This window comes from Lolium perenne, chromosome 3, assembly GCF_019359855.2.
Source record: "Lolium perenne isolate Kyuss_39 chromosome 3, Kyuss_2.0, whole genome shotgun sequence".
In the NCBI taxonomy this organism is placed as follows: Eukaryota; Viridiplantae; Streptophyta; class Magnoliopsida; order Poales; family Poaceae; genus Lolium; species Lolium perenne.
Genome location: NC_067246.2, coordinates 132,630,659 through 132,702,328, shown reverse-complemented (window position 1 = coordinate 132,702,328; position 71,670 = coordinate 132,630,659). Strand labels below are relative to the sequence as shown.

General features: G+C 46.1%; 3 protein-coding genes and 1 long non-coding RNA gene across 12 annotated transcripts; 2 read left to right on the top strand and 2 right to left on the bottom strand.

The window, feature by feature from the left end:
- Window positions 1–8,104: 8,104 nt before the first annotated feature.
- LOC139837999 (uncharacterized) lies at window positions 8,105–9,833 on the bottom strand. Its single transcript, XM_071827348.1, has 4 exons — window positions 9,563–9,833; window positions 9,201–9,464; window positions 8,851–9,122; window positions 8,105–8,125 (listed from the first exon to the last, which is right to left on the bottom strand). The coding sequence occupies exons 1-4, from the start codon at window positions 9,630–9,632 to the stop codon at window positions 8,105–8,107; spliced, it is 627 nt and encodes a 208-aa protein (XP_071683449.1). The 5' UTR covers window positions 9,633–9,833.
- A 21,008-nt stretch (window positions 9,834–30,841) lies between these two features.
- On the bottom strand, window positions 30,842–36,018 carry LOC127342472 (uncharacterized). Of its 9 annotated transcripts, none has more exons than XR_007876665.2 (10): window positions 35,908–36,018; window positions 35,648–35,739; window positions 34,853–35,479; window positions 34,658–34,772; window positions 34,296–34,519; window positions 33,836–33,949; window positions 33,548–33,664; window positions 32,785–32,920; window positions 32,583–32,660; window positions 30,842–31,155 (listed from the first exon to the last, which is right to left on the bottom strand). It is a non-coding gene; the product is annotated as an uncharacterized lncRNA (long non-coding RNA). The 9 variants fall into 9 exon arrangements; XR_007876663.2 differs by having other exon boundaries at window positions 34,464–34,519; XR_007876670.2 differs by having other exon boundaries at window positions 34,467–34,519.
- A 778-nt stretch (window positions 36,019–36,796) lies between these two features.
- LOC127342471 (ATP-dependent Clp protease proteolytic subunit-related protein 4, chloroplastic) lies at window positions 36,797–40,143 on the top strand. Its single transcript, XM_051368430.2, has 7 exons — window positions 36,797–37,133; window positions 37,236–37,439; window positions 37,894–37,949; window positions 39,029–39,155; window positions 39,439–39,516; window positions 39,733–39,846; window positions 39,934–40,143. The coding sequence occupies exons 1-7, from the start codon at window positions 36,897–36,899 to the stop codon at window positions 40,000–40,002; spliced, it is 885 nt and encodes a 294-aa protein (XP_051224390.1). The 5' UTR covers window positions 36,797–36,896; the 3' UTR covers window positions 40,003–40,143.
- Window positions 40,144–50,833: 10,690 nt separating this feature from the next.
- On the top strand, window positions 50,834–51,193 carry LOC139837998 (uncharacterized). The gene has a single exon (XM_071827347.1). It carries the CDS (start codon window positions 50,834–50,836, stop codon window positions 51,191–51,193), a length of 360 nt encoding a protein of 119 aa, XP_071683448.1.
- Window positions 51,194–71,670: the final 20,477 nt, after the last annotated feature.

Below are 71,670 nucleotides of genomic sequence, written 5' to 3'. Positions count from 1 at the left end.
AAGCATGGATTTATTCCTTGCAGACCAATCAGAATCACAAAGCACCTATTGACCTCGCTAACCCATCCGAGGGACAGGCAACATGGGCCTATCCTAAAGATCAACATCAAAGCTACTGGAAAGTCCCTACGTGACTAGCCAGTGAGCATTTATCCATCACAGAAAGCCACCAAATAGGGGAGCCATCCCAGGGCAGCACATGAATACTGCCAGGATCACCTCAACCACTTAACCAATTCCAACAAAGAAACCATGCACATATATCATCACCCAGTAGGGTTCAAAAGGAGGGTTAGGGTACACAACCAGGTGTTGGCATCCATCTAACCCTACCAAACTCAATGAAATGATCATAAGCTGAAAGCAGCTTCACATCAATTATCCATGTGATTAAGCCAAACTAGACAGATAACTGAAATACACAAGCAACCAAGAATACATACACTTGCTCATGATCTAGAAGATCACTGCAAACCACAGCAGGTGCTGGGGTAAGCAAGAGCATGCATCAAGACATGCTTGAGTACTACACAGGTCAAGTAAAAGCATCGATGAAACACAAGCCATAGGACAGAAGTTGAATTATCCAAGATCGATGATTATATGATCATCGTGGCTTGCCTTAACATACAAAAGCTTGACAAGGGCAAGTCTGGCAGCAATCCATGAATCATTTAAATGAAATAGCCACGCTTAAGCAACGGTTATATCACAGACAATTACATAAATCATTTATAATTGTATCCGGAAGCACTCCATCCAGGGATGGAGTTGATAATGCAACAGTAATGATCAATTGAGCATAATCATGAATCTGAACTCAATGAACTAGCCCAGAGGCACTGGCACTTGCAAATCTGCAAGGATTAACCACCACAATCAAGCCAGGGACAGGATTAAGCACACACAAGATGCCCAAGTGACGGTAAAAGAATAGGAGCATGCCAACAGGCCATGAGCATCACTTTGGATGCTCATGAGCAATCACAGAGAGCCACAGCCAGAAATTACAATGAATGTAAATAGCTAGGTAGCACGAAGCATGGTAATAACAGACAAGATGCGAGATACGCATAGTCAGAGAGCAGCACAAGAACATAGGCATCCAGCAGCAGCAGAGCAACATAAGCACATACAACGAACCAAGCCGGTAGATTTACAAAGAACAGCGCAAGAGTCGAGCACGGCCAAGACCTCCACAAAGAGGGAAGCCATGGCCAGGGATACTGGAGGAGGAAGAAGAGAGGCACAGGAGAAAGAGGGAGGCGGCGCGTGTACCTGGAGCGAGCAGACGGCAGGCGTGGCCGTGGCGGCCACGGCGGCGCGCGCCGAAGACACGGCGGCACCTGGCCAGGCCATGCCAGGCCCGACGAGCGCCGCAGCGCTCCACATCTTGGCGGCGACGGCCGGCGGCGTCATCACGCCTGAGGTGCCGGTGAGCACCGCACCACCGTGCGGTCAAACGAGAAGGGGATCGGCATAGGGGCGGCTTAGAACCAGATCTATGCCGTGGATCTGGTGCGCCATCGCGTGGCGGTACAGATGCACCCCATGGCGAGGGCCATGGCGGCCGGTGATCGCCGGAATCGGCCGGCGACGATGCGGGCGACGCGGGTCGCCGAGCGTGATTGGGGAATTAGGGTTAGGACGAGCGGCGCGTGGTGAGGGAGTGAGCGACCGACCGCTCAGGTCGGTTGGACCCGAGCTGGTCTAGCCAAATCACTGGGCTCCACTGACAGGTGGGCCCAGGGGCAAATTGGTCTTTGCTAAATTCCATTAAAAATCAGAAACTTGGAAATTTCATAGAAATTAATTAATAACTCCAAAAAAATAATGAAAAATATGAAAACCACTCAGAATAAAATTCTCTATCATAATAAAATATGAAATGGAATTTTTGGAGATAAACTAAAATAAGTTCAAATTTGATGAATTAACTAATCATTTAAATCACACATGTTATTTTCAATAATGAAAATAAGTCCATAAATTCATTTGGACTCTAAAAAAACACCTTGACAACATTTCAAGGTTGTATTTTACTCTAATTCAAGTATTCTCAAATTATTCTTAGTATTAACCTCTTACATGAAATAATAACGACATCGGAAGGGGGGAACAAACCCTAAAAATAGAATCATGCATAATTGCTTCTTTAACCATTGCCCTTATCGGACAATGATGCTATTTTTCAGAACAAGAGGACAAGGGTCAGTCCATACCTTCCAACTGCAGAACTTTGCGGTGTTCGTGCAAGTTCATCACTTGCTCATGTCATTTGAGTATTTTTATCAAATTACTTGCAAAGTATTATGGTTATCACTATTGCACAGAAATCAAAACCACTACTTTCATAACTATGAATATGACTATGTGGTGGGCAATGGAACCATGGATTGTGTTGATATGGTGGAGGTTCCATTGCACGGGCTTATATCCATCTAGGATTAAACAACAAATGTCGCCAGTGATTCTTGTGCCGTAATACCCGTGTTAACCATAAGATCCAAGTGGGACGGAGTAGTCAAAAGTGTTTCCACCTCTCGTTCATCAACGGATGCACTTTACCGTAGACACTTGTATCTGTCGGCGGCAAGTGGTAGGCTGGGGAAGCCTTAAGTCCCCACGGCACAGTCCGTAGACACTTGTCGTGCGAAGTGCAAGCGGTAGGCTGGGGAAGCCTTAAGTCCCCACGGTATTGCGGTCTATGAGGGATTGTAAGGTGTCCGGAACGGTCTATCCATGTTGATAGGGGAAGGCATATGAATGCCCGGAACGGTCTCATCATGGATATAGGGGAGGACAATCTTACAAAAGGGTGGGTGTTCGAGGTAGCGGAGGAACATGATTGGCTAGACCTTATACCGGGCCTCACACCGAAGGAAGTGTGGACGGGAAAGCTGCCCGGTTGGCACCAAGGTTAAGATCTCTTATGGGTAAAGCAACACACCTCTGCAGAGTGTAAAGAATCGTGACTGTCACTCCCCTGTTCGGGATTGAGGAACTGCGAACGCGGCCGGAAAGGAGCTCCATGAAGTTCTAGTAAACCGGTGAAGGCTGACGGACATAGCTCTTTGAAATAAAAGCAATCTCTTGAAGAAACGTTTATCAAAACTTGCATTGGTGTTAGACTTTCTGGTCTAATATCGTAGCTAGTGCATTAAACACCTCTTATCTATAATGAACTTGTTGAGTACGCTCGTACTCATACCACTCTTAAACCCCATGCTTAGATTGTCTGAACCATCTGGAGGAGGAGGACTACGACAGCAATGATGGAGCCGAGATCATCGGCTACGAGGAACCAGACCTCTCAGGAGGTGTTGAAGGCGTAGACTACATCATAGTCTACGGATCCGGGGAGGCTTCCGGAGGAGAACAAGCCTAAGGATATCAGGAGGAGTAGTAGTAGCCGAGCAGCGCGAACTCTTACTATTTATCTGCTCGTTTAAATAAATGTTTAGTTTAATGAGACAATGTTATTGTAAGTTAAGTTGGGTTCGCCTCGAACCCAGGAGTTATCCTCTCAGAACCCAAGAGGAGCTCCGAGACGACTTGTGTATGATGATTGTAATAATATGTGAATGAGTTATGGACCCTGCTATGTTCTGCTGTACTACTCTGAGGGATGTAATATTTGCGGAATGGTACTTCGCGAATGTTATATCAACGACTGGCATACTACAACATGCAGTGGTATGCAGGGTCACCACAGTTGGTATCAGAGCAAAAGCTTTGACCTTAGGTTGGAACCTAGTAAATGGGACTAAACGTTAGGAGTCAAATAGGATTAGTAAAGAATTCTCTAAAAATATGGTGTATATTCAATTGAGAATACAACAATCATATCTTTTAGTGCGATAATTCTTTATTATCTCTATTATGATGCATTATTACTAATCTTATAATCTTTCTATTTCTACAGCCAACATGGCAAGTTCACGACCGGGAAGAAACGTGAAAGTTATGGATTCCACACTGAACGAGTACAAAGGAGGACTTGCTGATATCCTACGAGCCATGTTGCTGGAATTTGGGTGTGATCCCCAGATTCCAGTAAAGAAGTAGCCACATGGGTAGCAAATCCTGTGTTGGTGCCGAAGAAAAACACTAAGGTCCTTCGCATGTGCGTCGACTTTACGTGTGTCAATAAACATTGTCCAAAGGATCACTTTCCCCTCCCGAGGATCGATCAAATTATCGACTCCACGGCTGGATGTGAACGTCTTTCCTTCCTGGATGCATATTCTGGTTATAACCAGATCAGATTGAAAGAAGATGATGAAGTAAAGACCGCGTTTATTACACCTTACGGCGTGTTTTGCTACAGAACAATGCCCTTTGGTCTAAAAAATGCGGGAGCAACATATCAAAGGATGATGCAGAAGTGTTTGGCGACACAGATTGGGAAGAACATGCAAGTATACATTGATGATGTCGTCATAACATCAAAAAAGGGGGCAACGCTGATCGAGGATCTCAAGGAAACCTTCGACAACCTTGATAAGTTCTGCCTCAAACTGAACCCGACGAAGTGTTCCTTTGGCGTCCCAGCAGGAGAACTTTTGGGGTTTCTAGTATCAGCAAGAGGGATTGAAGCAAATCCCGACAAAATACAGGCTATCGTAACAATGAGGAAGCCAACAAAGTTGAAGGAGATACAACAGCTAACGGGGCGAGTCGCAGCTTTGAGTAGATTCGTCGCTAGGCTGGGAGAAAAGGCACTGCCGTTCTACGCTTTGATAAAACAAGGAGCTAAATTTCAGTGGAACGAAGAAGCCGACAGAGCTTTCGAGGATTTGAAGCGCACAATTTCGACACCGCCAATTCTGGTGGCACCAAAAGAAAGGGAACCCCTCCTGTTATATATCGCAGCCACACCCCAAGTGGTGAGCACGGTGCTAGTTGTCGAAAGGGAAGAAGAAGGAAAACTCCACGGCGTGCAGAGGCCAGTATACTTCGTCAGCGAAGTTCTATCACCATCTAAACAAAGGTATCCGCAGTACCAAAAGATAGCATATGGAGTATTCACGACAGCACGAAAATTGCGCCACTATTTTTCGGCACATCCGATCATAGTGGTCAATGAAGCTCCCTTGTCAAATATACTGAACAACCCAGAAGCTACGGGTCGTGTCTCCCTTTGGGGAATAGAACTTTCCCCTCGGGACATCACGTATGAAAAAAGAAAAGCAATAAAATCACAAATACTGCCGGACTTCATCGCAGAGTGGATGGAGTTACAAAATACAGGACCTCCAGATTTATCGAGAACTTGGACCATGAACTTCGACGGGTCCAAAAGACTGGAAGGAGCTGGCGTAGGAGTAGTACTCATATCACCTGAAGGCGACAAGTTGAAGTACATCCTCCGGATGACGTTCCCTAACGCATCTAACAATGAAGCAGAATACGAGGCTCTCATACATGGAATGAAGATGGCGAAAGCCTGCGGAGCAACTCGACTAAAAATCTTTGGCGACTCACTGGTGGCACAGCAAGTTATGAACCAATGTGATGCAGTCAATGATAGCATGATGGCATACAAGGAGGTATACAACGAACTCGAGAAGTTGTTCGATGGATGCGAAGTAAACCATATTAGCAGATTGAGCAACGACGAAGCCGATGTTCTTGCAAACATCGGGTCGCAATGCCTTGCAGTCCCGCCAGGTGTATTCTGGGAAGAAATAACAGAGAGATCCACTAAGTCGACAAAATCAAAAAAGAAGGAGAAGAAACCCTCGGGGGCTACCAAGGAAAAGCAAGAGGACGAAGAAGAAGATCAGGACCTGGTCATGGTGATACAGATACCGTGGATGCAGCCGTACATATCATACATCCTGAGGAAAGAAATACCCGACGATCCAGTTGAGGCAAGGCGAGTAATTCGACGCTCCAAAGCTTTCACGGTGGTCAAGGGAGAATTGTATAAGCGAAGTATTTCAGGCGTCTTGCAAAGGTGCGTCACACCAGAGGAAGGAAGAATAATTCTGAAGGATGTACACGAGGGAATATGTGGCCACCACGCAAATAGTCGAGCTATCGCAGCCAAAGTTTTTCGAGCAGGATTCTACTGGTTGACAGCAATCGAGGACGCCAAGGACATAGTAAGAACTTGCGACGCGTGTCAAAGGTTTGCCGCAAAACCTCACTCTCCAGCAGCAGAGCTAGCACCAATACCATTGTCATGGCCCTTTGCTCAATGGGGACTTGATATGGTGGGTAAGTTACACAAATCCTGGCCAGGAGGAAAGGAGTACATGCTAGTAGCTGTCGACAAGTTTACAAAATGGATAGAAGCGAAGCCGATAAATTCACCAGATGGAGCATCCGCAGTAAAATTCGTAAAAGGCCTCGTCTTCAGATTTGGAGTGCCCCATAGCATCGTCACAGACAACGGCAGTAACTTCACATCCCATGAATTCAAAGATTATTGCGAAGAGGTGGGTATCAAGCTGAACTTTGCGTCAGTTGCACATCCTCAAACCAATGGGCAAGTCGAGAAAGCCAATGGTATCATCTGCAATGGCATCAAGAAGCGCTTGTTAGGACCACTGGAAAAAGCTCGACATACCCGGCCGGAAGAACTACCAAGCGTGTTGTGGAGCATCCGAACAACACCAAACACAAAGAACGCAGAAACTCCATTTTTTCTCGGTTCATGGAGCGAAGCAGACTACCAATCGAGATAGAGCACAACTCTCCACGTGTCGCTGAATATGATGAAGAAACATCGAGAAGAGCGCTAGAGGACGACGTCGACGCACTTGATGAAGCTCGAGATGAAGTATTATCTCGGGTAACCAAATATCAACAGGACTTGAAGAATTACCACAGTCGACGTTTGCGGCCAAGATCTTTTCAGGTGGGCGACCTAGTTCTTCGGCTCACGCAAAAAAGTCATGAAAAACTCGAGTCACCATGGCTTGGCCCTTACATCGTCACGGAAGTAATCGGAGGAGGAGCATATAGGATAAAGGACAAGAAGACAGGGGTAGAGGAGCCAAACCCCTGGAACGTGGCGCAACTTAGGCGGTTCTACGCCTAGAGTCGAAATATAGTCCTTGTAAAACTTCAATGTACTGAAACGCCCGCGAGTTTTCAGACGCACTCTTTTCCTTTTTCGGGGCACCGAGTGGGGCCGGAGAAGGTTTTTAATGAGGCGGGCTCGCGGTGCTGCAATATAATAAAGATAGTGACAATATAACTTTTCTTCTTTATCGACATGACCAAAATCTTTGCTCCGACGAATTTCAATATAGTTCATCGACAAAAGAAAAACCTTGCCTTGGTATTCAAATACCTCGTGAGTCAATAAAAATACAAAATAGTACTCAGTAAAAAGCTCGGGGGCTCATATTCACCTTAAGTATATATATGCCTTGGTTTAAAACCTCGCAAATATACAAATATAATAAAGAGTCACCGAAACACTCGGGGGCTAGACAAACAGAGAAATACAATGATTGCTTTACAATATAGTCATGGATTACAAAGAAGAAATATCTACAAGAAGAAAACAACTAGTCTTGATTCAGTATGTCATCAAGAGTAACTCTGTTTTCCTCAGGAGCAGCACCAAGAAAATCGGCATAATGGCCATCGGCAAAAAAGTCGGCATCCATCCGAAGCAGGTCCTCAATCATTTCTTCGGCTATGGGCGTAACCTTCGTGTTAATCCTGTCAACACCAACTCTCCGACGTTTTACCTTTTGGTGAACCTTCTCGACAACCTGGGTAAGGTCAAGTTTCGAGTGGCAGATCTGGAGCATGATAAGAGCAAATCTGGCGCCAGCTACTAGTTGAGCTCTGACAAAATCATGGATACTGCGAGCATCCTTAAACCTTTCCATCAATTCAGGAAGAGTTTTTGGTTGGACGTTCCGAGGAAACATGGAGTTATAAACCATGGACAAGGTCTTGGTACAGAAGTCAAGGAAATCGCGAGTTTGAGAGGTGCGATCTTGAAATCTGACAATTTGGCGGGTCCTCTCCGGGGTAGCCCAAAACAAAGAACCATGATCCAGGGAAAGATTAACAAGGAGGTTTGTCCTAGCACTTACTCTCTCTTCCTCGGCAGCAGCATCAGTAAAGGCGCCTATCAGAACAAAGAAGTGGAAACCTTTAAGAGACAATAGCATGAAGATGAAAGATATCAGAGGATGAAACAGGCATACCCGACATATCTGCACTGGCTTCATTCATTAATTCGAGCATGAAATTTTCTCGAGTAGTCGCTTTTTCAGCCTCAGAAGCAGCAAACTCCTTGGCAGCCACGGCCTCGCGAGCTTGCTGGAGAGCAACTTTTTCGGCTTCAGATGACTTGCGAGATTGTTCCATCATCACAAGTGTTTGCTTCTTTGCATACTGAAGCTGCTGTCGAAGTTCGTCCAGTTCTTGCGACAAGGTATCGTCGACAGTGCGATATCGCAAAAGTTCTCCTCGCGTGAGAAGAAGAAGGCGACACATTGGAAGGAGCGGAAGTTGGAGTATAGTCAAATATCAACTGAAATATAAACAGGATAAAATCAAACGATAAGCAAAGATAGAATTTTTCATTAATCTCTTGGAATAATTACAAGGGCATTACAGTGGAGCTAAGGAAATACGTGTCGCTAAACGACTACTTTGGCGACAAAAGCAAAAGAAACAAAGAAAAACAGAGGCATGCAACTAGACCTCCGGCCTTGACGAGCTAGGAGTCGACGCTGGCTTAATCCCGAGATAGGCCAAGATCTTCTTCGTGTTGGGCTTGGCCGCCTTGATCAGCGACTTCCACCTTGATTGTTCTATTTGCTCGGTGTCGCCAACTTTCATCCGATCGATAGTCCGTCGACCGTCGGCAACCAAGGCGACAGTGTTTTCAACGGCAACCTTCATATTCTCTTGGCGCATCTTCAGTCCAAGGTCTTCCGGTGTATTGAACATCTTGGCAAGGTTGAGGAAAGTCGCAGGCTCCTCCTTCTTTGGGAAGAAGTAGGGGAACAATGCCGACAATACTGCATTAGCATTCGATACACCTTCACGAATCTCGGACCCATGAAGCTCCAGATAGGAAAGTGCGTCAAGGACCGGATCATCGACAGGATTCGTCAGGTCAAAATCCTGGTTTGTTTGGACTGTCAAGGAAACAAAGTGTTAGTGAAAAGACAAGAAACAAAGATTCTCCTAAAAATAGAAGGGAGCAGTAAAATTACCGAAAGTACGGCGACTCTGAGTCTTCAGGCGCTTGAGGATTCCTTCTTCACGAGAAGCTTGCGCAGCTTTGTGCTCATCTAAAGCAGCTGTAGCATCCTTAAGCTTTTTCTGCAGTTCCTCGACACCAGCAGCTTTCGCCTTGGCTTCATCAGCTTCGGTCTTGGCTTTGCTAGCAGCGAGGTCCGCTTTCTTGCGAGCCGCCTCACTTTGCTCAAGTTTTCGAGAAAGTGCGTCGGCGCGTTCGTTAGCCTCTGCAAGTTTCTCTGTCGAGATATGAAAAAAGAGAGGAGAAAGATCAAAAATCGCGACAAGCAACAAGAGTAAAAAATCAAGGAAAAACAGCAAGTACAAAAGTCGTTACCTTCGGCTCTATTAGCATATTCACGGTACCCAACAAATTGGGAACCGATGCGGAGAAGATCCTTGATCATAGGCTGTTCAACGTGAACACAGAAAGAAAAACATCGGCATGAAAAAGAGAAAAGGTGTGAAAAAACAAAATAAGGAAAATATAGATGTCGACAAGCTTACATCATCTAGGAGCAGAGTCGACGAACTGCCCAACTGAGGGGCAGGTTCAATAATCTTTTCAACCCTTGCCCTTTTTGGTGAAGGAGCAAGGGGGCTTGATGGCGGAGTAGTGGTGACGACGTTTTGTTGAGGAGGCGAGGTTTCTTCTCCTTCAACTAGCGTGTCTGAGGCAAGTACAAAGACGTGACGTGCTTGTCCGAGGAGCCACGTCAGTAGTTGGAACTTCTTCCTCGTCATCGCTAATAATCAAAAAATCGGCAGCATAAAAAGCAAGACAAGCTAAATATTTCGAGTACAAAAATAGAGAAATAAAGACGACTTACGAGCTGATGAGGGATTCAGCATAAAGATCGTAAGTTGCCTTCGGATGAGAAGGAACAACTTCTTCAGCCTTAGAGGTGCCGTAATCTTCAACATCAGTCCTTTTCCTTTTGTTCTTGGGAGAAACAGCAGGAGGAAGGGATTGCGTCGATTCAACGGCTTCGGACTCAACTTCTTTTTCATGAGAAGCCGCAGATTTGTGAGAACCCGCGACTTCACTTTCACGAATAGCAGAACCTTGAGTATCTTCGGCAACGATGGCTGTTCTTCGACTTCTCCACCCTCCGGAAGAGGAGGAAGGGAAGTCATGGTAGGATGGTTCTCAGAAAATAGTGACCAGAAGGAAAATTAAAAGAGATGACAATATAATGAGGTGCAGAGAAAGTGCAAAATAAGGTAAAAACTCGGCAAGACAAAATACCTCGGGGAGTGGATTGGCGGCGCTGTACGGTTCCACGCGACAAGAGGAAGGAATTGGGTCTTTACCCAGGCGAGAAAGTCTTCGAATCAACTTCTCCAAGTCCTTGGTGGAAAGATCACCGGAGATTCTGTTGGCGTCATTTTTACCAGAATATGTCCAAAGGGGATTTTTGCGAGCCTGGAGAGGCTGCACTCTAATCCTAAGGAAATAGGCAGTGATTTGAACACCAGAAAGCTCTTTGCCTCGAGTATTTTGAAGCTGGCGAATACGAGACATGAGCGCCTCTGTCGCCTTTTTCTCTTCCTCGGAAGCTTCGGCATCCCAGGAGCGGCGGCGCTGAATTTTAGCACTTCCGTCGAAAGGAACTATGTTGTGCTCAACGGAGTTGGCGCTTTCTTCGTGAATGTAGAGCCACTTTTTGCGCCATCCTTGGACAGAATCAGGAAATTTGACGTCGAAATAGTCGACATCAGTGCGAACACAGATAACAACGCCACCTATGTTATAAGTGACGTTGTGGGAGCCATTGCGGCGGAGGCAGAAGATGCGTTTCCACAGAGCCCAATTGGGAGGGATTCCGAGGAAGCATTCGCAAAGTGTGATGAAAATAGAAATGTGAAGGATGGAATTGGGAGTCAATTGGTGCAATTGAATCCCATAAACAAAAAGAAGACCGCGGAGGAAATCGTGGATTGGGGTCGAGAGGCCGCGGATGAGATGATCAACAAAACTAACCCGATACTCCATTGGAGGCTTGGGGTAGCTTTCTTCGCTAGGGAAGCGGATGGCGTCCTCCTTCTTCATGAGGCCAAGCCTCTTCAGCATGTTGGTGTCTTGGTTGGAGATTTTGGATCTCTCCCACTCAAGATCCTCGGCGGCCATCTTGGATTCCGGAGTGCTGTGGTGAGTCAGACGCGCGTGCGGTGGCATCAATGGCAATGAAAGAGCAATGTGTGTGAGTGCGGAAAATCAGAGAGAGATTGGGCGCAGGAGAAGTTTTGCGAAGAGGAACAGGTGAGCGGCGCAAGCGAGGGGATGAACGGAGGTTGAAGAAAGGTTTATATAAGAATCGGGTGAAGCAGTGTGCCGTTGGATGAAGAAATCGTATGGTGAGAATAGATCTTCTAGCTACAAGGGTAAAAAGGTATTTTTACTGAGATAGGCGTTACTGTACGTGCGCCAGAAAAAGCGGAGGACGTGTGTCCCCCACTTGCACGACGTGTTAACGTGGTGGAAGCACTGGACCCACAGGGCAGAAAGATCACGACTATTCGAGAGGGATGAAGTAAATTTGGTTAAGGGAAGCATGTCGATAAGAAAAGTTAAAGAAGATTGGCGACAGGAAGAATTATTCAATACTTCGGGAGCCTTTGATCAAAAACAAGTTTTTCCCCAAATGCTCGGGGGCTACTTCGACAAAAAGTAAAAATTCGACTATGACAATATAGAAATTGCGGAGCCTACAACCAAGTACAAGTTCTTGGCTGTAGCCTCGGGGGCTACTCCCATCGGGAGCGCTGTTCGCGCATCCGAGGGGTAAAAAAAAAAGAAGAAGAAGAAAAAGATCATATTGAGAAATAATGACAATATAGCGACAAGGTGGACTAAAATGTTGAGCCTACAACCAAGCACAAGTTCTTGGCTGTAGCCTCGGGGGCTACTCCCATCGGGAACGCTGTTCGCGTGCCCGATGAAATTAACAAAGGAAAAATAGAAAAGCAAGAGAGTATATTTCGAGTTGTAGTTAACTCTACATATACTCCCATCGGGAGAGCAGTATAAGTCATATTTGACTCGATAAAATGTGCCATTCCAACAGCTGGAAAAGCACTCGACAATATATTCTCAGAACGCCGAAGTTGCGATCAATTTCTGAATGCCGCAAATTTGCGAAGGTAAGACCCCAGATCCGTTCTGCTGGGCGTGGCATCGCCGAAGACTGCGCTCTGCTACTTTTATCCGTATCAACAGATACGAAGAAAAATCCTAACGGACGCGTTAGGTACCCGATAAATTTGACTGGGACTCGACAGAATGGTAAGACCTTAAGCGGCACCTGTCGAAGTTTACACCAGTATCCCGAGATCATGTCCAGGGACGTGATTTTGAAGTAGGTTTTTGCGGATTGCCACTAGAGCAGTTAACTAGTACCTGATCCGTCAGATGAACTAGCCCCAACTACCATTATCCCTGTACAATATAGAATCTTATGTGAAGAAATATAAAAAAGTTAAAGCTTTCGAATAAAAATAAACAGTGGAGATTTTCCCTGATTCTACGATTCAAGCAAAATCTCGGGGGCTACTGACATAGGCATCCCAAATGGGCCTGCCGAAGATAGTACCCGGGGTTTACTGAAGGCCCACTACCCGAAGAATAAGAAGATTCGGGAGCCCAAGATATATCAAGGAAAGTCAAGAGTTGTAATAGGAAGTGTTATTTGTAATCTGGCGGGATGAGTTAGAAACCGTCCCGGACTCTGTAACTTGTATAACACGAATCCCTCGGCTCCACCTCCTATATAAAGGGGGAGGCGAGGGACGAAAAGGGAATCGAATCATTGTCTGCAAACCCTAGTTTTCATATTCGTCGAGTACTTTCCGGCTGAAACCTTCGAGATCTACTTACCCTCTACTTCCAACTAAACCCTAGCCTACAATCCATAGGCATTGACAAGTTGATACCTTGTCACTCGGGTATAGAGATAACCGAGGCACGCGGGAGACGACGATGTAGCCCGAAGTTCACACTCTTGCGAGTGCTACTCTCCGTTGGAGCGGTGTGGAGGACAAGTCACTCCAAATGCACGAGGGCCACCGTATTCTCCTCGAGAATTCCCACCAAGAGAGATGTCCTCGATCCACTATGTAACCTTAGGGAGGTTACCGAACCCGCACAAAGCTTGGGGCTATCTCCACAACTTAATTGGAGGCTCCCAACAATATTGCCACAAAGGCCTTGCCCTTGAAGAATCTCCACAACTAAATTGGAGTCCCCAAGAACACCACTAAGATGCCACTAAGGCCTCGCCCTTGAAGAATCTCCACAACTTAATTGGAGTCCCCAAGAACACCACAAAGATGCCACAAAGGCCACTAAGCCGTCTAGGGTCCAAAGACCCAAGAGTAACAACCTTCTTGCTTTCACTTCCACGAATCACCGTGGAGAACTCAAACCGATGCACCAAATGCAATGGCAAGAACACCACAAAGATGCTCAAATCCTTCTCTCTCAAATTCCAACAAAGCTACAAAAGCTATTGGGGGAATAAGAGAGGAAGAACAAAGAGGAGAACACAAAATCCTCCAAAATCAAGATCTAGTGGGTTCCCCTCACAAAGAGAGGGATTTGATTGGTGAAGATGTAGATGTAGATCTCCTCTCTCTTTTCCCTCAAGAATATGCAAGAATCGTGAGAGGAATCAAGAACTAGGGCAAGCTTTGAAGGACAACAATGGAGGAGAGAGAGTGAACCAACCAGCCCAAGGAGAAAGAAGGGGGGTCTTATATACCCCCTCCCAACGAAATATGACCGTTTGGGACCTCCCAGGCCGGAAAATCCGCTCCCGGGCCGGATTATCCGCCCCCCGAAAATCGCCCCTGGACTCGGGCCGGATATTTGCCCGGAATTGGCATTCGGGCCGGATTATCCGCCCCCAGAAAACTGCAGAAACACCAAAACTAAAACGGGCATAACTTTAGCATCCAGACTCCGATTTTGATGATCTTGGGCTTGTTTGAAGTTAGGAACAAGATCCACAAGATCATGCAGGAAACCATCATAGTCCAACAAGGGAGGATAGAAACAAATGTTGAAAGGTTTGACCTATCTAAAAAAATATACCGATAAAACCTCCAATCTCGAAAATGCAACAAGTTGCCCATGCAAAAACCATTCTCAATGAACTAGAGCTTGTCATGAGAATAAACACAAGCTCTAAAACATCACATGGATAAGATCCAAATAAAACCAAGAAAGATGATGAACCAAACTCGAAAACTCAAGAAGTGATCTATGCGAAATCCGTTTTCGATGAACTAGAGCTTGTCATGAGAATAAGCACAAGCTCTAAAACATCACATGGATAAGGTCCAAATAACAACCAATAAAGATGATGCAAGGATGCAAAGGTTTGAGCTCTCACCGAACGATACGATCGAGTTACTCACTCGAGAGCCCTCTTGATAGAATGACAACTAAACTATAAACCGGTCTCCAACTACACTATGAGATCGGTGAGAAAGAAACCCTATCAAGAGCAAACCTTATACTTGCGCATTCCACTTGAGCTCGATGACGACGATCTTGACCTCAACAAGATGGAACACCTTTCTTGATTATGCTTGCTTGACGAAGTCTTGTGGATTGCTCCCCCATAATCCACCATGGGAGAGCTTCTTCTTCGGCGCATATTCACATATCCATGATCACCATAAGGATGGCAAGACTCAAGCAAAGGATCTCTTCGAGATGGCTCATCTTGAACTTGCACTTCATTTCGTTGATGTCTTGAAGTTAACCTTGAGAGCTCACTTCATCTTCATCTTCAAGACATACTTGAGACTTGATCTTCTTCATTTGGATGGCAATACTCAAGCAAAGGATCTCTTCGAGATGGCTCATCTTGAACTTGCACTTCATTTCTTCATTCTTCATCATGTTGATGTCTTGAAGTAACTTGAGGGCTCACTTCATCTTCATCTTCAAGACATACTTGACACTTGATATCCTTCATCAATTTCTTCTTATTGCAACCTAATACAAACATGTTGATGTCTTGAAGTAACTTGAGGGCTCACTTCATCTTCATCTTCAAGACATACTTGACACTTGATATCCTTCATCAAATTCTTCTTATTGCAACCTTGAAGCCAACATATGGTTCAAGAATTGCCTATGGACAACTCCTACAAATATGACTCAATGCAAACATTAGTTCATAGGGGTTGTCATTAATTACCAAAACCACACATGGGGGTTCCATGCACTTTCAGTTGGCAAGGCCAGAGAGAGCTAGAACATGCACAAAAGATCATGGCCAACATGTGTGACATATTCCATGACATAGGGGAGTCCTTGTGCTAGGGTGGGCATGACTAGGCAATGGCATGGCTAGAGGAGATGCTAGGGCACTATGTGTGACCAATGGGGGAACCAAGTTAGGCCAAACACTATTTTAAATAGTGGTTTGTGTTTTATTTGGTCTCTACCCACCAGGTGTTTGATGAAATGGCCGCAAGAGCTTCATTTTTTAATTTTGCCAAACTTTTTGGTGAAGTTGATTCAAATAATATATGGCACAGGTTGGTGGTGGTGGTGTGCAAAATGAAGCGGGTTTGTGAAAATCCAAATATGACATAATCTTAAAACTGATTTGATGTTGCCTCTTTGCTTGATGATATTAAGAAATTTAGGTAGAATTTGCAGGGTTGGTCTTTACCAAAGTTGTTCATCTTGATAAGGTCTTAAATGAGGTGCAAAGAGTTGGGAGAGTTTGGTTTAAGAATCTCTTAATCGAGGGGCTCAAAGTGGGTACCCTGATGTGAAAGTCAAAAATGACCATTATCACATGTGGCAAGTTTTTGAATTTTTCTTTGATTTGATTTGGGTTTCTTTGATTCAAGAGTGATTATTATTAGTTTAGTAACATTTCCAAACCATTGGCACAATTCAAAATGGCCTAGGTTAAAGATTTTCAAAAGTGGTCATAGCCTCATATGTGTTGCTATTTTTATTTTATTTTATTTTTCTTCATTTCTCTTTGACCCAATAAGTATTCATTTGGGTTCATGGAGTGTTAGATTAAGTCTAAGTAGGGGTTCAAACCATTTTGGTAAAGTAAAGATGGCATAAGCCAAGATTTGTAAATATGGCTATATGCCCACATGTGCTTTTTTCCTTCATTTTGTTTTTCTTTCTATTTGGTTTCTTTTTTACTCCAAGGAGCAAGGTTTAGGGTTTAGGAACCTTTTCAAAATACTTCAACAAACAATCATGGCAAAGATCACATCATGCACAATTGAGTACTATGCATATCAAGTGATTCAAATAAAGTTTTTGTTGGCTCCAAAATTTGGGAAAGGGAAATTCATTTTCTTCTTTGTTTTGAAATTTGGGATGTCACAGGTGCTATGGAGCTGCAACTTCTTCGTCGTCGCCGATGCTGAGGCGGCGTCCATCACGAGAAGCTCTTCAACGGGGGACTTATGCCGGCGACAACGCCCTGCCCCCGTATCATATGGTCGATTAGCGGCCCTTCTCCTGGATATCCTACTTCCCAGAGACCAAGAAGTCCGAGGGGAAGATCTTTAGCTCCTGCCACGACGTCGGGCCAAGTGGTTTGACCCCGGCGCCGGTGTCTGTTCGGTGGCGGAGCAACTCGACGGCGATTTGCTGCACTGGTGGTGTTGAGCACGAAGGACCGGATTGCTTTTTCCTCATTTCCTGCGGGCTTTTTTCTGTAAAAGCTCTCTCCTTATCCAGAAATCCCCTGATCTGTAGGGGTTTTTCTGCAAATTGTAATCGCCACTTAGTCAATACTAGCAGCTTCTAGGGTCTTTTGACCCTATCTTGTTCAAAAAAAAACGATTCACACTTTTGTGTAATCTACAATACAAAAGTACTTCACTTGCATGTTTATAGCATATATCATTGACTATATCCATGGTTTTTTTTCCAAAATTATTTGGAACTTTGAAATACTATTGTCCAACTTTTCGAAATACCAAGATCTAAACATCCTTGCTGAAAAAAAAACACTACACTACAAATAACTCATAACACGTACATCTCACCGACGATGAAATACATGTTTCGGTCTTCAACATTGCACTTGTTTCCATCTTTAGAGAGGCTTTCACGTAGCATCCTCGCACATTCTCCGCCCAAAAGTAACCCCTTGTGGTTATTGACGAGGGACATGACCCATGGCCTAAGGGTTCACAATAGGAACAATGTATCATCCTTTCACCTAACTGCCCAACAATAAAATATATAGTGTTTAACTTTTGAAGAAAGTTATACGCCTACTTGTGAGGAATAAATGAGAGTACATAAATACGTCGCTGTAAGTTGTTTTCTTGTTGTTGTGCCGAAAAACTTCACTAGACAATCATTCTTCAAGGAATCAAGCATCAACATCCAATCACTATCTCTGCCCTAGATTTATACCATGGTTATCATTTAATTCTTCCTTATTATTAACTAATCATTAGAATAAATCACCACTAGGTCATCTATGAGCAGTGGCGGAGCCAGCAGGGTGGAAGGGTGGGGCGGACCCCACCCTAAGATTTGGCCCAGCCCATATATCTTCTATAGAAAATGAGAATTTTTTTTAAAAAAGCCTAGCTCAGTTAGGCCTGCCCCACCCTAACAAAATGAGCTAGATTCGCCACCATCTTCTCTAGTTGTAGTCCACGCCGTCTTTTTTCGTTTACACATTGCCGCTCTTTCCACCCAATATATGGCGCGTTGACGATAATAGTTTCTTGCAAAACCAATATCTATATACCTAATAATAAAGGAGCTAAGATTTCTGCCAAAAAGTTTCGTCAACGCTTTTTTTTGGACGATTTTACCCTCCCACCAAACCGCATAATACAAACAAATGCCACCCCGCAATGAAAAACGGTTCGTACGTCTAAATCGATGTCCGACCATCTCTCTTGGTCGACCCTCGCAGAGCTAAGCACATGGCCCATGAATCGTTGGCCCAGCCTACTCACACCAACGCGGGAGACAAAAGGAAAAGGAACAGCTCCGGCAAAACTCTCAAACCTGTAGTACTCTATCTCTCAAACTCTCAAACGTGTAGTACTCGATCTCAGAGATCGTAGGATCTCTTCTTTCCTTTTTCCGGACTTTAAATACCGACGCAAGATTGTTTGCCCTCCATTAGATCTTGCGGGAAGATACAGATCGCCAATTGACAAATACGTCCTGTCTTGATGGCGGCGACCCGCGACGGACAAAAAGGAAGTCGACATTCATATGCAGGGTCGAAGATCGGATCGATACATCAAATCTCGTCTGCCTCTGGCCGTCGTCGTCGCCGCAGATCGATACATCAAACATCCATGCTCCGTCTCAGGCCGTCTTCGTCGATGGCGCCAGATCACGATGGTGCCGCCTCCATGCTTTCCTGGCCCTTCCGATCCAACGACACCTCCTGCGGGGCTGACCGTGAGGCTGGAGTACACATGGCTGGGCGGCCCTAAACGCTTGACGGCAAGGCGCCAGTGCATGGTATTCGTTCATAAGATCGAATCCATTGAAGAGCATCACAGCGGACGACACAGATCGGTGGTGAAAGTAATGAGAAGGAACTCACGGATATGGATGGGCTTATATGGAAACAACGGCGACACAGCCACGAACGGCGGGAACCCAACAAAAACATATACGGAGTACTTCGATGGGCATGGGTCCGTGGGCGTGATGCTGGCAGATCAAACCTAGCTTCTGGGATAGCCGGCCGCTGCTACCGTGCAGGTGTACAACATGTATGATGCGGAGAGTTCCTCAGTATTCGCAAGTGATTTTTCATAGATATTCAGCGGCAGGCCAAGAAGCGTGTTGGCTGCTAGCTAGGTCAAAGAGACAGATCGGGAAGGCGGGCGTTGATGTAGGCAGGACGTTTGAATTAATTAATTTTGTGGTAATCAATTGATGTCTGCTTAAAGGTCCTGAACAATGTATACGGCCGTAGTGCATGTTTTTTTTAGATAAAAGGCACTCAAGTGCCCAACTTTGAATTAACAAAGCCACGAACGGCGAGATTGATACAAAGTGCTGAACCCAGCTTACAGAACGACACCACACACCCACACGAACTACCAAAGAAGCTACAGACGAAAGCGCCACCAACAAGCTCAGCCAACGCGCCTGCGAGGACTCGGAGGAGAGGTGGAGTCTACAGTGTCGGGCCGGAGCTCACTCGAGAGCGAGCCATTTTCACGCGCGCCTCAACAGACCTCCTCCGTCGCAGAAAACACCGCCGGAAGCCGACCACCCCCGGGGGACCGAGCCAAGATGCTCACAAACCGAACTGCAGCGCCAAGGAAGCTCGACAAGGGGAGGGCACGGAGCAAGCCTTGCCGAAGATCGCCGAAGAGTCATCTCTGACACGACCGTCGGAGAGCCTTGTGATGTGGGCTCCAAGACGGTGTCTTCAAGAAGAGCACGACACCGGAGTGCCGCCACCGCCCGATCCGGGGATCTTGGGTTTTCACCCGGAGAACGAAAGGGGGCAGGGAGAAGCCACAACGACGCCTTCAAGAAGGAGACGACGTCCGTGGACGCCGCCGTCGTGGCCCTAGAAGAGCCAGGGCGAGAGTTTCCCCTCGGCATCACCTCTCCACCACCCAGACATGGCGAGGGCCACCACCGAGGTGACAGCCACCACGCCCCCACAAAACGCAACTCGCTAAGAACCATGACATCCCCATGTCCATGGCCCCAGCCAGCACCAGAACCTCGGGCTCGCCCGCCAACCCACAAGGTTCCCACCTTCCAGGGCCGCCGCCCCGGCTCCCGAATCTGCACACTGCCGCACTGAAGAAAGACGGTAACTTTGCCGTGAGGACACCGGGCGCCGACCGGCCACCGCACCCTTGCACCGCCGGGGGGGGGGGGAAGCCTCTTCCAGAATGGCAACCAGCAGCCCCCATGGCCCTGGCGCCCGCAGATCTGGGGCGAGGATGGGCTCGAGAGGTGCCCGGGGCCCCTGCCCCGGCCCGAACTCGATGCGGCCAGATCTGGCACCAACACCATCTCGCCAGGCTCCACCGAACCGGGCCGGACGGGCGCCGCCGCCGCCGGCCGAGCTGCTCGCCGCGTCGGACGCCACACGCGCCGCCACCTTCTTCCTCCGTCCGTCGAGGTAGAGCCCGCGCCGCCCGCTGCCGGAGCCGCTCGAGGAGCCGCCGCCGCCACGAGCGCGCCGAGATCGCGTCGTCACCACGCCGAGGCCGAAGCTCCACGCCGCCGCGCCCGTCGCCCAGCGCGCCGCCCTCACCAGCCGCCCGGTCCCGCGCCCCGGCCGCCGCGCGAGGATGTAGAGAGCCCTGCCGCCGCCGGCGCCGCGCGGGCTTTGCCCGGCGACGCCCTCTGGCGGCGGCGAGGGGAGGGGGAGGAGAGGAGGGGGGTCGAGGAGGGGCGCCGCCGGGGGAGCCCTCGCGTCGCTCGCGGGAGCGACCGAGAGGCTAGGGTTTCACGTAAAATAAAATCGCCGTAGTGCGTCTCATGCAGGAATATAGGAGTACGGGTTCCAGTTTGAAGGAATAGGTCGGCACCTTCACGTGGTATAGAGATGCATGAGCAAACAGATCGATCTGCTCTTATACTAGCAATGATCGGCGCGGCGGCAGGCCGCGCCAGTATGGTGACTCATAGATGGAAGCAGTTTCCTAGCGTTTCATGGCCCCGTCCTTGTTCCAAAAGTAAAGATTGTTCCAAAAGTAAAGATAGCATATAATGCTGTTTGGATATTCTCTGGTTGATGGCATGACATACACAAGTAAATGTGTCGGTGGAATTTACATGTCAAATAGATTAGCATAACGGTTAATACACATTTCACAGCGACACTTCATACATTCTTACAAATACAGGTATATTACCATTGTCAATGGTGTGTACTTATGACATCTAAGATGAGAGTAAACAGGAGAGAAGCATACGTTCCAAGGCTCTATTTTTCCAGGAAGGATATTATTAATCTATAGGTTTGCTTGCATCCTCCGCATATTGTTTAGTCATGCAATGTGTGCCTTTTAATGTGTGAGCACTGTACTGTTCTATTCTTTCAAACATGTAATGAGAAGCTCAATTAATTCCTTGTGCTTCGTGATGTCAAACAATACTTGTTGCAGAACATGGTTGAAATACGGCAATGAGGCCAGAAGTACCTACCACTTGCAAGGGATATCTTAAATAAAGTGAGCTAAACATCATAATGCCTACAAAATCAAACAAACTTGACGAATGACAACAATACCTTTGCACTTACTGTTTACCTAGCCGATGGCATCTTAGATATGTCAGAAGAATGGTTGGTGGCAAGATATTCGTGAAGAACATTTCACAAATGGGCAATTGAAGCAATAGTTACTTAATGATATGATTGTCTCATAAGTAGCCCATGGAAAACCTACAAGGTAAATTGGTTACTGGAAATTACAAAATGTTAAAAGAGTAAAAATCTTTTGCGCAAAGAACAAAATCATGGTTTAGATAGGAAACTATAGTATAGCAGAAGAATGGTATTTCATGAACATATAGTAATCTCATGTAGTCGTTCACAGCTGATCAATCTCTAAATAAGAGAATACCAGAACAAAAGGATAGGTAAACTGGTAGGTTAATCTTCAGGAAGAGAGGTAGAATGGAGACCGCATTATATTAAAAAAGAACGAAAACACCGAGGAAAACCAGAGATATTTGTGCCACCTAATCTACAGAAAAAAATACCAGCCCTACAATTAAAAATGGAAACAGTGGTCTACTTGTACCTACCAGTACCTAGGTATCACATTGCGCCTTTAGACCCTAAAGTTTATTGAGACATCATATTATTGCTAAGGACCTAGAAATATCGAGGTATCATATTGTTGCTGAGGTCCCTAGGCTGAACATCCCACTCCGAATAGTATAAAGGTAAGAAGACCTACTTTTGGTCTGGCCAAATAGCAATGTATGGTTTATCATCTATTGCAAAATTCACCTTTACACTTAGCTTGATTGGAACAATTAACACATTTCTTACCTTCTGTAATAACATTACTTTGAATAGCAAGTACATTTTTCGTTGGATTTTCTGCACTACATCTAGAAGTACTAAAACATTAAATATGAAAAATGAAGTGGCGCCATGATCTCTGCAAGAGTAGCGTACTTGTGCACCTGAAATTGAATTGTGGCAACATGACTGCCCAGTGTCAGAGGTTGCACTTAGACTCCTACACAGAGTTGCCCACGGAGAGTAATGCGAAGGTTCTATGGGGTAGCATATTCAGATACTCGTTAGGTATGGGAAAATAAGTTATAACTTGGTGCACCTAAGTTCCAACAGTAAAAATGCATACGAACCATGCAAGCATTTTCTCCTTCATAATCGTTTGTATGAACAAAAAATTACAACATAAATCTCCATGTTTATTTTTTTCGAAAAAGATCTCCATGTTTATGTAAACTAAGAAGGGAGATCAGCAAAAATAGGAGTACATAATAAAGAGGAACGCCTGTGGTTCTGAGATAGATATGTACCGATGTAGTCCTGGAAGTTACTACATTTGGCACTGTCATACTAAAGCGTTGTTCGGAGGCCATGTATTTATACCATGAACTATGGAACCTGGATACAACTAAGGAGCATACAAAAATGATAGGAAAAAAAATGATACTTGTCTTAAATAACAACACATTACCTTGGCTATGCTACAGTATTAGCATCACAGCTACATGGAGCCCTACTATTTGGTTTCCTGGGAACGACTTCTAATGCTGGAAAACGTAAAAGTTCTAGAATAGTGCAGTATCAGCAGCCTAGAAAAGAATTGTGAAATATGGTCTGTGGCTCCCTGGGCATTTACAATGGAGGGGCTGAATCGAGATATATGCTTCAGCCCGCACAACAGAAATCCTTCAAATAGATAATCAAAAGAAACTGCAAGTTGTGACGCTTTCCTATACTTCACTATAAAAACAACCAGGGAAAAAATACCAAGCCAAAGCAGAAACAATATGCTATCTCAGAAATAATATGTGAAGTGTAGAGTCCTCTGATCACACTATTTCTGTCCCTCTCATTTTATAATTTTGGTTTTGAAGATTACTCTACATCTTGTAGCGACGACCCCATAAAGAATTTAGTGAACCATAGAGTTCTTCGTTCCCCTGGATACTTCACACGATACACAACTACATGCATTAACAATACTATCACAAAACTTCCAACTTTCCAAGTATGGAAGCAGGTTGCCAATCAATTATGTACGTGACATTGAGAATGTTGATGAGCTAAGTAATTTTAGATGCTGCTTTGACTCTATTAGGAAATTAATTACCATTGCCTCTAATTGGCGACTACTGCTGAATCATTCTTGGTCTATCAGATAATGTGTTTGAATCAATGGTTTCAAACCTTGCAAAAATGTATAGTGTGTCATTGGCTATTGGGTGGAGGGCTGAGTGAGGCAGTAAGTTTGCCTGGATACGGGGTTCTATATTTTCTTCGCCTGCGTGGTGAAGCATTGGAGTTTTTATGTGCTTTTTCGTGGGCATGAGCGGAGAGGACACCTAGCATGGATCAGAAATGAAGATCACCTACATCATGACAACTGTGCAAAAGCCTCATCCACATACATGTTTAATGTAAATTGGGTCATATCCTGGATAATGAAATGGGTCGTTCCCAATCATCAATCATGACAAAAAATGAAAGGCACCTGAGGGAAGGTTGTCATATGACTTATCTGTTGAAATAAAATTATCAACAGAAGCGGACCTGCGGTCATTTACATTCTGATTGTCTCTGAGGTCAATAAAAAAATAGCTAGCTTAAACTGGAATGATGTGAACTATGGATAACGAAGTACATGGTAAATTTGAAATCATAACGTGTTCTTTCAATAATGATATAAAGCCAAGTGGCTAGTACGAAGGTGACAAAAAACTCTTATACATATCAGGTGTGAAACTGAATAAAAATACATAAGAAAACACAACACATATCAAAGAACTAAAAGACCTATTGGTTGCAAGGATCAGAAATCAAGATCACCAGCATCATGAAGCCGAGGCAAAAGCCTCATCCACCTACAGGCTGAATGTACATTGGTTCATATCTTGGATAATAAAGTGGGAAATACCCACTCATAGATACCGAGAAAAGATCGAAGTTACTTGAGCGAAGGATGTCATATGACTTATCTGTAAATAGAAGAGATGGGGTCATTCATATTCTTATTCTCTTTGATGTATTGCCACACTTATATGGCCCCATATTACTGAAAGGGATACAAAATTAAGATAAGTATTTTCAATTTCTCATTCTTTTTGTAGTTAACTCTAGCCCACATCAAAATAGAAAACGTAAAAACAAATGGGAGGACTGTAAGTAGGCAAGGTGATGATTCTCACAGAATCAAAATTTGGTACTCCCTCTGGTTCAAAATAATTGCCCAAGAATGGATGTATCTACACACTAAAACATGTCTAGATAATCCACTTTTGGTCAATTATTTAGAACCGGAGGGAGTAGTCAAAGGCACCTAAATTTGTTTTCCATTTTGTTTATAAATTAAGGTCTTTGTTCTTTCTAATTGAAATGATTTATGTGTCTCTCAATTCTCTGCATCCTTCATTCAAAATGAAGCCAATTGTCATATAGATAGATGCAGGTGGATCTATAGGGCTATAAAATTAAGTACAAAGGCAGAGCACCAAAATTCGGATGGTATGTTAGTGTCATGTTTACAACTGGTACAAACAATTACTGGTGCTAAAAGGAAATCTAAAGTACTAATTCAACAGTATAGTTAAATAATTAATAAAGGCCTTGGTCTAAGAGTATTTGGACAATAGACAATAATTTCGCCACCAATTCAAGAGGTTGTTTACCAAGCTTGCAGCATTATGACCTTAGGACTATATGCCTGGACAATATTGCTTGGGAGACAGGAGCAGATGCAGCACAACTATTATTGGACAACCTTACAAATAAATAGGCTAAGTTAACATTTGGTTTTCTTTCTTTTACTTTTTTTTTGGAAACTTAAGCTGGACATTGCTAGATTCGAGGTTTGAAGACGATCTGGGAAAACTCTGAGCATTATCAAAGAAATTAAATCCAAGTGGCAATCCTTGTGAATGCTGTTAACACAAACTACAAGAAACAATTGATGTCTAAAATGACCAGAGTGGAATATAGACACCTACAAAAACAGAGTGGAATATATAGCAAGTGCAAAGTTGCACGCACCAGCAAGATAAGGTATCAGTGTTGGTGTTCCGCTGAGCTTTAAGCATTGCTGCTTCTGCAAGTTGGACATGGTACATGTCTACAGTATGCATAAACCTAAAGGTATTATTGTCAGTTACAGATGGTCCAATGGCTTTATCTAGTAACAATTACCAGTATGTGCTATCGCAAAGTGCAACGAATCCATTTCGTCTATACAAAATAATGAAGGTCTGTAAGTAATGATGGTCAGTATGAACATTGAAAGGGATCGGATAATATAGTTCAGTTCTGCAAGAAGGAGCGAGCAACTCTTATGACATGCAGAGGAAACATCAAAACTAACGAATCCAATGGAATCAGAAACCATGGTTTATTGGTGGTAAAGAGGTAATTGTCAGTTGAAGTCAGTCCACACTATTGCAGTTCCATAATCAGATTTCTTGTCAATTGATCTCAAATTGTTTAAATTCTCTCACAGACAACTCCGCTTGCCCTCTTAGGTAGTCGTCATGACAAATTCAGTGTATCATTTCATCATCAAATTATCACTCTAATATTTGTGTAGTGCTTACCTATCTAATTCTCATGGGTTTCACCATATTTACGTGCCATGGAGCAGTGCCTATTAATTCAGAGAAAATCAATGGTACCTATTATTTAAACGTACCAGAAGATCGCTTCAACAACAAAATGTCCATAGCAATAACTACAAACTGAAGGATCCAAAATTCTTGCTATTCTTACCGTGATTGTCTCAGTTGTTTTTCCTCTGCTGAATCTTGGCCTCATGGTAGATTTTGCATATACCATCTGAAAGTTGACCGCTCAACTCAAACACCAAGGATCTACTGGGAGATAAAAATTATATGTTGTATAAGCATCCATAGTACGAAATCACATCCAAGAATATGTATATTTTTTTTTTATAGCAACTTAGTTTCAAATCCGAATAAGAGGTTAAAATTTTACCTGAGCTGTAGTGGAGTTTGGGTGCAGCCATCACATGATTCAGACGAAGGGGAGAACGGTGTTAGCCACAGAGAAAATCACGGGTAAGAAAGCCTGCAAGGGGGATTCGTTTGGAGAGATAAGGATCTACTACTGGCACCCCGCCAGTGGGAGCCGGACCATGATGGTGGCCTCGCTTACAGATCTCTCATTCTGCACAGCACAGGTCGGAAATCGCGAACCAGCGCGCCACACGAGACGGGATCCGCAAATTCAATGCCATGGCTAAGAGAGAGAGAGAGAGAGAGAGAGAGAGAGAGAGAGAGAGAGAGAGAGAGAGGTGGGCAGCATCAACACCGGCGGGCAGCGGAGCTCCCACCATCAATTGTGGAGGCGAATTTCCCCCTTTTTTTGGAGCACAGATGGATTAGAGTCAATTTTGTAGGGGAGGGAGAGGCGGGAAGGAAGATAGGAGATGGGCGGCCGCGGTGGCGCACTGGCCGCTGGTGGCAGGGAGCAGCGTGGGAGGAAGAGCTCTGCTAGGTCATGGATGAAAAGGAGGCATTGCTCGCTCTCGTGCTGGACTTCATGGTCGACGGCGCGTACCACATAGAGAGAGGAAACGATGCATCGGGGTGGTAGACCGCCCGGCGTTAACTCCTCCCATATTCGTACCGCCTCGGGAGGGAGAGGAGGACGCGCCGAGGTCCTCCTCCGCGCTGCCATCCTCCATTGGAAGAAGAGGGCGCTGAGTCGCCGACCTCCTCCTCGGCGCCACCAGCGATCTCTAGAAAAAGAGGAGTTCTTGTCGCGCCGATGGATGCCTCGGTAAGCGCCACGGTGGCTTGGGAGGGACTGGAGAGCTCCATACCGGAAAGGGATGTGGCCGGCAATGAAAGAGAAGAGATGGGAGAGGTGGGAAAAATGGCTGGTTGGTCTCGAACCTGACGGGCCGATGCAGTAGGATGAAGCTCTGGATTTTTCCTCTGCGCGCACCGCTTTGACCACTGGACCAGCGCTACAGCTACAGCCACACATCGGAGGCACCAAAAGCCTCCACGAACGAAGCAATACCAAAGAAAAGGAAGACAGTTGGGATGAGCTTTTAGCTTCTCCTAAAATCCTACTAAGCACCAGAACTTGCACACAGGGAAAGCCAGAGGTAATCAAACTTTACAAATTGTATACGTGTCTCCACCATGTTAATTCCTAATCCCCTCAAAATTCTAACAAAAATCAAGTTTGTTCACGTTTAGTATAGTACTTATATACGTAGTTCACTTCTTGCTTTCTTTTCTATTTAAAGTTGTTTCATAATACACTTACCCAGATTTGTAATATGGTGTTTAAAAGATATATATTGTACAGTGTTATTTTGCTCGAGCGTCACAGGCCAAGATCGTCGTAGGACGAAGACAGAATTTGTAGGAGGATAAAAGACCTATCTATATATGTACAAATCTATTTGTTCGGTAGACATTTGTCAATAAAAATACAATGGTAAGAAAACAAATTAGAGCATCTCCAGTCGCGTCCCCCAAAGCGTCCCCCAAACCGCGCCGGATTGAGCGTTTGGGGGACGTGTTTTGTTCGTGCCGCGTTTGGGGGACGTCGCTCCCCAGCCGCGTCCCCCAAACGCCTCCCCCAAACATTTAAATTACTTTTTTTTGGCTTTTTATTTCAATTTCCACAAACTAATACATAATTTGGAACGTGGTTTACACGAAAACATAATTGGGAACGTGGTTTTCCACAAACTAATACATAGTTTGAACCGTCGTGGACACAAATATAAAATTTTGCAAAGAAACTAAACCTAACTAGGCCGTGCATCGAAGGTTTCCTGTGTTCGCTGCTAAGAAAGAACACTCGAGGCCACACCCAGTCACCTAAACTGGAAAATCCAGCGGGAGGATGGTGCCCTTGTTGGTTCTACCGATGAAGCGAACAGGCAGAAACCTCCGTGCACGTATTCGCTGCGAAGAAACAACACTCATTCAGTCGTCCTCCTCGTCGGTGCTGTCGTCGTGGGAGTCCCTGTCGACGTGGTAGTCCCGGAGGCAGCGCCTCTCGTCGAAGACCTTGACTTTCATGTCCCTGTTGCCGAAGTAGGAGAACACGAGGATGAAGCCGGCTTGGAGGCTGTGGTGGCGCGCGAACTTCTCCCAGCCGATGTTGAGGTACATCTTGCCGCGCGCGTCGTAGATCGCCTTGACGATCCACCGGCAGTAGCCGCACGAATGCTCCCGCAGATGCATCGTGCGCGGGCGTACGCCGCCGACGTACTCGGCGAAGGAGTCCGGCAGCCTCTGGATGCCGCGCGGGTCGCCCTTGAGGACGTGGACGAACTCGAACAGGACGTCCGGCTCCACGTCCATCTCCGACGATGATGAAGCCGGCGGCGTGGAAGGCGACGGCGAGCGTTCAGCTATGCCGCGGCCACGACCACGACCACGACCACGGCCGCGGCCGCGAGGTCGGCCTCCGCCTCTACCAGACATAGCGTCGAGTCTTGTTGAGAGATGGTGGCGGCTAGGGTTTGGGAGAGAGGCGCTAGGGTTTGTGTGTGAGAGGGACGATGAGAGGCGCCCCTTTTTATAGGCCGGAGGGAGGCGGAGGAGCGGTGGCGCTCATTAACGCCGGCACGCAGAGCTAGGCGCGACAGGACGCGTCGCTGCGTCTCTGCGGGAACTGCACCGTCGCTGCGTCGCTGCGGGAACTGCACCGTCGCTGCGTCGCTGCGGGAACTGCACCGTCGCTGCGTCGCTGCGGGAACCGCACCGCCAATAACTTTCGTCGCGAGGTAGGCGACGGTTAGGTTAAAAATTTATTGTGCCGCTGACGCGTCGGCCCCGCGCCTCCTCGCCTCTCATTTCGTTGTGTCCGGCGTCCCCGGAGCGTCCCCTGTGGGACGGGGACGGACTCGGGGCGCCGGACACCGAATGGGGGCGCGCCGGACAAAAAAGGGCTTTGGGGGACGCGGCTGGAACGCTTTTTCTGTCCGGCGCGCCCCAAATCCCTTTGGGGGACGGTTTGGGGACGCGACTGGAGATGCTCTTAGATAGAAAAAATAAGTAAAATCAGCAAACCGATTTTTCAGAAGTTGCATCTCATGTTCTGATTAATTTGTTTAAAATTATCAATAAAGGCATCAAATTTGCTGGTGTTGGAGCGATCCGACGGATGTTGTGCGTCTGCATCCACGAGGGAGGGAGGCAGGCAAAGATAGTGAAACAGTGATGACGAGACATGGATCTAAGATGCACGTGTACCAATGACCTCAGAGGCAATGTCATCGCTCATGGCACAATAGCTTGGTTGAACTTTGCTGGTTTTTGTGACACGTCGAGGCGGTATCAACGAGAACTTATGTTGCCAGCTTGTTGCGACATTTTTTTTTACCCCCGGTGCAACGCACGGGCACTTTTCCTAGTGTTTAATAAAGTGGAGACGGTCATCGTCTGGGAAGACAAAGAAGATAGCTAGACTGGTTGAAAATACACTAGATTTAGATGTGCGCCTTGGCGCACGATCCCGTAAAGTCCGTGCCAATATTTATTTTGTATAACAACGATAAAATCTAATCGCCAATTTTTTTTTTTTTTTTGCGAAATAATCTAATCGCCAATATGATAATACATATCTTACGTTTTATAAAACGATAACATTAGGACGAAATTAGGATAAAGCACACGAAACTACAACGGAACAATAAACACTCATATATAACCGGAATGTGTCGTTTCATCGAACAAAAGTATGAAGCCTAGATAGCTCTAAAATATGTTCTCGGACCTAGCATGGTGTACATATTTGTACCTTGTCAACAAAGTGAAGATAATGCTCAGTTTATGAACCAAACGTCCATCAAATAGGATAAATTTAGGTTCACTCCAGCCGCTGCCAAAAAGCACTTGAATCCTTCATCCAGGTTTGAGACCAGCAAGCTCATCCCGCAGCTGTTGGCACGCATCGCCTAGTTATTTTTCCTCTGCAGTCTACATACTATCCTGGAATGAGAGTTTAGGCCGTTTTCTTGTTTAGGCATTCATTGACTCTTCTAGGTCGCCTGGTACTGGCCTTTTTCGGTCGTGATTTTGTATCTGCTCTACTTCACTGTACTGGCGTGAGGCTCTTCTCCTCATTTGGTGTGGGGATGGTATGGTAGAGCTGGCAGAAATGGAGCCGGGTGTCGTTGTGGTACGGGCGCCAGGGTAGGGAAGCTTTAGCGGATGGTGCGGCGGACCAAAAATTTACCAGAGCAGTTGTCCGGCATCAGGGCGGAAGTAGATGCAGTGGGAATTGGGATGTGGCAGCGGAGGTGGATCATTACAGAACATGGAGCGATATGCTTGCAAGAAGCAACCTGTGAGTTCGATTTCTCGGATGAGTCCAATTATTGGGCAGAGCGGAAGTGGCCAGCAGCAGATGCCGACGCTAGATGGAGAGAAATATGGAGCAAATTCAATAGATCTCTAGATAGCTGGTATGTTTTTTTCTACTGATTTGTTAGAATGTGCCTTGATTGTGAAGGTCAATCCAGTTCGTTCAGTACTTTGAGAAATGCATTATACATCTGTCTAATAAAACATCTAAGCACAAGGAAACCATAGATTGGTGTGAGCTATTAGATGCAAAGCTATGCTAACAGAGAATCAAGATGATCTAGTTAGTTGGCGGTAGTCTGATCCTCCATCTTGTTGATGGCAATACCCTGAGTCCTCACCAGCGGCAGGCGTTCCTTCTCCTCCACTTACTCCAGCAGAACCTGCAGGTTAGTCATTACACAGATTGATTATAACTGAAAATAGCCAGATAGATGGAAGATAAATTCAAAAAATAGGGAGATTGTTTCTTAGAAGCTAATATGGAAGTATAAGAGGAAACATAGCTTAGACACGATGAAAGGCCAGACATCACTACTTAGCATACATGCGACCAATTATACTATGGTTTATAGAAACATAATACATGTCAAACATAAAGGAGAAAGGGCATGGATAGGAAATCATCTTAAATGTTGTTCAGCACTTGACAATACAGGATATTTCTAGTATGTGTAAAGGGGCTACCATTCTCATCTAGTGTAATAATCTTTAATCCACTCCTCGAAGTGACCCTTGAGATGGCCACATAAAACTGTCCATGAGAAAAGAAGTGTTCTGGCAAGTAAACACCAATTGTGTCAAGCGTCTGGCCTTGGCTTTTGTTTATAGTCATAGCACATCACATACGGATTGGGTACTGCCAACGTTGTAGTGTAAAAGTCCACATCGTCGACATAGCACTCATCACTATCCTAGGAGTTCACACTATGAACTTTTACTCTAAGCAACATGAAGTTAGTAAAATGGGCAGCAATCTGTCAAACAAACAACGGAATAAACCAGGTCAATAGTAAAAGCAACAATGGTTGGTAGCAAAATCAATATATGATATCATTACGAAAATTTAAGTTGAGGGTACATGCTTTGGAATTGAGTAAGCTATGGGCATATAATACTTGTCAGGAATCACATATATGTCTGTGGTAACAACATTCCTCATACTGAAAACAGGCCATGCAATGTTGACAAACTTGATAAAGATCCATCGTAATATTGTTGGCCACCCAAATAGTTGATAGCATGAAAACAATCGACCAGATGTAAAATAGGTGATTCATTATATCACTGGAACAAACCACATAGACAAAGCAATGCTAGCTTGCCACACGTTAAAATGTGTTATCTCAATTAAATGAAATCAATCCTTTTCTCAATCAAATGAAATCAATCCCTAAACAAAGAAACCTATATGGTACATGTGGCTTTTCTACTTTCTGAAATTATGGAGTAAAGGAAGATAATAAACAAAACGACAACATGCTGTTATCCAGTCCCAAATGACGACAATTCTAAGTTCCCGAAGAAACCAACAGTTTAGTTTAAGAACCAACAGTTTAGTTTAAGAAACCAACAGTTCATATGTTTTATGTAGTACACATGCACAACTTTTGGACTTGAAGTAATAGTTTGTCTCCTGGTTGCCCGGCTAAATGCTTTAAACTAAAGTGCGAAGGGAGAACTAAGCTTCTATTGTTCCATGGTTGTATCAAAATACATGACTACCCTTTGCCCCTATTTTTGCTTACAGAAGCAAAACACCATTATGTGAAATAAAGACCATTATATAGGTTAGTGAAGTCGCAAATACCTGTTTATATTTGTTCTCCTTGATCACAAAGTAGGTCCAGCGTTTCCTGAGACGAAGACACCATCACCGCCTAATCCCCTATTGTAATTAGTGTTTCGGGGTAAAATAATATTCATGAGTTACTGCTGCAAAGGAAACTAAGATGTCTAATAATTTATACTTAATGGAAAACTTAACACTCAATCGATCATGTAGGGCTCACCTTCTATTGTGTGGCAGACAAATTTTCCTGACACTTTATTTGTCATCCACAATTAGGTGACTCACCCATAACTCAACAGCACAGAACACCGACATTCCCAGCTATTCTCTCTCGCTGATGACGGAAGCTGCAAATCCTGAGTCGGAAACAACAGTATCAACTACTCTCGTGCTGAAATAACCTACTGTTGATAAATATTATTAATACGTGCATCCATGAAGTGTTCTGCAAAAGAAAAGGCCAAGTCCTGAAGGTGTGCAATCTGCATGATTCACAGGTATGTATATGTATAATTTGTGACTGATTACTAAGTTTCCTTTCGGGAAACACATCGCATTAATATTTTACTACAGTAAAATTACGAATATCACTATTCTTAAGATGGAAAAAACAAATAAAATATGTTTCTGTCGGACAAAATATTTGGCTCTAGCTAATTTATGGATAGATAAGGTAGTGAATACTGCCAGTTTCAACCAATATGTTACTGCATAGGTGAATAGAGAGCCAAATATGGTGAAATATATCTATCACTTACATGGTACTTTTTTTCCTTAAGATGAGCAAGAACTTTATTTGAAACCGGCATACTTTATTATAGAATGTGGAAAGACAGAAAGGAGCTAATAAAATGATGAAATGATTACTGACATGTTAAGAAGTCATGGTGAAGAAAAATCAAAGTACACAACAATCTGTAACTGTGAAGAATAATGCAATGAGAAAGCAATCAGAAATAAACATCGAATACAATAATTAATACCTTCATAATTTCATCAAAACATATGCACGGCAGGTTACAACCAGCTGAACATAGGAACTACGATATATGCCTGTAGTTTTTCTCCGGTGAATATTTACCTGAGGACATGACCACAACCTGCAAAACATATGCACGGCAGGCTACAACCAGCTGAAGAAGAGGCATGTGTCTGGTACTCATAAAAGACAACAATAAACTGCAAAACTAATTTTAGGAACTGAAGATCTTTGTACAAGTCTTTTATCTCGCGAGGCACTGCCGTAGACCGTGAGTGGGAGAGAAATGAACCTTGTCGCGGTGGCGACATCAAGAATGGTGATGCGGCAGCTAGGATTGAATCAGCGATAATGCGGCACTGGGAGACGTCGTGTGCCAGCGAATGGACGCCACAAAAATCATTCCCTACAAAGAGGTGCTCAGTTTTAGATGGTAGGCAGAAATGCTATATAGCAAAGAGTATTGTTTGCTCGTTATAAATAATAAATCAATGCTCACAGAAACTAATACCAATCAAATGTTGTTTCTTTCTCTTATAACACATAAAAGGTATTTGAATGGTTGATCTATTTTTATACACAATAAACTAAGTCTAGCCAACACACCACATGAAAAATGAATAGTAATGTTATAGCGATCCACAGAAATCATGGCAGAAGAATCATCAAGCAAAATTTCCAGAATGTATTTCCTATGTGTAAAAACCAATCATTATGCCAAATTGAGAAAATCAAATGGGATTGTACTCTACCTGGTACAGAACATCAGTACAAAGAAACTAAAGTTAGTACCCTAAAAATAATTCAGTGACAACTCACATAAATATCATTTTCATCTGTCAACTTATTAATTGGGAAACCTTTGAAATATCAATAGAATAAAACGATATGAAAAAGGAGCTAGAGATATCATGCAGTACAACAATTATCTGCAATTCAGATCATTGGCCGTTGTTGCCACTGGTTTAGAAATCCCCTGCCACCCAGACACAAGCATTCAAGGTCACATCTCAACATATACAGAGAAATAAGCAACAAAATAATAATTTCTCATGCTGAAAGTTATATTCCAGCAATAAGAGAATAATAACTCATAATTGGGCAGAATACATACCCTGACAGAACTAACATTAGTAGCGCCAACTGCTAGGATTGCAATTTACCCTTTCATTCTCAACACAAGTTTCTTATGGTCCGCACAACACGTACACTTGTTCAGAAAAGGTTACCTAAAAACACAATATAGTTGTAATAATGGAGTTCCGACAGTGTTTCACAGGTTACACTACAAAACAGAATAACTGCAAACCTGAGAAATGTTGACGTTTTAAAATAATCCAATCAACAGGAGAGTGAACTCGATGATAATCAACAGGGTGTAAATAAAGGACGGAGTAAAATATCCCTCTCTCCGGGCTGACAAGCAGGGGTTGACGTTAAATACCCGCGAAACGTTCAAAATATAAATACACTGAATAACATATGCTTAGAGGAATTGAACAAATACAACAATAGACCAACTTGAACATATAGAGAGCATACGAAGTGGAGTAACTTTTCTATAACAAATGTTGAACAGTGAAAGAAAAAAATTCTGTTCGTGATAATCTTAAAGGGAACAACAATGGTACTAACTTTGCAATTAACAGTATGTTGATTCGTTAACAACTGGAATTATGTTCAAAAACATAGATAGGCGATTAGAAAGGCACAAACACAAGTATGTTGCATTCTGATTCTCGCGCGACAAGCCAGCTGCAGGTTGTGGGAGTGCCACCTCGTCCGCCTGCTCACCCTCCATATACCACCTCCTCCGCCTTCTCATCCTCCATATGCCACCTCCTCTCTCCTTCATTAGCCGCCAGGCTCATGCCTCTTTGCGACGATCCATCTTTTGTTCCATCCATTGTCTCCGCCCTTTAGATGCAAGCACAACCTGTACACCATACATATATGAGCAGGCGGGTGAGAAAATTAAAATTTATTCATGCCAAGTACACAGAAATAGAGAAAAATAGTCTACACAGCAAACACAATCATGCAAGAAACTAAAATCAAGCATGAACCACCCAGGACCAGTCGCCAGCTATCTTCCTCAACTCACCAAGGTTCCAAACAGCAGCTGCACCTATTGTACAACAAAGAGTCGGCCAGCTATCTTCCCCAACTCACCAAGGTTCCAAACAGCAGCTGCACCTATTGTAGAACAAAGAGAAGCATCTGATATGAGCAATTGTGGTGATTAAATAAAAATGATGTGAGCTCTCACCATCTAGAAAGAGGAAAAATGGACCGGAACGGCGGCGCTAGGGCACCAAGCAGAGCAATAGAGGAGGCCAAGAGCGTGCTCTGGCGGCGGCTCACCTCGGCTAGCCGGACCGCGACGAGCTCGAGGAGGGACGGGGAGGTGGCAGCACGTGAATCGACGCGAGCGGCTAGGGTTTCCACGGCGGGTCACCGGCCCGCACTTGACCTCGCGCCGAGCCCCGCCCTGGCACCTCCTCCTCTTCCTCCTCTTCTCTTCGGCGGCTCGTGCTCCCCTGCGCTCGAAGACAGCGACACTTCTCCCACAAACTCGCGCCCCTTTCTCGCTTCTCTCGCCGGTGAAAAAGGGAGCGATGGAGGAGGGAAAAAGGGAGCAATGGAGGAGGGGATCCTTGCCGGCTGCCCTGTGCGTAACGGAGAGGAGGAGGACGGCGAGGCGGAGCGCGGCGATGGGAGATAGGAGGACGAGCGAGACGATGGAGGCGATGGGAGAGAGGATCGGCGAGAGGAGGAGCGTGGGTTGGGGCGGCGATTCCAGGCGCGTGGGGATAGGGTTGTGCTGATCTCACCTTGGCCTCCTCTCTCCTCAGCTGAGCCAGCTAAATCACGACACGTGGTCCAATGGCTGAATTAAGAAATGAGACAACCGCCCAACGGGTGCGCGCGAGATGGCTATCGTGGATGCGCTGCGAGTCCCCCTATGGGGGGCATCTATTATAGGTTAGATGCATAGGAGATCTGCTAGTCTAGAACTATGTCACGCTAGAGAGAGCGCATGCACATTTGCATGTTGTAAAGTTTTTTCACTTCGATCTAAACAGGCACGAACTAGATTTTGGTTAGCAGAGAGCAAAGTCCGCCTGTGTTGTTTTGACTAGCACAGATGCACAATCACTCACGATTCACGAACAACGTTGAGAGACATCGGACGGCCAGAAAACCCGGTACAGTATAGCAGACTAGCAGTCGACCGACGCGACCGGAGCCAAAGCAAAGCCCCGACAGCCGGGGCTTATCCGCTCTTCGGACCGTGCCTACTCCGCTCCCCCTCAGCTCAGCTCAGCTCGCTCCCCCCAAACTGCCGCGCCATGGAGGCGGCCGCCGCCCTGTCCCCTCCCCGCGTCGCCGTCCTCGACGCCCGCGCCCTCTTCTCCCCTCCCACCGCCATCCCCTCCTCGCCCGTCTCCCGCCTCCGCCTCCGCCTCCGCCTCGCCGCCCGCCCGCGGGCCTCCGCCCCCTCCGTCGTCGCCACCCCTAAGCAGCGGTTCCTGACGCCCCACCCGGACCCCGCCGGCGGCCGCGGCGCAAGAGACGTCGTCACCATGGTACAGTTCCTCCACTTGGATCGATGCACTCTGGCTTACTCTGCAGAATAGTTCATTCAGCCGTCGTGTAAATTCAACCAATGTCCTTGTCTTGCTTGGCAGGTTATCCCATTCCTCAGGGGAACCGCATTTGAGCAGCCGCCGCCGGACTTGGCGTCGTTCCTCTACAAGAACAGGATCGTCTACCTCGGGATGTGCCTCGTGCCGTCCGTCACCGAGCTCATGCTCGCCGAGTTCCTCTACCTTCAGTACGAGGACGCGGAGAAGCCCATCTACATGTACATAAACTCCACCGGCACCACCAAGGTCGGTGCTTCTGCTCCACCTGTGGCCATGTATGGTTGTTGCTACATAAACAGTATGGATGCATGAGCGTATCTCCAAAACCTCACTGTAGTCTTGGCTCTGAAATGACCCTCAGTTTAGGGTAGCTTGTGGAGTATGTACGCCTTCAATACCCAATTAGCATAGTACATTCTGTTCAACTTCTTTTACTAGCAGTTGGATGATTCAGAGAGCAGGCTGTTATGCATATTTTGTTGAAAGTTATCAGATATAGAGGTCAGAATTCCAAGTTATAATGAGCTAGAAAATGAGAATTTTCTTGTACCTTTGACCTACAGTTTGTCAACTTTTTCTTTGTTCTATTGTAGCACATTTGTTTATATCAATTAATTCTCTAATGTTCTGTCAGAATTTTTTTGTTCTACTTTTATTTTCGATCTATAGATTGTCCTGATATATTTATCTCCTTACTTAGAATGGCGAGAAATTGGGCTATGAGACGGAAGCTTTTGCAGTATATGATGCTATGAGGTCAATTCCTGCCTAAGTGCCTCCCCACACCCCTCTTTTCCGCATGATATTTTCTCTTTTCCTAATTCCTCTAGATTACTTTCCCTTTAGTTGCTTTATGCTTTTCTAATAATCAATTGTGACTTCTATACTAGTAGCGAGTTCTTTCTTCATATGAAATGTGCATGTGCTGTTGTTGACAAGCTGAAGACCTAAGTACTAACAGACCTCATTCATTGAATCTTGGTAGGTAAAATTTGAAATCACCGCTCTTTATATTACATAGAATTATTGATAATCTTTTCGCAAAAGAAAAGAATTATTGATAATCACAAAGACAACGAGTCTACTGGCGAAAAGTTTGGTGTACTATCCGTTTGCTGCTATTGTATAAGAAGCCTAGAGCACTTCGCTTTTTTGCCTTTCTAACCTTTACTTAGATGGACTATTTCTATAATGTATCATGGGTGAATGATATAAGATGCGAAGACATGCAGATTTTTCGCACGCAAACCTTCATCAAACAATTAATAACATATTTCCCTCAACTTGTGCCCTTTTCTTCAGCCAGTGGAGGAGCCATAACTGCATCTGTGTCGGCTGATCTCACCTATGTCCTTTACTATTCATGATGAAAATTCTGTTGGAGTGTTAAAACATGGTGTTAGAGACCGCTGTAATTGTTTCCCACATGCGTTATCCTTCTCTTCATCACTTCCATGTTCTGCTGGCACACTTCTCCCAGTCTGCCTGATTCCGTGAGTGCAGGGTAATTATTCGGACAGACCGTGCATACATGGTCAGCCAGCGTTATGATCTATGTATGCAGAAGCCATCCTAACACTCCTCTACGTCACAAGTACATAACTATTTGGGTACACAACAGCCTCCAATACGCATTTTGACCACTATCTTGTATGGCAAATGTTTCTAAAAGGCTATTTTTTAGAAGGTTTTTTAAGGGCAATTGTTAAATTAATTCCTTGCTTTCGCATCCCAAAGTCCATTCACAGTTCTTAATCATGTCTAAAGATATGCATGTGTCCTAGCAATTCCAGCAATACTTCTGAAATGCTATCTTATATCTTTACCAAATGCAGGTATGTCAAAGTCCCAATTTTCACACTTTGTATTGGCAATGCATGGGGAGAAGCTGCTTTACTATTGGCTGCTGGTGCTAAAGGTAACCGTGCTGCACTTCCATCATCGACGATAATGATGAAGCAGGTTATTTCCTTTCCTTTTGTTGATTGAGATAACATATTCATTTATATCTTACATGGTCGTACTGTGCACCAGTATTTAGATGATGATAGCAGAATTGTCGTATTATATTCTTCCTCTATGATATATATGCATACATGAACACAGGGTATGGATATCACTTCGTCACCAAATAAACACACCAATACTTCTTTTGTGCACACACTTAGCTGTGTACAAGATCCTTTACTCTTGTTTATAAATATATGAGGCTAGATGTCTTACTCTTCTGACCTGCAATGTGCAGCCAATCGGTCGATTTCAAGGTCAGGCGACAGATGTTGACATAGCAAGAAAGGAAATAAGAAACGTGAAGATAGAAATGGTACTTTCTGCTCCTTACAGGAAGAAGAAAGATCTTATAACCTCAGATTGAATTAAACTAATTCAGCATTATTTAAGATGTTCATCTTTAGCGGTCAGTAGTATTGTTCTAGTTACTATGGGCTCATGTCAACTTGTGCAATCCTCAACTCCTATTTTCTTCCATTCGTTGGTATTGTGGTTTACCAATTGTCTTACTCTTCTTTGTGCCATCCAGGTTAAGCTGCTGTCGAGACACATTGGTAAACCAATGGAAGAGATCGCTCAGGACATTAGGCGACCTAAATACTTCAGCCCCAGTGAGGCAGTGGATTACGGTATCATTGATAAGGTAAGAGCTCTCCTGAATTCCACTATGAGAAGAAATGAACCTGTTTGAACATCAACTCATCGTGGTAACGCCATTGTAATTCAACAGGTGTTGTACAACGTGAAAAGCCAAACAGACGCCGGTGTTGTGTCGGAAGTCAAAAAGGAATTAATTTGACATTTGGGTGCAGTACAAATAGGCATATTTTTGTAAGATTTTGGATAGGCAAATGCAATGCAGAAGATGTTAGGCTGAGGTGTTGTGGTACGGGATTGCGTTGTTTGATTTCGTGGCTCATAATGCTCGTGTTTCTGTGGCTGGGTTAGTGTAGTTCGATCGGGTTCGTTGAGCTGTCGTAGACATGTGTTTTTGATAGGGTTAAAACTTATTCACGCACGGAATCTTAATTTAACAAAGGGCAAATGTGAAATTAGGTTTGGATGCTATGCCAATGAAAATTCTACGTGGAAAAGATAAGTCGGTGAGCTCTTCTAAGACGCGCTCAAACATACCTTTAAAGTGAAATAAGTATTGAAGTCTGTCCATCCACTGTTCAAGGATATTGTTGGCCATGTGAGGATTTTGTTTATGACTTCTTTTTCTAGTGCTCTAAAGATCTTCTATGTCTACGAATTTGAAATAAAACCACGACGCTTATTTTGTGTTGGAGGGAGTAGTAAAAATCGCACACATTTTCTTTTCTACCACAAACGAATTGTGATTATATGCTCCATACTCCCTCCTTCCCATCAGCGACTTTGTACGAAATCTACGATAACTAATACATGCCAACGTGGAACCTGCACAACACAAACCAAGTACTTTGCCCCAACGAAACAGTGAGGTTGTCAATCTCACCGGCTTGCTGTAACAAAGGATTAACCGTATTGTGTGGAAGATGATTGTTTGCAGAAAACAGTAGAACGTATTAAGATTGTATTTCAGTATAGAGAATTGGACCGGGGTCCACAGTTCACTAGAGGTGTCTCTCCCATAAGATAAACAGCATGTTGGGTGAACAAATTACAGTTGGGCAATTGACAAATAGAGAGGGCATAACAATGCACATACATGTTATGATGAGTACTGTGAGATTTAATTGGGCATTACGACAAAGTACATAGACCGCTATCCAGCATGCATCTATGCCTAAAAAGTCCACCTTCAGGTTATCATCCGAACCCCCTCCAGTATTAAGTTGCTAACAACAAACAATTGCATTAAGTATTGCGCGTAATGTAATCAGTAACTACATCCTCGAACATAGCACCAATGTTTTATCCCTAGTGGCAACAGCACATCCATAATCTTAGAGGTTTCTCACACTCCCTGCATTCACGGAGACATGAACCCACTATCGAGCATAAATACTCCCTCTTGGAGTTACAAGCATCTACTTGGCCAGAGCATCTACTAGTAACGGAGAGCATGCAAGATCATAAACAACACATAGACATGAATTGATAATCAACATAACATAGTATTCTCTATTCATCGGATCCCAACAAACGCAACATATAGAATTACAGATAGATGATCTTGATCATGTTCGGCAGCTCACAAGACCCGATAATTAAGCACAATGGGGAGAAGACAACCATCTAGCTACTGCTATGGACCCATAGTCCAGGGGTGAACTACTCACTCATCACTCCAGAGGTGACCATGGCGGTGAAGAGTCCTCCGGGAGATGAATCCCCTCTCCGGCAGGGTGCCGGAGGCGATCTCCTGAATCCCCCGAGATGGGATTGGCGGCGGCGGCGTCTCTGGAAGGTTTTCCGTATCGTGGCTCTCGGTACTGGGGGTTTCGCGATGGAGGCTATTTGTAGGCGGAAGGGCAGGTAAAGAGGCGGCACGAGGGGCCCACACCATAGGTCGGCGCGGCCAAGGCCTGGGCCGCGCCGCCCTATGGTTTGGCCACCTCGTGGCCCCACTTCGTCTCCTCTTCGGTCTTCTGGAAGCTTCGTGGCAAAATAGGACCCTGGGCGTTGATTTCGTCCAATTCCGAGAATATTTCTTTACTAGGATTTCTGAAACCAAAAACAAATATAAAAAAAGAATCGCTCTTCGGCATCTTGTTAATAGGTTAGTTCCAGAAAATGCACGAATATGACATAAAGTGTGCATAAAACATGTAGATATCATCAATAATGTGGCATGGAACACAAGAAATTATCGATACGTCGGAGACGTATCAAGTGGTAATAACAATCTGAAATAAATATGGCAGCAAGTAAACATGCACTAGAACAGTAAATAAACGGTGATTCGGTATTTGGAAACAGGGCGTAGGGATCATACTTTCACTAGTGGACACTCTCAACATTGCAATCATAATTGAATATAAATATAAGCACTTCATCATACTACTCTCTTATTGGATAGAGAACTCAAATGCATTGGGCAAGTGTGCAAAAAGCACACCTCAAAGGCGTATTCCCAAGTACTAATAAACACCCCACACCGTCACCGTGAGCATTCATAGGAGGTACTAACACACCACAATTCATAAGGGAGTTACACACGGCGCACACACTGTCACCATTACACCGAGGTCACAGTAATCCCAAAGTTCACATAATTAAGCACTTGAATAGCATATGACATCTAAATTACAAAGCTCATCATATGGATCTCAGTCATGTAAGACAGCTCATGAGATCATTGTATTGAAGTACATAGGAGAGAGAGATGAATCACATAGCTACCGGTAGAGCCCTCAGCCTCGGGGGAGAACTACTCCCTCCTCATCATGGGAGACGGCAACAGCGATGAAGATGGCGGTGGTGTCGATGGAGATGACTCCGGGGGCAATTCCCCGTCCCGGCAGGGTGCCGGAACAGAGACTTCTGTCCCCCGAAACGGAGTTTCGCGATGGCGGCGGCGTCCCTGGAGTCTTTCTGGAGTTTCGTCAATCGGTATCGACTTTTTAGGTCACGAGGGGTTAAATAGGCGAAGAGGCAGAGTCGGAAGGGCACCAGGGCGCCCTCCCCACCTGGTGGCGCGGCCAGGCTTGGGCCCGTGCCCAGGTGTGGTGTGGTGTCCCCCTGGCCCGCCTCCGACTCTCCTTCGGTGTTCTGGAACCTTCCCGGAAAAATAAGATATTTGGTCTTTGTTTCGTCGAATTCCGAGAATATTGCCCGAACAGCCTTTCTGGAACCAAAAACAACATAAAACAGGAACTGGCACTGTGGCATCTTGTTAATAGGTTAGTTCCGGAAAATGCATAATAATGACATAAAGTGTGTATAAAACATGTGAGTATCATCATAAAAGTAGCATGGAACATAAGAAATTATAGATACGTTTGAGACGTATCAAGCATCCCCAAGCTTAGTTCCTACTCGCCCTCGAGTAGGTAAACGATAACAAGGATAATTTCTGAAGTGACATGCTATCATAATCTTGATCAATACTATTGTAAAGCATATGAGATGAATGAAGTGATTCGAAGCAAGGGTAAAGACAATGATTAAACAACTGAATCATATAGCAAAGACTTTTTATGAATAGTACTTTCAAGACAAGCATCAATAAGACTTGCATAAGAGTTAACTCATAAAGCAATAAATTCATGGTAGAAAGTTTTGAAGCAACACAAAGGAAGATATAAGTTTCAGCAGTTCCTTTCAACTTCAACATGTATATCTCATGGATAATTGTCAACACAAAGTAATATGATGAATGCAAATAAGCAAGTATATAAGAATCAATGCACACAGTTGACACAAGTGTTTGCTTCTAAGATAGAAATAAGTAGGTAAATTGACTCAACATAAAAGTAGAATAAAGGCCCTTCGCAGAGGGAAGCATGGATTACTATTTTTGTGCTAGAGCTTTTCATTTTGAAAACATAGAAACAATTTTGTCAACGGTAGTAATAATTCATATGTGTTATGCATAAAACATCCTATAAGTTGCAAGCCTCATGCATCGAATACCAATAGTGCTCGCACCTTGTCCTAATTAGCTCGGATTTCCATGGATTATCATTGCATTACATATGTTTCAACCACGTGTCACAAAGGGGTACCTCTATTCCGCCTGTACAAAGGTCTAAGGAGAAAGTTCACATTGGATTTCTCGCTTTTGATTATTCTCAACTTAGACATCCATACCGGGACAACATAGACAACAGATAATGGACTCCTCTTTAATGCATAAGCATTCAACAACAGATAATATTCTCATAAGAGATTGAGGATTGATGTCCAAACTGAAACTTCCACGATGGTTCATGGCTTTAGTTAGCGGCCCAATGTTCTTCTCTAACAATATGCATACTCAAACCATTTGATCATGATAAATCACCCTTACTTCAGACAAGACGAACATGCATAGCAACTCACATGATATTCAACGAAGGTGAAATAGTTGATGGCATTCCCAGGAACATGGTTACCGCTCAACAAGCAACTTATAAGAAATAAGATACATAAGCTACATATTCAATACCACAATAGTTTTTAAGCTATTTTTCCCATGAGCTATATATTGCAAAGACAAAGGAATGAAATTTTGAAGGTAGCACTCAAGCAATTTACTTTGGAATGGCAGAGAAATACCATGTGGTAGGTAGGTATGGTGGACACAAATGGCATAGTTTTTAGCTCAAGGATTTGGATGCACGAGAAGTATTCCCTCTCAATACAAGCCTTTAGGCTAGCAAGGTTGTTTGAAGCAAACAAAAGTATGAACCGGTACAGCAAAACTTACATAAGAACATATTGCAAGCATTATAAGACTCTACACTGTCTTCCTTGTTGTTCAAACACCTCACCAGAAAATATGTAGACTTTAGAGAGACCAATCATGCAAACCAAATTGTAACAAGCTCTATGTTAGTTCTTCATTAATAGGTGCAAAGTACATGATGCAAGAGCTTAAACATGATCTATTTGAGCACAACAATTGCCAAGTATCAAATTATTCCAGACATTATACCAATTACCACATGAAGTATTTTCTGTTTCCAACCAAATAGCAATGAACGAAGCAGTTTCAACCTTCGCCATGAACATTAAAAGTAAAGCTAAGAACACCAGTGTTCATATGCAACAGCGGAGCGTGTCTCTCTCCCACACAAAGAATGCTAGGATCCGATTTTATTCAAACACAAAAAAAAAACATACAGATGCTCCAAGTAAAGCACATAAGATGTGACGGAATAAAAATATAGTTTCACTAGAGGTGACCTGATAAGTTGTCGATGAAGAAGGAGATGCCTTGGGCATCCCCAAGCTTAGATGCTTGAGTCTTCTTGAAATATGCAGGGATGAACCACAGGGGCATCCCCAAGCTTAGACTTTTCACTCTTCTTGATCATATTGTATCATCCTCCTCTCTTGACCCTTGAAAACTTCCTCCACACCAAACTCAAAACAAACTCATTAGAGGGTTAGTGCATAATCAAAAATTCACATATTCAGAGGTGACATAATCATTCTTAGCACTTCTGGACATTGCCCAAAGCTACTGAAAGTTAATGGAACAAAGAAATCCATCCAACATAGCAAAAGAGGCAATGCGAAATAAAAGGCAGAATCTGTCAAAACAGAACAGTCCGTAAAGACGAATTTTTTAGAGGCACTTAACTTGACCAAATGAAAATGCTCAAATTGAATGAAAGTTGCGTACATATCTGAGGATCACTCACGTAAATTGGCAGATTTTTCTGAGTTACCTACAGAGAGGCCTACTCAAATTCGTGACAGCAAGAAATCTGTTTCTGCGCAGTAATCCAAATCTAGTATCAACCTTACTATCAAAGACTTTACTTGGCACAAAAATGCAATAAAATAAAGATAAGAAGAGGTTGCTACAGTAGTAACAACTTCCAAGACACAACAAAACAGTAGCAAAATAAAAACATGGGTTATCTCCCAAGAAGTGCTTTCTTTATAGCCATTAAGATGGGCTCAGTAATTTTAATGATGCTCTCGCAAGAAATAAGAGTTGAAGCAAAAGGAGCATCAAGAAGCAAATTCAAAACAAATTTAAGCCTAACTCACTTCCTATGAAAAGGAATCTTGTAAATAAACAAGTCATGTAAGCATAATGCAACAAGCATAGAAAGGCAACACAAACGCAACTTCAAGATTCTCAACATAAAGAGGGGAAACTTAATATTATTAAGATGCATATAACCATGTTTCCCTCTCTCATAATAACTTTCAGTAGCATCATGAACAAACTCAATAATATAACTATCACATAAAGCATTCTTATCATGAGTCTCATGCATAAAATAATTACTGCTCCCAACATAAGCATAGTCATTCTTATTAATTGTAGTGGGAGCAAATTCAACAAAGTAGCTATCATTATTATTCTCATCACCATAATCATCAAATATAGGAGGCATAGTATAATCATAATAAACTTTATCCTCCATAGTAGGTGGCACCAAAATACCACTATCATTATAATCATCATAAATGGGAGGCAAAGTATCATCAAAGAAAATTTTCTCATCCATGCTTGGGGGACTAAAAATATCATGCTCATCAAAACCAGCTTCCCCAAGCTTAGAATTTAAAAATAGCATTAGAAACAATGGTGTTCAAAGCATTCATACTAATAACATTGCCATTAGCATGCATATAAAGTTCCATAGGTTTTTTAATTCTCTCTTCAAACACATCATGTCCTAATTCAATATATAGTTCATAAAGATCTCTAATTTTTTTGTTGTTTTCCATTAAGCCCAACTAGTGAAAATAAAAACAAGAAACAAAAAGATATAATTGCAGGATCTAAAGGAAATAGCTTTGAGCACTCACACATCGGCAACAGTGCTAGGAAATAGCTTAGTAGTCGGAGGATGTGAATACCTTTTACCTTACCTCCCCGGCAACGGCGCTAGAAATAGCTTGATGTCTACACACGTTTCTATTCCTGTAGACAGTGTTGGGCCTCCAAGAGCAGAGGTTTGTAGAACAGCTGCAAGTTTCCCTTAAGTGAATCACCCAAGGTTTATCGAACTCAGGGAGGTAGAGGTCAAAGATATCCCTCTCAAGCAACCCTGCAATTACGATACAAGAAGTCTCTTGTGTCCCCAACACACCTAATACACTTGTCAGATGTATAGGTGCACTAGTTCGGCGGAGAGATAGTAAAATGCAAGTGATATGGATGAATATGAGTGGTAATAACAATCTAAAATAAATATGGCAGCAAGTAAACATGCAGTAGAACAGTAAATAAACGGTGATTCGGTATTTGGAAACAGGGCCTAGGGATCATACTTCCACTAGTGAACACTCTCAACATTGCAATCATAATTGAATATAAATATAAGCACTTCATCATACTACTCTCTTATTGGATAAAGAACTCAAATTCATTGGGCAAGTGTGCAAAAGCACACCTCAAAGGCGTATTCCCAAGTACTAATAAACACCCCACACCATCACCGTGAGCATTCATAGGAGGTACTAACACACCACAATTCATAAGGGAGTTACACACGGCGCACACACTGTCACCATTACACCGAGGTCACAATAACCCCAAAGTTCACATAATTAAGCACTTGAATAGTATATGACATCTAGATTACAAAGCTCATCATATGGATCTCAATCATGTAAGGCAGCTCATGAGATCATTGTATTGAAGTACATAGGAGAGAGAGATGAACCACATAGCTACCGGTAGAGCCCTCAGCCTCGGGGGAGAACTACTCCCTCCTCATCATGGGAGACAGCAACGGCGATGAAGATGGCGGTGGTGTCGATGGAGATGACTCCGGGGCAATTCCCCGTCCCGGCAGGGTGCCGGAACAGAGACTTCTGTCCCCCGAAACGGAGTTTCGCGATGGCGGCGGCGTCCCTGGAGTCTTTCTGGAGTTTCGTCAATCGGTATCGACTTTTTAGGTCACGAGGGGTTAAATAGGCGAAGAGGCGGAGTCGGAAGGGCACCAGGGCGCCCTCCCCACCTGGTGGCGCGGCCAGGCTTGGGCCCGCGCCCAGGTGTGGTGTGGTGGCCCCCTGGCCTGCCTCCGACTCTCCTTCGGTGTTCTGGAACCTTTCGGGAAAAATAAGATATTTGGTCTTTGTTTCGTAGAATTCCGAGAATATTGCCCGAACAGCCTTTCTGGAACCAAAAACAACAGAAAACAGGAACTGACACTGTGGCATCTTGTTAATTGGTTAGTTCCGAAAAATGCATAATAATGACATAGAGTGTGTATAAAACATGTGAGTATCATCATAAAAGTAGCATGGAACATAAGAAATTATAGATACGTTTGAGACGTATCACGCCTCCCCTCCGCCACAGCTCCTTCTGCGCGCGCCGCCTCTTCATGCGTAGGGCGGTGGCCAGACGCCGTTGCTCCAGCAGCGCGTCGTCGCCTGCCCTCCCCTGCTGTGCCACCTGAAGGGAGAGCTTGACGGCGCGGTGAATTTGTGCCTTTTCGCGGGCACGGGCGGCGTCCTGGAGCTTCTTCTCCGACTCGAAGGACTCGATGAGCGCGCGTTGCTGATCGGCCGTCTCGTCCGGGTGCGGCCCGTCGTCGTCGGACCACTCGAACTCGTCATCGTCGTCGTCCTCCTTCTGCGTCTCCTCCTCCTCCGCCTCGGCCTCCGTCTGCTCCTCCTCCGCCTCGGCCTTCGTCTCCTCCTCCTCCATTCGCGCCTCCAGGCGCGCTGCCAACGCGTCTACCTCGGCCGCCAGCGCATCCTCCCGCCTCCCACAGGCCGCCTCCGTCGCCGCCAGCGCCGCCTCCCGCTGCTGACGCTCCTCCGCTGCCAGCTGCTGTGAGCGCTCCATCGACTCCCGCCGCCAGTGCTCGATCGCCTCCCGCCGGTCACGGTACTGCGCCTCCCGCTCCTCGCGCTGGCGCCGACACTCATCAGCCCACCGCTGGCCAATCTCCTCCGTCCGGCGCCGCCGCGCCTCTTCTGCCGTGAAGGCGTCGAACGCCGCAATGGTGTCCGTCAGCTCCTCCTCCTCCCACATTGTTGCCGCCGCATTCTCATTAGCTGTGGGGTCTCTATCATAGAACGTCGCTTCTGCCACCGCCTCCGCCGCCTCACGCTGCTGGCGGGCCCGCTGCTCGAGTGCATCCCACCGCTGCCGCTGCCCTTCACGCCAGATCTCCGCCCCGCGCCACCGCCGCTCTTCCAGGACGGCGGCGGAGATGTCGAACTGCGAACCCGGTGGTGGATGTGGTGGTGGAGGAGACGGCGGTGGAGGGAACTAGCCATCGCCGGGGCGGTTCATCATTGGCAGTGGTGGTGGAGGAGACGGCAGTGGAGCGACGAGGGGTGTGCTTGTGGCGGAGAAAGGGGTGCATGTGGCTGTGGTGGCTGCCATTGAGCCGGGAGGGCCTTTTTATAGACGCCGGCGTCGGGAAGAAAGCGCAGAAAGAGGCGAGAAGCGGCGGGAAGAAAGCGCGGGAACGCGCGGTGGCGTGCGAACGCCGGCGAGGCGTGGAGGCTGCACAGCACCGACGAGACGTCTCGCCTGCCCCTCCGTCGTCATTAAGGCAAAGCTGCCATGCTTCGGCCGTGTGTCACTGCGCGCGACTAACTTCCGCGCGAGGTAGGCGACGGTTAGGTCCAAACTTTAATGTGTCGCTGATGCGTCGGCCCCGCCACTCCCCGCCTCGCTTTTCGTTGTGTCCGGCGTGCCCGGAGCGTCCCCTATGGGATGGGGACGGGCTCGGAGCGCCGGACAAAAAACGGGTTTGGGGGACGCGGTTGGGAAGGTTTTTTTGTCCAGCGCGCCTAAATCGCTTTGGGGAACGGTTTGGGGGACGCGACTGGAGATGCTCTTAGATAGAATATATATGTATTGTAACCGAATCCGGACATGACTCTCGGGACCTAGCCTCCTATATAAAGGACAGGAGAGGGCTGCTGGATCCCTCTCTCAACTTCTCACGCATACACCAAAACCCTAGCCACCTTGCCTCTGGGCGAGAACACCACCACGTAGTCCTTCAGCTGCCCCATTGGAACCAATTTCACTCATAATCAAGATCAGACAGGCAGGACATAAGGGTATTACCTCTGCAAGGGCCCCGAACCTGGGTAAATCTCGCCTAGTGCTAACATGCAGGCTTCCAACAGACAATCGGACACCCAAACCCGATGAATTTGACGTCAACACGGAGGCAAAGAATTTACAAGTGCATCCTTATAACCCAAAGAAAACAATAAACACGTCGACCCTCGCCCTGACATAGGAAAGCGTGCTTATCGAGTTCCTCCGTGAGAGTTGGGAAATATTTGCATGGGAACCATCCGACATGCTATGTATTCCTAGGCAGTGGTGGACCTAACAATAAACTAGAGGGTGGGAACGCTAAAAAAACCACACTAGCCCATATGTGATACAAATTTGTCTAACCCGGAAATGATTCTGACGTGCAATATTTTCTCGATTAGAGGCAACGATGTATCTTAGTCATGGATTTTCTTCACATAAGTGCGACCACAAACTGCTAATAGCCAGCTGCCAGACTAAGATACATCGTTGCCTCTAATCGATTAGAGGCAACGATGTATCTTAGTCCGGTTCTCGTCACCCCTCATGATAGGGAGCCGATGCTACTCTACATAGCCGCAACCTATCAGGTAGTCGGTACTATGCTCGTCGTCGAATGCGAAGAAACATGAAAAGTTCACGGTGCCAAGTGCCATGTCTACTACCTCAGCGAAGTGCTAACACTAGCCAAGCAGCGGTACCCGCATCATCAGAAGCTGGTGTACGCCGTGTGGATGATGGCATGCAAGCTACGACATTACTTCGCGGAACACCCGATTATCATCGTCACTGAAGCACCTCTGAATAATATACTCACCAACCCAGATGCCACGGGTCGAGTATCACAATGGGCAATCGAGTTGGCTCCACACGACATTACATACGTCAACCGGACTGCTATCAACTCACAAGTGCTCCCTGACTTCTTCGTCGACTGGATCCAATCGCAAACACCGACCGCTCCAGATATGTCGGGTTCTTGGACCATGTAATTGTTGGCTCGAAGCGGAATATGGACGCCGTCGCTGGTGTCATCCTCATATCACCACAGGGCGACAACATGAAATATGTGTCACGGATGAACTTCCCGCTGGCGACAAACAACAAAGCCAAATACGAGGCCCTGCTGCACAGTATGCGCATGGCAAAAGCTTGTGGTGCCACACGCCTAGAGATCTATGGAGACTCGAACCTCATCGTGCAGCAGTCGATGAATCTGTGCGATGCGGTCAACGACAACATGGTCTCCTATCGCGAGATGTACCGCCTGATGGAAGGAAAGTTTGAAGGTTGTGAGCTAAAGCACATCGGCAGAGCCAACAATGAAGAAGCCGATACTCTGCAATTCCTGACGGAATTTTCTACGAAGTAATCAATCAGCGATCTGTCAAGGTCAAACCTCCTGCACCCCCCAAACAGTCGATTACCAACTCGGGGGCTGCGCCAGAAGCAGCCGACGAAAACGTCATCACCAGCCCAAGCCAGCAGGTCCTTCTCGTTGAGCAAGTTTGGACTCAACCTTTCCTTGCATACTTGTTGCGGCGAGAACTACCCGACGATCCAGCTGAGGCGTGACGCATCGTCTATCGAGCCAAAGCATATACACTGATAGGAGGTGAGCTCTACAAGCGAAGCATATCGGGTATATTTCAACAGTGCATCACACTCGAAGATGGAAAAAGTTTGCCGCGGGAGATACGTGAAGGCATCTATCGTCATCACGGGAGCAGCCGAGCACTTGTCGCCTGATGGCGCGTGATGCACACGTCCGTTGGGAACCCCAAGAGAAAGGTGTGATGCGCACAGCAGCAAGTTTTTCCCTCAGTAAGAAACCAAGGTTATCGAACCAGTAGGAGATGAAGGCCACGTGAAGGTTGTTGGTGAAGGAGTGTAGTGCGTCGCAACACCAGGGATTCCGGCGCCAACGTGGAACCTGCACAACACAATCAAAATACTTTGCCCCAACTTAACAGTGAGGTTGTCAATCTCACCGGCTTGCTGTAAACAAAGGATTAAATGTATGGTATGGAGAATGATGTTTGTTTGCAAAGAACAACAGAGAACAATGATTGCAGTAGATTGTATTTCAGATGTAAAAGAATGGACCGGGGTCCACAGTTCACTAGTGGTGTCTCTCCAATAAGATAAATAGCATGTTGGGTGAACAAATTACAGTTGGGCAATTGACAAATAGAGAGGGCATAACAATGCACATACATATCATGATGACTAATATGAGATTTACTTAGGGCATTACGACAAAGAACATAGACCGCTATCCAGCATGCATCTATGCCTAAAAAGTCCACCTTCGGGTTAGCATCCGCACCCCTTCCAGTATTAAGTTGCAAACAACAGACAATTGCATTAAGTACTGTGCGTAATGTAAACAATACAAATATCCTTAGACAAAGCATTGATGTTTTATCCCTAGTGGCAACAACACATCCATAACCTTAGAACTTTCTGTCACTGTCCCAGATTCAATGGAGGCATGAACCCACTATCGAGCATAAATACCCCCTCTTGGAGTTACAAGTATCAACTTGGCCAGAGCCTCTACTAGCAACGGAGAGCATGCAAGATCATAAACAACACATATATGATAGATCAATAATCAACTTGACATAGTATTCCATATTCATCGGATCCCAACAAACACAACATGTAGCATTACAAATAGATGATCTTGATCATGGTAGGCAGCTCACAAGATCTAAACATGATAGCACAAGAGGAGAAGACAACCATCTAGCTACTGCTATGGACCCATAGTCCAAAGATGAACTACTCACGCATCAGTCCGGAGGCGGGCATGGTGATGTAGAGCCCTCCGGTGATGATTCCCCTCTCCGGCAGGGTGCCGGAGGCGATCTCCTGAATCCCCCAAGATGGGATTGGTGGCGGCGGCGTCACAGTAACTTTTCTCGTATCGTGGCTCTCGGTACTAGGGTTTTCGCGACGGAGAGAATATATAGGTGAAGGGGAAGAGTCGGGGGACGCTAGAGGGGCCCACCCCATAGGGCGGCGCGGCCAGGGGTGGGGCCGCGCCCCCCTAGGGTGTGGCCGCCTCGTCGCCCCTCTTCGTCTCCTCTTCGGACTTCTGGAAGGCTCCGTGGAAAATAAGACCGTGGGCTTTTGTTTCGTCCAATTCCGAGAATATTTCCTGTGTAGGATTTCTGAAACCAAAAACAGCAGAAAACAGGAACTGGCGCTTCGGCATCTTGTTAATAGGTTAGTGCTGGAAAAAGCATCAAAATGATATAAAGTGTATATAAAACATGTGAGTATTGTCATAAAACTAGCATGGAACATAAGAAATTATAGATACGTTTGAGACGTATCAAGCATCCCCAAGCTTAGTTCCTACTCGCCCTCGAGTAGGTAAACGATAACAAGGATAATTTCTGAAGTGACATGCTACTATCATAATCTTGATCAATACTATTGTAAAGCATATGAGATGAATGAAGTGATTCAAAGCAATGGTAAAGATAATGACTAAACAACTGAATCATATAGCAAAGACTTTTCATGAATAGTACTTTCAACACAAGCATCAATAAGTCTTGCATAAGAGTTAACTCATAAAGCAATAAATTATTAATAGAAGGTTTTGAAGCAACACAAAGGAAGATATAAGTTTCAGCAGTTGCTTTCAACTTCAACATGTATATCTCATGGATAATTGTCAACACAAAGTAATATGATGAGTGCAAATAAGCAAGTATGTAGGAATCAATGCACACAGTTGACACAAGTGTTTGCTTCTAAGATGGAAAGAAGTACGTAAACTGACTCAACATAAAGTAAAAGAAAGGCCCTTCGCAGAGGGAAGCAGGGATTACTCATGTGCTAGAGCTTTGATTTTGAAAACATAGAAACAATTTTGTCAACGGTAGTAATAATTCATATGTGTTTTGCATAAAACATCTTATAAGTTGCAAGCCTCATGCATCGAATACTAATAGTGCTCGCACCTTGTCCTAATTAGCTCGGATTTCCATGGATTATCATTGCATTACATATGTTTCAACCAAGTGTCACAAAGGGGTACCTCTATGCCACCTGTACAAAGGTCCAAGGAGATAAATCACATTTGATTTCTCGATTTTGATAGATCTCAACTTGAGGACATCCATACCGGGACAACATAGAAAATAGATAATGGACTCCTCTTTAATGCTTAAGCATTCATCAAACGATAATATTCTCATAAGAGATTGAGGATTAATGTCCAAGCTGAAACTTCCACCATGATACATGGCTTTGGTTGGCGGCCCAATGTTCTTCTCTAACAATATGCATACTCAAACCATTCAACTCATGGCAAATCACCCTTACTTCAGACAAGACGAACATGCATAGAAACTCACATGATATTCAACAAAAGTGTAACAGTTGATGGCGTCCCCAGAAACATGGTTACCGCTCAACAAGCAACTTATAAGAAATAAGATACATAAGCGACATATTCTTTACCACAATAGTTTTTAAGCTACTTTCCCATGAGCTATATATTGCAAAGACAAGGAATGAAATTTTAAAGGTAGCACGCAAGAAATTTACTTTGGAATGGCAGAGAAATACCACATAGTTGGTAGTTATGGTGGACACAAATGGCATAAGTTTTGGCTCAAAGTTTTGGATGCACGAGAAGCATTCCCTCTCAGTACAAGGCTTTGGATAGCTAGGTTGTTTGAAGCAAACACAAGTATGAACCGGTACAGCAATACTTACATAAGAACATATTGCAAGCATTATAAGACTCTACACTGTCTTCCTTGTTGCTCAAACACTTTTACCAGAAAATATCTAGACTTTAGAGAGACCAATCATGCAACCCAAATTTCAACAAGCTCTATAGTAATTCTCCACTAATAGGTTCAAACCACATGATGAAAGAGCTTAAACATGATCTATTTGAGAGCTCAAAACAATTGCCAAGTATCAAATTATTCAAGATAATATACCAATTACCACATGAAGCATTTTCTGTTTCCAACCAAATAACAATAAACGAAGCGGTTTTCAACCTTCGCCATGAACATTAAAAGTAAAGCTAAGAACACCAGTGTTCATATGAACAAGTGATACGTCTCCAACGTATCCATAATTTCTGATGTTCCATGCTTGTTTTATGACAATACTTACATGTTTTGCTCGCACTTTATAATGTTTTTATGCGTTTTCCGGAACTAACCTATTAACAAGATGCCACAGTGCCAGTTGTTGTTTTCTGCTGTTTTTGGTTCCAGAAAGGCTGTTCGGGCAATATTCTCGGAATTCGACGAAACGAAGACCAAACATCATAATTCACCGAGACGGACCAGGACACCGAAGGGGAGTCAGAGGGGAGGCCTGGGGCCCCCACACCATAGGGCCGCGCGGGCCAGCCCCTGGCCGCGCCGGCCTATGGGGAGGGCACCCTGTTGCCCTCCTGCGCCGCCTCTTCGCCCATATAAGCCCTTTCGACCTAAAAACGCGATACCAATTGACGAAACTCCAGAAAGACTCCAGGGGCGCCGCCGCCATCGCGAAACTCCAATTCAGGGGACAGAAGTCTCTGTTCCGGCACCCTGCCGGGACGGGGAAGTGCACCCGGAATCCATCTCCATCGACACCACCGCCTCCATCATGCTCCGTGAGTAGTTCCCCCATGGACTACGGGTTCTAGCAGTAGCTAGTTGGTACTCTCTATCCCATGTACTTCAATACAATGATCTCATGAGCTGCCTTACATGATTGAGATCCATCTGATGTAATCGGTGTTGTGTTTGTTGGGATCCGATGGATGATACATTATGATTAGTCTATCTATAAAGTTTGTGAAGTTATTGTTGCTGCAATCTTGTTATGCTTAATGCTTGTCACTAGGGCCCGAGTGGCATGATCTTAGATTTAAGCTCTATAATTATTGCTTAGATTGTATCTACAAGTTGTATGCACATGTCGTTGTCCGGAACCAAAGGCCCCGAAGTGACAGAAATCGGGACAACCGGAGGGGAAGGCGGTGATGTGAGGATCACATGTTTTCACGGAGTGTTAATGCTTTACTCCGGTGCTCTATTAAAAGGAGTACCTTAATATCCAGTAGATTCCCTTGAGGCCCGGCTGCCACCGGCTGGTAGGACAAAGGATGTTGTGCAAGTTTCTCATTGCGAGCACGTATGACTATATATGGAAAACATGCCTACATGATTAATGAATTGATGTTCTTTCTTAATGCTTTATCAATCCTATCAATTGCCCAACTGTAATTTGTTCACCCAACACTTGTCACCTGTTATTGGAGAGTTACCACTAGTGTAGATCGCTGGGAACCCCGGTCCATCTCTCATCATCATATACTCGTTCTATATGTCATTGGAAGTAGTATCAACTATTTTCCGGTGCCATTGCTCCTGTGTTAGTGCAACTGCGTTACTGTTATTATTGCTCTCATATTACTGCTGCTTTCACATCACCCCTGTTACTAGTGCTTTTCCAGGTGCAGCTGAATTGACAACTCAGTTGTTAAGGCTTATAAGTATTCTTTACCTCCCCTTGTGTCGAATCAATATATTTGGGTTTTACTTCCCTCGAAGACTGCCGCGATCCCCTATACTTGTGGGTTATCAAGATCAATTTTCTGGGCGTCTTGGGGAGGCATAGCTCTACTCATAAGTTCACCTAGGGAGTACACTCTACCTCTCTCTTGTTTTATTTTATTTTGTTTTGCTTAGTTTACTTCTATCTAGTTTATTTGTGCTTAGTTTATTTCTGTCTAGTATTATTTTGCGTAGTTTACTTTTGCTTAGTTTGTTTTTGCTTTGTTTTCTCATATACCCAAAAATCCATAAAAAATTGAAAAACCTAAAAATTAAAAACTGCTGTTATGGGAGAACCCACAACCTACTTGGAGCTTATAGAATATTATAATAATTATAGAGAATCAAGAACTGGTAAAGTGATGAGTGCTGTGATAGAAAAATTGAATACAATTGCTAAAATCTTGCTTAAACGCCATGATATAAACTGTTGCTCTCAACAGGATACTAAACATCTTAAATTTTAATGTGGCTTTAGTGAAGAAGTTTTAATTAAGAACTATAATTGGAATAGCTATATTCATCTTGGGTTCGAAGAAGTAGAATGTCGTCGTGGCGAACGAGCAGATGCCATGGGATGGCTTAAGTTGGGGCCGAATGGGCGCTAGAGGATTCGGGGTAGGGTTTGCGATTAGATGGGATGAACTTCTGGATGCTTTCCTCAAGAACACAACCAAAGGCCGGTATGCAAGAAGAGAGACAAGAGGAAGAACTCTGCTCTAGATCGCTAGCTTCGTTGATCTTAACATGGTTACAGGTTTTTTGGCTACAAGGTTCATCGTGCCCGCAAAGGGCAGCGCCCCCTCTCCTTATATGGGAGAGGGTGGCTTACAGGGCAAGAAACCCTAATGGCATCTTTGACTAGACAAACTACTTTACAAAGCTACTTTAATCATGGATGACGCCGGGGTCTTCTTTAATCAGGGACGCTGATGTCTTCCGGCTTCTTTCAGCGTCACCCCTCTCTTTGGCACCAGGGCTCCGATTAAAGTCACTTTGCTTAGCTCATCCTTGTCTTCTAGCTCTGAAGAGAATCTTTGACCGGTCTTGCCGACCTGCCCTCCTTCCGGTATCTTCTTCATCTGGTTCCGGTATACCCCTCTGGGGATACCGGCTTAGCTTTACTTAGCCAAACTCTTTTCTTCGTGCTCCGGTATAATCATTAAACCGGTATCTTGACGGCTCAAACCATCCGGTTTGGCATGCCTTCGGCATACCGGGGGTCATCCCCCCAACATTAGTCCCCGGAGCTGGTATAGTCTGACGGATTCTATCCTACAGACCATGCCAGGTTCTCATGTTCTTAGGATACCGGTTTAATCTTTCCGGCGTTGAGCTTAGATCCGGCATCTTTGCTTGGACTTATGTTTTCTCTTTCTACGAGGTATTCCCCGGCGTCTTTTTCTCCAGTATCTTTAGCATTTACTCTCTCCTCGGCGAAGTCGAGAATTTCTCGGGCCCCGCACCTGTCAGTGACATGCGCACTATTAACTGGCGCGCCAGTGTCAGGGGTCACTTCCCCTTCGACTTCTGCGCGCGCATTAAATGCTCCACAGTGGATCCCTATCGCCACTCCGGATCTGTGTGTGTCTCCATGTGTCTTTTCGTTTCCTTGCGTGTACCACCGTGCCACGTGGCGGCCCGTGGTGCGAACCGTCGCGGCCCGCGGAGGGAACCGCTGCGGCCCGACGGTTTTCGGCCCACCTTCTCTCTTCCTTTATAAGGGAGAACCGCCCCTTCTTCTTCCTCTTCTCGCATTCTCCGCTCTTCATGCACAGTGCTTCTCGCTCTCTGCGCCTCCGCCGTTCTCCGTCCGCCGTTCTTCGCTCGAGCCGCGCCGCCCGGCGAACTCGCGCCGCTTCTTCGCCGGACTTCACCGTGCGGAGATTCGTTGCAGTGCTCCTGTTGCGACCTCTGCATTCACGCTTCCTCGCGCTCTTCTCCGCTCCGCCGTCGACGGAGCTCCTCGGCGACCGCAGGCCCACTGCTTCACCAGCGAACTTCTTCCGCAGCGACTGCGCCGCCTCAGGTTCGGTCTAATCTGAGTTTGCTCCCCCTTTGCTTGTTTTCCAAATCTTGGGTCGATAGTGTTTTCATTTCCCCTTTTCTTTTGATTTTCCTCTTACTCGTAGATCTTCGCGCGGGGGCAAATTGTGGGATTTCTGTTTCTCTGCATCTAAACTCATGTCTAGCGAGGAGTCTTCCTCTGCCTCCTCCTCTGCTTCTTCTTCTGGTAGCCGGCGTAGCCAATCTTCCGATAGATCCGCCGATTCAGTTCCGATGGATACCGATTCCGGTAGCCAGCAAGAATCCGGTAGCTCTAGCCAAGCTTCCGGTGTAAATCCTTTCGGTGTCACTCGTGGAGCCTGGATGGGCTCCAATGTTACCCAGTACGAGATCGACTGGTTATACCGGTCCCGCAGGACTCCGGAGGGAGTAACCTGCCGGCTTCCTGGCGACGAGATTGAACCGGTGCTTGAGCCCGATGAACACGTCGTTTTTCTTGGTCACTTTGAGCGCGGCTTCGGCCTTCCTGTTTCCGAGTTTTTCCGGAAGTTCCTAGATTTCTACGAACTTCAACCTCACCATCTCCCTGGCAACGCCATTTTCTATCTTTCCTGCTTTTCCACCTTCATGGAGGCTTACATCGGCATTCGTCCCATTCGCGAGACGTTTGCCCGCTTCTTTGCTCTACGGATCAATTCCGTTCAGGGCAAGGAAATTCCCAAGCCCAAACCCCCCGTTCAATGCGGGTCTTGCATCATCGGCTCCCGCCAAGGGAGCCCTTTCTTCAAATTTACCGGTCTCGAGTCATGCCGGCTATGGCAAGGGACCTTCTTCTACGTGAAGAACAACGGCGCCGCAAATCTCATCGATTTGCCGCCATTCAACCCGGCGCCGCCCAGCAGAGCCAACTGGGGCTACAACCCGAAGACGGATCATATCGAAACCAACCGGGTGGTACGCTTCATGGCAAACTTGGTGAAGGAGACCAACATCTGCTCCGACGATATAATCCGCACTTTTATCTCACGTCGGGTGCTCCCTCTCAAGCGCCGGCAGCATAGGATGAGCGAGATGTATGGTCCTGGTGATCCCACCAAGATTACCGGCCTTCCTCTCAGCAAAAAGGACGTCGTCCGCAAGGCTAAGCAGATCTGCCAGACTGCCATGCCGGATGATTGGGAATGGGGCCTCCTGCCTCTCAGTACTACTAACCCTCCGACCCAAGAAGTAAGAGATTACGCAACTCAGGTCGGCTTACCGGTAACTTTTTGCTGTTGCTAACCTTCTTTTTACTTGTTTCAGGCCAAGGACCGCTTCCCCACCATCCACGCAGAGCGACGCGGCCCCTGCATGAAGCGCGCCCTAGATTCTGTTGACCCGGATCCTTACATCCATTGGCGGGACCTGAAGATGGGCAAGACCAAAGCTTCGCGCCTCGGCCCGTTCGTGCCGGAACCAACCGGTTCCTCGGACGACCTGACTGTGCTTGAGGTACTTTTCTTTTTCGATTTCTTATACTTTTTTCATTATTGCTCCTTAGCAGATCTTTTCTCAGCTATCTTGAACTCGCAGATCCACGAGCACGTGCCGCCCTTGCGAGCCGAGGCCGGCTCTGAATTTGTGGAGAAGCTGATGGCCCAGGGCCAGAAGAACAAGGTTCCGGCCTCCGATGCCGGTTCCAGCCAGGCCCCTCCCCCGAAGCGCTTCCGGACGGAGCCTTTGGGGCAGAAGGAAGTAGGTGTGAGGCGCTACAAGCGCAAGCAAATGCCGACCTCCTCTGGGTAAGCTTCCGTTTTCTTGCATGTTTCTTTTCACCAAGTTCTTTTGCCGGTTGCTTTTTCCAACTCTTTGCTTTTTCTCTTGTTTAGCCCTGCGCTGAAGCTTGGCCCAAGGCCCGCGGGCTCTAAGGGTACCACGAGGACCTCAACCCCTCCTCCTCACTCAAGCCCGGCACCATCTGGTGCCGGCAACACCTCTGCCTCCCCTCTGGGGGGCACTTCAAGTTCGGGGCGCGCGGCCCCTACACCGCCAGAACACCGCGCGGAGGAGGATTTTGTCTCCCCTCCAGAAAACCAAGACATCGGCGCCAGCAACATCGGCGTCGAGGAAGAAGCTGCCGGGCGGGCGGAACCTTTGGTTCCTCCCGTCCTTGAAAAGAAGAAGAATACTTCCGCGCCGGAAACTTCCGTGCCGGAAAGTTCCAACTTGGGTGATGCGCCTAGCGCTCCCCCCTCTCCAAGAACTGCTCCAACGCCACCTCCGGAAGCTCGTCGCACCGAGCCATCCGGTGCCACTCCAACTCCGCCGCCGCCAAAGACCTCAAAACTCATCAAGGGAAAGGCGACGGCCTCCAGCGCCCCCTCCAGCGGTCCGCAGCCCTTGGTGCTGCATGTTTGCCGCGCCGCCAGCACTGCCAGCGAGAAGGCCATCGGCCTGCTTGGCCGGATCACTGAATTCCAGCGCGAAGGCCGGGAGCTGGGGCACCTGCTGCCCTATGCTCAGAAATGGAACGCCGCGGACATGACCCCGGCGACCCGCGGTATGGGCAAGGACAGGCTGCCGGCGCCTGACCCTGTTGGGAACCGGTCCTCCGAGGAACACTTCATGCGGCTCCGTCGAGCTGTCAAGGAGCTGGATAGCGCGTGGTATGATGCCACGAACAACTTGATGGTAAGTCCCACCAATTCTCTTCAATTTTTACCGATTTCCCTGCTTCCGGATTTTTTCTATCTTTTCTTTAATTTCATGCCGGTTTCTCTCTTTTTTACTAAATCTTGTCTATCTTCCCAGTCCCCGAGTTTTGTGTTGAGAGCGTAGCTCTTAGCACGAAACTTAACTTAAAAACACGCGAAACCGGCATAGCCAGTCCCCGAGTTTCGGGTTAAGAACCTTGTTCTTAGCGCAAAACTTAGCTTAGAACGCGCGAAACCGGCACAGCCAGTCCCCGAGTTTCGGGTTAAGAACCTTGTTCTTAGCGCAAAACTTAGCTTAGAACGCGCGAAACCGGCATAGCCAGTCCCCGAGTTTCGGGTTAAGAACCTTGTTCTTAGCGCAAAACTTAACTAATCTATTTTTCTTGAACAGCTCACGGCTGACGCTCGGAAGGTCCTCTTTGAGGAGCTTCTATGGGAGCACCGGGATCTTGCTGAGGCACATGACAAGTGCCAAGGTAAACTTTTCGTATCTCCGGCATCTTCTTACCGGAAAACTTTCTTTTTCTTAACACTCATGATTTTCGTTTAACAGTGATCCCGGAAGCTTCTATTGAAGCCCTCAAGGCGCAGCTTTCCACCGCCCAACGTACGACTTCCTGTTTTCCGGTTGGCTTGCTCCTTCTTCGTTTTACCGGTACAACTTTTACTAACATTTTCTTTCCGGGTTCCAGAGGAAAAGGACCAGCTTATCCAGCAGCACCAGGAGGAGCTGAGCGCCCAGAGGACCAGCTACCTGGAGCTCAAGGGTCAGCTCATCCAGCTTGGCCTTGACCATGCCAAGGCGCTGAAGGCTGCCGAAGCCGATGCGGCGACCAAGCTGCATGAAGCGCTGGAGGATGCCGGCAACTCCAATGCGGTGTTGCAGGCTGAGCTGGAGGAGCTTGCCAAGGTGCGGAAAGCTGCTGAGGACAAGGTCGCGTGGCTGGAGGCGGAGCGGAAGGAGTATGACCGGCTGGTCCTGCAAACTGATGGACACGCCTTTCGTAAGTTTCTTCCTTTTTCCTTTTCCGGTTTCTGCTTATAAGCTTGTTTCTTCTGGTTGCATTTTCTTAGCTTTTTTCCTTCTTCGTGTAGGTCTCTTCCCGGACTCCCAGGCGTTTTCCATGAAGAGGGTTGAAGAGCATCGCGTTGGCCAGGCCCAGGAGAATCTTGGCGCGCCATGGGCCCCCTATGACCATCTGGTTGCGCTGAATGCGCGGGTCTCCCATATGCGCGCCATTGATCGGAATGTTTCTGACATTCCTGATGTAGCTACCCAGCTCTTCAGGACTCTCTGGCCTGGAGAAGTGGTGCCGAACACCTTCTCCCTCATCAACGACCGCCTCAAGGGTGCCGGCAAAAGGATCCGGGAGTGGCAGTGCTCTGCTGCCCGCGCTGGGGCAGACTCTACGCTCCGCGTGGCCTGCTCCTGGTACCCGGAGCTGGACTTGGACGCCCTCACCGGAGTGCGCGAAGACGCTGAAACCGATCTGGACCCAATCCTTACCGCTAAGCGGCAGGATCGGGCGTACCACATCGCGGAGTACGCCGACGTGCGCACCTTCATCCCCCCTCCTCCAGATGTCAAAGATTATCTCAGCGACGAGGAGGAAGGTGAAGGCGAGGAGGAGGCCGAAGCCGATGATGCGCCTCTAGAGGGTCCTGGTGCTGGCGATGCTCCCCCTGAAGCCCCTGTTGCCTCATTACCTGCTGCTGACTATTTGCCTGTTGAAATGCTTGTTGGTCCTGTTGGACTTAAAACATTGTCGGTTAAATTCTACCCCGGTATGCCGGGGTTCATGATGTAAAACTCTAAATTCCCTTTTGGTTGTGGTACAACAGTTTGTGCCGGTATGTTATACCGGTGGTTAATTATCTTATGTTTGCCTTAGCGTATTTGCTTATTGTTTTGATTTTATCCTGCACTGCAAAGATTTCAAAAATTGTTTCCGCATCCAATTTGATGCACATTTGGCTCTTTTACCTTGGCTCTGCCTGCCTTCTCTGGGCGTTCTTTGGCGTATGAGCATAAGGTTCTTTTACCAAACAAGCACTTTCTTGAACTCAGAAATAACTTCGAAATTTTGCAAAAAACCGGTTTAACCGGGGTTAGTTAAGCTTTTCCTGATTGTTTGTTCCCACTCTCTCTTTTCGCAGTTCGCGTGCTTAATTGCTACCGGTTTATCTTGCTTGCCATGAAGCCGGTTTGCAGACAACAGCAGAGTCGAAGATTCCGGTAGGTTTAGCACGCTACTAAACCGGAAAGAAAAAATGTTCACTAAGCAACCGGTGAACTGAAAAAAAAATAAACATATTGCATGCAACTTTAGGGGTAGTCCCCGAGATTCATTCGAGCTTCCGGCATCTTTTTATTCATAGCATATAAGGTACAAAAAGGAACTTCTTACTCCACAACTTCAAGAGTAGAAAGGACGCAACAGAGCTACATTCCATGGACGCTTGCTCTCCTCTCCGGACCTGTCCGCCTTTCCTTTTTTCCACTCCTGTGCATCGATCAAGTAATAAGCATCATTGTGGAGAGCCTTGCTCACCACGAAGGGACCTTCCCATGGGGGTGAAAGTTTATTCCGGCCTTCAGTGCGCTGCACCAGGCGTAGCACCAGATCTCCTTCCCGAAATACTCTCGGGTTAACCTTCCGGCTATGATAGCGTCTGAGGTTTTGCTGGTAAATGGCTGTTCTTGCCAACGCCAACTCTCTTGCTTCTTCTAGCAAGTCCACATCATTTTCTCTGGCCTCTTTGACCTCTTGCTCGGTATAGAGTTGTACCCTTGGTGAGTCATGGATGATGTCGGTCGGTATAACCGCTTCTGCTCCGTACACCATGAAGAACGGAGTGTATCCGGTGGACCGGTTTGGAGTTGTTATTATACTCCACAGTACCGATGGTAGCTCATCGAGCCAACTCCCCGGTGACTTTTCTACTGCTTCGATAAGTCTTGGCTTGATACCGGAAAGTACCAAGGCATTCGTTCTTTCCACTTGGCCATTGCCTTGCGGGTGTGCCACTGAGCACAAATCCAACCGGATGTTGTTGTCCTCACAAAACCTCTTGAACTCACCTTGAGAAAAGTTGGTTCCATTGTCTGTGATGATGCTATGCGGGTAGCCATACCGCAAAATGACATCTTTTAAGAATTTCACCGCTGTGCGCCCATCACACTTTGCGATAGGTTTCACTTCTAGCCACTTGGTGAATTTATCCACCATAACCAAGATGTGAGTCATGCTGCTCCTTGCAGTTTTGAATGGGCCAACCATATCAAGGCACCAAACAGCGAATGGCCATGTTAGCGGTATTGTTTTTAAACCGGAGGCTGGGGTATGATTTTGCTTGGCGTACCTCTGGCACCCATTGCATTTTCTTACCAAATCCTCAGCGTTTTCCAAAGCAGTAGGCCAGTAGAACCCATGCCGGAATACTTTTGCTACCAGCGCCCTTGATGAAGCGTGGTGCCCACATTCTCCTTGGTGAATCTCCTCAAGCATTTCTTTTCCTTCTTCCGGTTCCACACACCTTTGAAGGACACCGGTAACACTTCTCTTGTACACCTCGCCATTGATGATGGTGTACGCTTTGGACCTCCTCTGGATCCTTCTGGATTCATTTTCGTCAACCGGCAAGGTGCCGTTGATCAGGAATTCCTTAATAGGTTTAACCCACGATGGTGCTTCCCGAACTAGAAACACCGGTGCGTCTATTTCCATGTTATCCACCAGCATTGTCTCTTCCGGTATGGCTGCAGCAGTCCCCGAGCTTGCCGGAGCAGTCCCCGAGTTTATCGGTGCAGTCCCCGGGTTTACCGGAGCAGTCCCCAGGTTCCCTTCATCGATGTCCATGGGTACGATGTGTGATTCCAGTACGAAAATTGATTCCGACTCCGGGCTTGGTTTGATAGATGGTACCCTTAAGTGTTCCAAGGCTATTCCGGGAGGAATTTCTTGCCTAGATGAGCCCAGTTTGGACAAAGCATCCGCGGCTTCATTTTCCGCTCGCGGCACATGGTGAAACTCACAGCCCTCAAAGAAGTCGGCAATCTTTCGCGTCCCAATCTCCAGAACATTGTTGCGCCACAAGATCTGAATCCCCATAGCAAATGATCCGGTGCACACCGATTTCCTTTGCTACTTTAAGTCCATGAATCAGAGCCTCATACTCAGCGACATTGTTTGATGCCCTGAAATGCACTTGCAAAACATACCGGAGATGATCTCCCTTAGGCGAGGTAAGCACCACACCGGCACCCAGACCCTCTTTAAGTTTGGATCCGTCAAAGTGCATCTTCCAGTACTCTATTCTTTGATCTGGCGGCTTGTATTGCATTTCCGCCCAATCAACAAGGAAATCAGCCAAAGCTTGTGACTTTATGGCATCTCTTCTTTCGTACACCGGTACATACGGTGATATCTGAATTGCCCACTTTGCAATCCTTCCGCTAGCATCCTTGTTGCACATGATATCGGAAATTGGTGCTTCACTCACCACTTTCATGGGGTGTTCTTCAAAGTAGTGCTTAAGCTTTGTGGCGGCCATGTACACGCCATAAGTCATCTTTTGGAAGTGAGGGTAGTTTTGTTTTGAGAGGGAGACCACCTCGCTCAGGTAGTATACCGGCCTCTGGACGGTTTTTCCTTCCTCTTCTCTTTCAACCACAACTACCACACTCACAACTCGGTTTGTTGCTGCTATGTATAATAGCATAGGCTCCCTTTCTAGAGGCGAAGCCAGTATAGGTGCTGTAGCTAGCATTGTTTTTAGCTCTTTAAACGCCGCGTCTGCCTGAGGGGTCCAGACGAACGTGTCAGATTTTCTCATGAGAGCATAGAGTGGCAGAGCTTTTTCTCCCAACCTGCTTATGAACTGGCTTAGCGATGCTAAGCTTCCGGTAAACTTTTGCATATCCTTGAGATCGCGCGATATACTCATTCTTTCAATTGCCCGGATTTTTACCGGATTGACCTCAATGCCCCGGCTTGATACGAGAAAGCCAAGCAACTTGCCGGCAGGGACACCAAAGGTACATTTTGCCGGATTGAGTTTCATCCGGAATCTTCTCAAGTTGTCAAATGTTTGCCGGAGGTCATCGACTAAGGTTTCTTTTACCTTAGTTTTTACTACAACATCATCCACATAGACTTGCACATTTTTTCCAATTTGATCAAACAAGCATTTTTGCATACAACGTTGGTACATTGCACCAGCGTTGCGCAAACCGAAAGGCATAGTGACATAGCAATAAGCCCCGTGCGGGGTAATGAACGCAGTTTTTATTTGATCTTCCTTTTTCAAGGGGATTTGGTGGAAACCGGAATAAGCATCCAAGAAAGACAACAGCTCACATCCTGCAGTGGAATCAATCACTTGATCGATCCGAGGTAAAGGGAAAGGATCTTTCGGGCAAGCTTTGTTCAAGTTGGTGTAGTCGATGCACATGCGCCACACATTTGGAGCTTTTGCTTCCATGTTCTCTTCTTTCTTCTTCTCGACCAGCACCGGGTTGGCCAGCCACTCAGTATGCAATACCTCCACGATGAAACCGGCAACCAGCAACTTTGTTACCTCTTCTCCAATGATCTTTCTCCTGTCTTCAGCAAACCGGCGCAGCGGCTGCCTTACCGGCTTTGCATCTTTCCGGACATTTAATGAGTGCTCAGCCAGCTCCCTCGGAACACCTACCAAGTCATCTGTAGACCAGGCAAAGATATTCCGATTCTCACGGAGGAAGCTGACGAGCGCGCTTTCCTATGCCTCATTCATGCCGGCACCGATACGAACGGTGCGCTCAGGGTAAGCCGGGTCCAGTACAATGTCCTTTGTTTCTTTTGTTGGCTTGAATGCCGGTGTGCCCAGGTTTGCACTCATTGCCGCTAAACTCAGCTGTGAGGACTGAGCCAGCGCAACTGCAGTTTGCATCCTCCTTTTTTCTTCAGCGATCACCAGCGATTCTGCCAGGTTTGATCCGGCGGATGCTATTTCCAGTGAGACTTTGTAGTTTCCCACCACAGTCAAGGGTCCACGAGGTGCCGGCATCTTCATCTTGAGATACGCCGTGTGAGTTGAGGCCATGAAAGCAGCCAATGCCGGTCTCCCCAGCAAAGCATGGTAAGGACTATCTAAGTCCACCACCTCAAATGCAAGATTTTCAACCCGGCAATTGTCACGTCCTCCAAACGACACATCCACCCGGACTTTTCCAACCGGTGCACAGGACAGGCCCGGAACGATTCCATGGAAAGTTGTACGCGTTGGCTGAAGCATGTTTTCTGTTATGCCCAGCATGTTCATGGTGTGCCGGTACATGATGTTTATGCTGCTCCCATTGTCTATCAGCACCTTGCTGAATTTGACTCGAGCGTTTGGCCCTTGCATGATTGGGTCCAAGACAAGTGCATAGCCACCCGGGTTAGGCATGATCTTAGGGTGATCCTTGAACGACCACGAGATCTCTTGATCAGACCACAGCATGTATTTTGGTACCGCCGGCATTACCGCGTTTACTTCCATAGAACGGCGATGCAGGCTCTGTCTGTCAGTTGGCTCAGTTACGAACACAACGCAGCACATATCTGGGTCATGGTAAACATTCCGGCCCAAAGGTGCCGGTGGAGGTGGTTGGCCATTGCCTTCTCCCACCTGGTTAACTTGCTGGTATTGTTGCCGGTTTGGCTGTACCGGTAAGGCGTTTGCCCCGGTAAGAGGTGGTGGTGGTGGTAGCTGTTGTTGCCGCGGCATGTCTTGCGGTGGTTGTGCATCTTTTATCGTTCTCTTTTGCATCAAGTACTTGGTCCAGGTACAATCCTTCGTCAGATGATTTGACGGGTGTGCCGGATTCGGTGTGTGCCACCGGCAAGGTTGGTCCATGGCAGCTTCCATGGTGTACTTCGCGGGTTCTTGCCAGTTCTTTTTCTGGCCCAGGGTTTCTTTTCTACCCATTGTTTCTTAGGACCCGCCCATGGCTGCGATCCGGTTCTCTGTCTCTGACTGCCGCTGGCCTCAGAGTTTTCTTGTACAGCAGCAACTTGCTGCGGACCGTACCGTCGATCCGGAAAATCTTCCCTTCTTTTGTTGTTCCGGTTATCCCGGTGTTTCTCTTGGCGCTGTTGTTCCGGATCCGGTTGCACCATCGGCTGCGTTGGGTCTCCCAACGCATAGCTATCCGCCACACGTATCATGTCTGCCAACGTTGTCGGCATGTTCCGCTGCAGCTTTTGCCACAACGGTGAATCTCTTCTGCATCCACTGCTGAACCAAGCAATGGCTTGTGCCTCTATCACCCATCCACAGGAGTTCCTTGTTGTGTTCCATCGGGCCAGATAATCCCGGTCTGTTTCGTTTTGGCGCTGTATGCACAGAGCGAGCTGCTGCGGCCTGTTTGGCCTTTGATAGGTGCTGCTGAAATTGCTCACGAAAGCTTCCTCAAAGTTCAACCAACCATTTATACTTCCTGCCGGCAGGTTGTTCAGCCAAATTCTTGCCGGTCCTACCAAGAATGATGGTATGATTCTCACGGCCCAACGTCGGTTTCCTCCTCCTGCTACGGTTCCTCCGCCGCCTGCGACGTATACCGCGGTCACGTAGTCCGCGAGCCAGTCTTCCGGCTTCGTGGTGCCATCATATGTTTTTGTGTCACGGGGCAACATAAAGTTGCGAAATGGTGGTTTTTCTTTCATGATCCTTGGGCCAAAACACTTTGGACCTGGGGGACCTTCTTCCTCGATCATTTCTGACAAGTATACTCTATCCAGACGGTGACTCGCATCCCGTTCCGGTAGGTATCTTTCTCCCAAGCGTTCTCCCAACGGGTTCCGGTATGCTGTCGGTCTTGTGGAATCAGCCTCATCGTAACATTCCGGTACCGCGGCCCTTGCCTGCCGGTACCTTGGGGGATCTATTTCCTCCTCATTGTACGCCGCCCTTGCAGCTCGATAATTTTGCCCGGTTTCTTGTCTACCGGCATGATTGTTTCCGGCATAACCTTCTCTGGCGTAGCCTCTGTTTGCCCCTTGGCTCTTTCTACCGGCATCATATTGCCCGGCTTGTTGTTTTCCGGCAAGAACTGGATCATACACAGTCATCTGCTGCGCATTCATTTCTTTTTCTCTTCTTCTGTTCGGATGGGGGGACGAAGCCTGCCCATGGGACTTGCTACCGGCATTCCTTGTCGAACGCGCGGATTTTGAAGCCACAGCCTTGTTCAGCTTATCAAGTTGCTCAACATTTTGCTGCTCGATAGTTTCAAGAAGCTCCCGGACACGCTCTTGTTGTTTTGCCAAAGCGTCCCCGGAAAGCGAGTCACACAGCGCTACGGCAGCTTTAGCAGCTTTTATTGTTTATTCCGGGCTACTGTACTTAGGTTTTTCTACTATGCTCATAGATGCAGAAGTGCTTTTGTCGGCAGCAATTTCTTTGCGCAAATCCTGATCTAGATTGCGAGCCTTAAGCCGGTTTTCCGGTATCCTAGCAGCATGAGCGCTAACAGAAGCAAAGCCATGGGCAGCGTTATACTCACGTACGGTTAGGTTCAGCTCACGCTACGCCCTGACGACGTCCTTGCCGCTCTCGAGTATCTTCTGGCGCTGCGCCTCCAGCTCCGCCTGAGCCGCTGATGGGTCGATGTTCTGCGCGATGGGGGTGGCGAGGACGTTCATTGCCGCTTGGAGTGGGGTTTCCGGTGGTGCGGATGATGCTCCCGCAGCGCCTGTGCCGCGTTCCAGCGGTGGCTTGGCCGCATGGGTCAAAACCGCACGACCAGCACCTTCTTCCGCAGCTTCTTTGCCGGCGTCGACCGCGCCTGCCATCATCACCTCCACGCTGCCAGGAGCGCGGCCAGCATGTAGCCATCTTGGCGGATCCGGCGCCACCAGTACCGGCGAGAGGCACTGGTGCACAGGAACGGTGCCAAAGTAGATGCGGTGGCTGCCGAACTCGATGATATGGCCGTTCTTGGGGAAGATGCCGCCGTTGGCGAAGCAGCCCGCGTTGTCGTTGATGAAGTCCATGGCGTAGATGCGCTGCACCAACGCAGAGACCGTACGTTGGCCGGCGACGTCGAGGATGCCCGCCCGAATGTGAACTCCAGCAAGCGCCACTTCATGCCCCATGGTGGGCGCCAACTGTCGTCGTGGCGAGCGAGCAGATGCCATGGGATGGCTTAAGTTGGGGCCGAATGGGCGCTAGAGGATCCGGGGTAGGGTTTGCGATTAGATGGGATGAACTTCCGGATGCTTTCCTCAAGAACACAACCAAAGGCCGGTATGCAAGAAGAGAGACAAGAGGAAGAACTCTGCTCTAGATCGCTAGCTTCGTTGATCTTAACATGGTTACAGGTTTTTTGGCTACAAGGTTCATCGTGCCCGCAAAGGGTAGCGCCCCCTCTCCTTATATGGGAGAGGGTGGCTTACAGGGCAAGAAACCCTAATGGCATCTTTGACTAGACAAACTACTTTACAAAGCTACTTTAATCATGGATGACGCCGGGGTCTTCTTTAATCAGGGACGCTGACGTCTTCCGGCTTCTTTCAGCGTCACCCCTCTCTTTGGCGTCAGGGCTCCGATTAAAGTCACTTTGCTTAGCCCTCTGGGGATACCGGCTTAGCTTTACTTAGCCAAACTCTTTTCTTCGTGCTCCGGTATAAACATTAAACCGGTATCTTGACGGCTCAAACCATCCGGTTTGGCATGCCTTCGGCATACCGGGGGTCATCCCCCCAACATTGAACAATTTGTCATATTTATGGGAGCCTCTGAGATAGAATCCTTCATGGTTAAAAATTATGAAACTTGTGTTGTTTGTAAGGACCTTAAAGATTATGTCTCTTCTATCCTTAATTTTTGCAATGAAAGCTACAGTGATAATCCTTATATCATTGATTATAAAGAGAGACTCATTAATACACAAGAATGCACTCACAATTTGCAGGAACCTGTGGAAGAAGAAATTGATGAACCTGAAAGCTCATTGGATGAAAAAGAGGAGGAAATTGATGAACTGGAAAGCTCATTAGATGAAAAACAAGTGGAGAGTGATGAACAAAAGGAGGAAGAATGGATTAGCTACCCATGCCAACCTTCTAATGAGAGTAACTCTTTATCTCTTAAACTATTTGATTGTCCTCCATGCTTACCGAAAGAGGTTGAATGTTATGTTCCTGTGGATTCTCTTGAAATAGTACCTATGAGTAATACTTGTGAGAATAATTATGCTACTGTTATTTATGATAATCCATGCTACTTTGATAAATCTTATGATAATGCTTTGTTTGTGCCTGATGTCGAAATGCATGGTACTAAAGAATTTTGCGTAGCAAATGTTTATGATAAATCTCTAGATGATGGTCCTATGTTACTTGATAATATTAATTGTAATACTAATGAAAATGGGATTGGAGAGTTCTTGACTTTATCTATGAGTCCCATATCTCTTGAGATTGATCAATCATCATGTTATATTATTGATAAAAGTGTGTTCGAAAGTTTTAATCCCATTATTTTTGAGCTTGATAAAAATTATATGTTTGGAAATCATGAAAAGTATGCTG

Bases quoted from the DNA above. Each gene is read 5' to 3' on its own strand.
- LOC139837998 (XM_071827347.1), top strand. From the start codon at position 50,834: ATGGACGCCGTCGCTGGTGTCATCCTCATATCACCACAGGGCGACAAC.
- LOC139837999 (XM_071827348.1), bottom strand. From the start codon at position 9,632: ATGATCAAGGATCTTCTCCGCATCGGTTCCCAATTTGTTGGGTACCGT. The intron at 9,465-9,562 runs GTAACGACTTTT...ATATCTCGACAG, and splicing joins ATATGCTAATAGAGCCGAAG to AGAAACTTGCAGAGGCTAAC. The intron at 9,123-9,200 runs GTAATTTTACTG...TTTCCTTGACAG, and splicing joins TCAGAGTCGCCGTACTTTCG to TCCAAACAAACCAGGATTTT.
- LOC127342471 (XM_051368430.2), top strand. From the start codon at position 36,897: ATGGAGGCGGCCGCCGCCCTGTCCCCTCCCCGCGTCGCCGTCCTCGAC. The intron at 39,156-39,438 runs GTTATTTCCTTT...TGCAATGTGCAG, and splicing joins CGACGATAATGATGAAGCAG to CCAATCGGTCGATTTCAAGG. The intron at 39,847-39,933 runs GTAAGAGCTCTC...GTAATTCAACAG, and splicing joins ATTACGGTATCATTGATAAG to GTGTTGTACAACGTGAAAAG.